The sequence below is a fragment of the Dendropsophus ebraccatus genome, chromosome 1 (genome assembly GCF_027789765.1).
Source record: "Dendropsophus ebraccatus isolate aDenEbr1 chromosome 1, aDenEbr1.pat, whole genome shotgun sequence".
Lineage (NCBI taxonomy): Eukaryota > Metazoa > Chordata > Amphibia > Anura > Hylidae > Dendropsophus > Dendropsophus ebraccatus.
The window spans coordinates 29,031,888-29,103,976 of NC_091454.1; the positions used below are offsets into that span (position 1 = coordinate 29,031,888).

Genomic DNA, 72,089 nt, shown 5'->3' on the forward strand with positions numbered 1-72,089 from the left:
CAGTATACTAAGACCAATAAAACACAGTACCGGATAACATGTAACAAATATTACCACCACATACTGACTAACACCACCACATACCGACTAACACCTCCACATACTGACTAATACCACCACATACTGACTAACACCACCGCTGCTACTGAATAAGATTCACTGTACACAGATCACTATCACCTCATACAGTCATATAGAGGTAGACGCAGCTACACACAGGTTGTATACACCATATAAATTAGAGTGCAGTCATATCAGGTGACCCACAGGGGACGTCCTCTCTGATCGGAGTTCTTCTCTTTTCATTTTCTTCTTCTCCATCTGCCCTGGGCTGTTATGAGAACTTCTCCGAGCCACGAATCCACAGAATCTTCCAGACAGACATATTAGGCTCCTCACACTGGCACCATCCTTATCTATTTACACACTGCACATCTGTATTGGCCCCTATACACCCTCATTTAGTGGGTAGCCCTGACACTATGTGACCCCCCTTATAGTATATATAGATGGCCCCCACTGCATGTTGCTCCCTCTTATAGATGGCCCCCTCTCTCCCCCACACCTTATAGATGGCCCCCTCTTCTCCCCCCTTATAGATGCCCCCCTCTCCCATCCCTTATATATGCCCCCCTCTTCTCCCCCCCTTATAGATGCCCCCCTCATTATAGATGGCCCCCTCCCCCCCCCTTATAGATGCCCCCTCTTCCCCAATTATAGATGCCCCCCCACCTTCCTCTATACTAAGCAGAATTTAAAAAAATAAAAACACACAAACTCACCTAACAACCCTCTCCCCCGGCGATCCTCTCCTTCTTCACGCTCGTCCGGGCCCCCGGCTGATGCACGGCTGCCGGGGTTTCCCGTCCTATCCCTGGATGCGTCGCGCATCAGTGAACTCCCTCTGCTCCGGGGCTGGGACTTCCTGCACAGGAAGCGTCTCTGACGTGCGCTTCCTGTGCTGGAAGTCAGTTCACTGATGCGCGGCCTTGCCGGGGATAGGACGGGACACCCCCGGCAGGGCCTGGACGAGCCTGCTCTTGTGACCGCAAGCAAAACAATGCTTGCAGTCACAAGAGTAATTTAAGGGGAGAGCAGTGCAGTGGCAAGGCCGGCCGCTTCGTGGCAGGCCGCTGCGACCCTGGTGGCTATGCCACTGTATTAAAGGTTACTCCAACATTGGGTAAAAAAAAATAAAGCTGCTGCAGAAGCATATAGCATTGCTTACCTGTCAATCTCAATTCTTAACCCACCAAAAAGCCATTTGTTTTGGGGAATCTTGGTTCTGAATTGTGTTGTACTTCCTGCTTAAGCAGTTGTTCAATACTACAAATTGCAGAAGGCAATGCTTTCTCTTGGTTCTTCATCAGTTCACCCACTGTGCTTGCTCCCTTCCCTCAGCACTCATGCTAGTTTCCTGTCATTCAATAGAGATGATCGAACAGCCCTGAAGTTCAGGTTCATATGAACCGGAACTTCGGCACAGTTCGATCATCTCTATCCTTCAACAGTTCACCCACCCTGCCTACTCCCTTCCCCCACCAATTCTGCCAGTTCCCTGTCCAAAATATTTAATATCACTGCACACCATTGCACATCTGTGAGGTTGCAGCACCTGCTCGTTATTAAGTATTAGTCTGTGTTCACACACACACACACACACACACACACACACACACACACACACCAATGATGCAGAACATAGCCTTAGCATGATGTAAATACTCCTCACTCTTCTTGTTCGCACGTGCCATTTTTGAAGCGTTTTTGAAGCTGTTCTGTTAGTTTGCCACAAATTGAGCAACTGTGGAAACATAACAACTAAGGATGGTCCGAACCTGCCGAGGTTCGGGTTCATATGAACCTGAATGCTCGGCATCAGATTCCCGCTGTCTGGCTGCTCCGTGCAGCGGGTGAATACAGCGGGAGGGCCGTCTGGAAAACTGGGATACAGCCTATGGTTATGGCTGTGTCCCAGTTTTCCAGGCGGTCCTCCCGCTGTATCCACCCTCTCCACGGAGGTGGAAGACAGCGGGAATCATTGCCGAGAGTTCGGGTTCGTACAAACCCGAACCTCGGCAGGTTCGGACCATCCCTAATAGCAACATTTTGATACAATTTTGACAGAATCACAGGAAATATGGAGCAGTCCATGGGAAGATAGTGGAACAAAGAAGGGGAAATGCAAAGAAAATGCCATAGGTTGTGTGAACACAGATACTGTATGTTCAGGTTTTTTATCGCAACTCATGAAAACAAAGGCAAGAATGATGGAATCTCAGTGTTTCCTTTGTGATCCGTTCTATATTTATAATCTGCTCATGGCCTTGGATTCACTATGTGAACAAACCCTTAACCCTTTAAGGACCGTGCTAACTTTCGTTTTTGCGTTTTCGTTTTTTCCTCCATGTGCTTAAAAGGCCATAGCACTTGCATTTTACACCTACAGACCCACATGAGCCCTTATTTTTTGCGTCACTAATTGTACTTCGCAATGACAGACTGAATTTCTCCATAAAATATGCTGCGAAACCAGAAAAAAATTATATGCGCAGTGAAATTGAAAAAAAAAGCCGATGACCCCGCCGTATCGCATCACCCCGCCGCTGCCGCCCGATGACCCAGCCGCCGCATCGCATCACCCCGCCGATAACCCCGCCGCATCGCATCATCCGCATTGCACCCGCCCGCCCGGGACTCCCACCAGCTGCCTCCGCTGTTCTTACGCCGCCGACAGGTGAGATACACAGCCCTCTCCCCCCCCAATACTAAAACTCCCACCATGTCCTGCTAACAGGCCATGATGGGAGTTGTACTTCTGCAGCCTGTGGCCATCTAGGTTGCAGAAGTACAACTCTCATCATGCCCCTGTTGGAAACACTTTTTTTTTACTCATCAGGAAATCCTGAAGGTTTTTCCTGATGATTTCCTTATGGTAAAAACGGATTACTGTCAGGAAATCCTGATACTTTCCTGATGACTTTTGAGGTCTCCTGATCAGGATTTCCTGACAGTAAAAACTAACACGGACGTGTGAATGGGGCCTTAGCCATTCACAGATGCAGACACTCTACACTCTCCGGCTCTCTATTCTCTTCTCTTCCTGGCACACAACCCTATATAGGATAGGGTTTTTTTCCTGTCTGGGGTTGTCGTTTAGTTCTACTTTAAGTGTATGGGAAACAGATCGAAAGCCTAGAGTCCCTGATCCTATTCACCAGCCCAGAGGTAAAAGTAATCAAATCAAGCACCAACTTGCAGTGAGTCCCCAAAAAACTACACCACTTTTTCATGAAAGCTGCAAGAATAAAAGTTTTAAGAAATCTCTAGATAGTAGTGCATCTATAAAAAAAATACTCAATGCAACCGGCAAATAACCACATTCACGATTAACATTTCCTGCCTATATCTTATTCTACATAAAGAAGAGGAACTTAACCTTCAAACAACATCCAGGAACATTTCTTTCTAAAATTACAGTGAACAAATCTTGTACAAGATGTTTCAGTCCTGAGATTACTTTTCTACGCAGGCAAATAATGCTTCTCGTCGGCTTACGCATAGTAAAGACATCAATGTTCCAGGCACAGCTGGTATTTATTGACAGTGTGTGTTTACTACAAGGTGCACCACATTATATGGCCATACAGATCTGTCTATTAAGTGCTTGGAAATGACTAGATGTGAATAAGAGAACAAAATAAAGAAGAAAAAACTAAGAAACCTGTGTGGTCTGGTGGCGTATAAGTAGCAGATGCTGTGCCAATACGTTGCGTGTTGTAATAAGTCATAGATGTTAACATGTGTGTTCTGTATATAGCAGTAGACATGTTATTTTCATTTTGACTATGGTTTGTGTATATGTTTTACATGCATGTTTATATTTTATAGCTTTGATTATATTTGGACAGCACGGTGGCTCAGTAGTTATCATTGCAGTCTTGCAGTGCTTAACTTAGACCGGGGAGTAGCCGGGAGAAATAGGAAGCACCCTTGCCAAAGCCAAGGATCCTAACTTAAGGACAGTCATCTCCTAGGAAAAAAAGGTAGAGGGACTGATCCACAGTAGAGCTCAGACTGCAAGTAGGCCGCTCTCTACTGACAATGCTACACTACATGGGAAAACTTTCACTACTAAGCTCATACCACCTCACAAGGTGGTCTCCGAGACCATGTAGGAAGAAAGCGGTCAAATAACAGGGGGGTGGGGGGCAGTGTAATTGGAGAATCAGAAATGAAATTGTTGAGCAATTGGGAGCCAGTGAAAGGATTGGCAGAGGGGAAAGGCAGAGTGAGGGGATCAATGTTTTAGTCGGGCAGCAGAGTTAAACATAGACTGGAGAAAGGGTGTTAGGCTCTGTTCACACAGAGCAAAACGGGCAGAATCCCGCCAGCCTCTATGTCATACTGGCAGTCATATTCCCTGTCATACTGGAGCACCTCCTCTCTCCACACGGACGAATGGACATGTCAATTCTACCGCGTGGAGAGAGGAGGCAGTACGACAGTAAGTATGACTGCCAGTATGACAGGGAGGCTGGTGGGAATTCCACCAGTTTTGCGCCGTGTAAATGGAGCCTTAGATAGAAGGCCAAGAGGAGGATGTTACAGTAGTCTTAGCGGGAGATAATGAGCACATTTACCAGCAGTTTTGTTGAGTCAAGGTTGAAAAAAGAGCAGATTTGGGAAATGTTTTGGAGGTTAAGGAGGCATGAGGTGGTCAAGGTCTGAATGTTTTGATTGAAAATGCACTGAAATGACAGATGAAGATGTGCGCTACTGTTCTTGTACATTCAGTTTGTGGCAGCTACATGCTGATATAATTTAGAAACAGGAACAGAGACTCTCCTGCACCTGTGCAGTGCATAGTGATAATGCATACACTGCAGAGATCACTGCTCAGTTTATATTTACAAGGCTAGGTTTGGGGAAACAGATTTTGCTCCTTTAAGAATTTTGTTCTTCAGGTTGGGTTCACACTACATATATTTCAGTCAGTATTGTGGTCCTCATATTGCAACCAAAACCAGGAGTGGATTGAAAACACAGAAAGGATCTGTTCACATAATGTTGACATTGAGTGGATGGCCGCCATTTAATGGCAAATATTTGCTGTTATTTTAAAACGGCTGTTATATTGAAATAATGGCCGTTATTTACTGTTATATGGCGGCCATCCACTCAATTTCAACATTTTGTGGACAGAGCCTTTCTGTGTTTTTAATCCACTCCTGGTTTTGGTTGCAATATGAGGACCCCAATACTGACTAAAATATACGTAGTGTGAACCCAGCCTCAGGCTATGTTCACACTGCGTATGAATGCGTCCATAGTGCGAACCGCGAATATACGCACGTAGTTTTGAGGTTGATGCGTTCGCTTGAAAGTATACGATATACGCCCGCACAGTGCACACTACGTATGAGCTTACGGCCGGATCGTATACGGCGCCATGAAAAATTAACAAGACCATTGTTTGAGGATGGAAATGTTGAAACTCACGGCCGTGGATTTCCATGCGGTCCCATACGAAGTACTTATTTCAGCCAAATTGAACTTGATTTTTCGATCCAAAAGGTTCTGTGTGGTTTACGGGGCTGGGCGAAGATTACCAAGTAAATGACCTGCCTCAGATTGCTTCGAAACAAGCTAGGGAAGCATAACTGTACTACGGGCATATGTTCGCGGTTTGTACGCATCCGGCCGCATGTCGATTTTTCGCACACCGATAGTTTCAGCCGCACATGTACGGCAGCGTAAGACCTGCGTACGGATTCGTACGCAGTGTGAACATAGCCTTAATCTGTTCTTTTTTAAAGCATTGTCTGCAAATACTCTTTTTTTTTATTTGATATGCAACAAAAAATAAAAAAATAAGCAAACAGCTATAAAAGTTTTCATACAACAATTATTGCATGATCATCTATTGATTGAACTGAGCAAAGAGTCTTTCGCTTTCCGCTGAAGAGGAACAATGAAACAGCAACTAGCTGTTTGATAGAGCAATAGGCAAACTAAATTTCAGGCACAGAGATAGGGAATATGATATCCTCGGCTTCCCTTGAAAGCTATTCACCGCAAGTGGCATGAAAATGGAGACGGCAATCATGATACTTCACAAAGCAACAAAAATATATTGATCCATTAAAATAATAACAAAAGAAAAAAAAACAACAACAACTCATAACCATAAAGAAAGGCCAAGATAACTGTGACCACAAAGCAGACCGGATTGATTGCGGTGTAGTGTGATGTCTCTTTCTGGAGAATACTTTACTTAATTTCATCCAGTTCACAAGTTCTACAAACAAGAGGCTTCGATACAAATATAGGGAAATAAAGTTGTTTTTAGATTCATTATTAATCATTTTTATAATTGCTCTAATACAAATCTTTGATTTTCTGATACAGAACTCCAAATCCTATATACAGTACAAATGAAAAAGATAAGAAGCTGCCTGTCCACATCCACCAATAGGGGGAGTGTAAGAGCTAACTGCATACTGCATACAATGAGCACAGTTGTAATTTCATGTTTACCCTGGGGACATATAGATCAAGGAATTAAAGCAAATGTGCCATCAGATACATCACTTTGGGTTTTCCACCTGAATGAACCAGTGCCGGTGCAGGGATAAAGGTGGCACAGTCCTTTTTTGAAACTGCCGCCCGGTTCCCGATTATGGTCTATTCCAGAGCCGACCCAGCATTAAGTCTTGCCGACGGGTCCGTCCCCGGGGATTCATGCAGGCCAGTGCTCAGGAATAGACTGGCACTGTGCACGGGAACGGGGCGGTGGTTTAAACAAAAGACCATGTCGCCGGCATAACCGCGCTGGCACTGATCCATTCAGGTAAAAAACCCAAAATGATGTACCTGATGGTACATTTGTTTTAACATGTCTGGTACTCATGTGGGAGATGAAAGAAGAGATTTAGGGCCAGATGGAAGTTGTACAACTCCAGGCAGGATTAATGATGACACAGTAGCTGGCTGGCAATAGATGGATCTAGTGCAGCTTTCTTGTAGCTTTAATAGTATTTTTCAGTGGGGGTCTGCACAGATAAGCATAGTCTCTGACCCCAGAGAATTTCTGTAATGGTGATGTCTGGTCAGAGATGTGTCTGTCTTTTTAGGTGCAACTTAAATAACCAAGGGTAACTGCCCTTATGTAGTTTTCTGTGTGCAAGGCATTACAGGCTAAAGCCTTCTGCTCCCTGGCTCTTCCCTCTGACTTTTCCATATCTCAGAAGTAAGCTATGATATGAGTGGTTTCATCCGCATGTGATCTCCAATAGCTGCTCGATGTTACATGGGCAAATATGTGCCCACATTCAAGGCTTTAACTAGCCTTAAAAAAGGCACAGGAGCTCCTTAACTGGCCTGAGCCTGACTGCTGACACTGAAAGATAGCTGTTAAGTCAAGGGGACACACTGTAACTAGAAAGGGGAATGAGGGGGCACCTTAGTCTTGAGCACTTCTGGAGCTTGAGAAAAGTGTGGCCAGCCCTGTGTGTGTGTGTGTGTGTGTGTGTGTGTGTGTGTGGCCAGTCCCCTGTTGATGCAGACTAGGGACGCAGACGGCGTCCCTAGCTACTGGCCAGTCCGGTTGCTATGGGTGCAGCAGCGTCATTGGACCTTTCCATGGTCAGGGCTTCACCACCCCCAACCGAGGGGCAGAGGTGTATAGTATTGTGTTTTATTGACTGGTGGATGGCACCGTTAGTCTTTTTATACTGTAAGGTCTGTAAGGTCCTAGCCTCCATAAATATACTCCCCTATGTGTCTTCTTTGCCTGCGATAGAGCCTCAGTTCCTCAGTGATTTCTTGACCTAGCATTTGTATATTGATTGCATTCCTGATTTTCTGATTTCTTTCTTTTGGACTATTCTCTGGACTGTGATTTTGTACTTCGCTGACCCTTTGTTGCTGACCTTGCTATTTTGAACACAAGTTTTTTGTTTGTCTGTCTTGTCCGCGTTTTGTGCCACACCTTTGCAGGCCAGGGACTGTTGACCAGTTATCCGTTGCCATTTAGGGCAGTTAAGGGAAATAGACAGGGACGGGGTGGCTGTCAGTGCTAGGACATCACCTGTCTTGTGTCCATTAGTCCCCAACTCCTGACTGAAAGCATGTTTTACTCTTTTACTTCTGTTTTACTAATGAAAGCACATTTTCAACTATGAAAGGCACCATGGCCCAGATTTATTAAAGGGTGTAAAATTTAGACTGGTGCAAACTGCTCACAGCAACAAATCACAGTTCCTCTTTCATTTTACCAGAGCTAAAAGCTGAGATGTGATTGATTGCTATGGGCAGTTTGCACCAGTCTAAATTTTACACCCTTTGATAAATTACCCCCGATTTGTCTACTTACCCTAACAGCTATCTACCAGTGTCAGCAGTTTGCTACCTGAATTGAAGTTGACGGCTTCCCTTTAAAGGACTGAACTGGATTAGAGAAACATGCCCCACCTGTCCGCAGGTTGTGTGTGGTATTAAAGCTCAATTTCATTCAATTTAATGGAGAAAACAGTAATGTTTTTCTAACCCCGTGCTACCTCTTTACTCCAAGACTTTAATTTGGTTCCTTATAAGACGAGCCTTGAGCAATCACTGCGATATCTTTAAACCTCAGCAAGCTTGTTCAGCAAAACTCCACAGAACTCCGACCTGCTAATGAAAAATGAACTAATCCTTTTAAGATGTTTATTTTTAATTTATACATTTGTTAATATTTAACTGTAGGAAGAAGCAGGCGCTGTGGATTCAAGTTAACGGAATGAATGATGGACTACATTTTGACCAAGATGAGATCTTTCGGTTTATGACATGACCTTAAATTCCCTTAGGTAGGAAACACTGCACTAAAGTTATTCATCATACATTAACCCTTTATCTACGTTTGACCCGTCTCCCTGGAACCTCTGGTTGACAAAGGGGTTAATCAGCTCCAGAGAGAAGATGTGTCCCCTTTAACACAAGATGAAAGGCCTGAAGGATGTAGGAATGGGTCGAGAATTAGTAGAGCAGAAAACTCCAAATGATGCAGAGATAATTCCTTAAGTGTGAGAATGTTACTCTCTCATCTGAGCTTCACAGGCCAGTGCTCTGCTTAAACTGACAGGATGGAATAATAAAATAATCATATATTTTTATTCAAAGCAAAGCATTAAAATGGCAGCAAAGCACACTCATAATTTGCTTCTCCGCTAAAGAAATGATTCTCCATCATTTTACATGAACGTTTAACAAAAGCATAATAACGCGCATGTATATTGTTAAAATAAGTAGATTATATATAATGATCGCTCGTTTCAAAAATACAGAACGCTAAAGTCCTGCATGAAATTCATTCACTTTTTTTTTTTTTTAAACCTGCAATACCATGCCAAGCCACATGGTTTCCTGGATTTAGAAAGCGCTTAAGTCAATTCTAGTACAATTCCAGTATTCTGGAACCAATGGACATTGGAGTTAAAATAAAAGAGAAGCTAAATCGACAGACATTCTTGACTACAGAAATACATATAAGAGTGGTAGATATAGAGAATATTAAGGAAGATCATCACCTACTATATATTTTTATGTAACAGGCAGCATGTGTGGACCTGCTATGCTACTCCACTGGTTTGCTTTGTGCCATACCAGGAAGCAGCATCTAAGTGTCCTCTGGGTCTTCACCCTTTATTCCACTCCAGGATGCGGAAGCAGGACTTCTGTGGCCAGAGGATACCAGGTCACTGCAAAAGTGTGGTCCTGATGTGAGCAGCAGCTGGTTCCCAAGAGTCAGGGCAAGGCAAGGGAGAGGCAGGTCAGACAATCTAAATTGGCAAAAGGAGAGGCATACAGTACAGACAGGGTGTCAGGCAAAAAGCATTATTTAGAGAACAGGTATGGATCAGGATAAACGAAGAATCATGAATCATAAGGATTACACCTTACATATGCACCTTTGCTTAGGATGCACAAAGTTAACAATGCTCAGGTAGAGTAGAAAAAAGAGGGGGGGGGGGCTAGTTTAAAAAAGAGCAGGTGGCTCTGGATTGGCAGAAAGCACCAGGAGGGGAAGAAAAGTTGCTAGTAGGAAGAGGTGTCATTGAAGCAGGGACCAGGAGAAGTAAGAACATGCCAGAATACACAAGAAAGATCAGGATCAACAGGATCAGTGGATAGTGGCAGGAGGGTACAGAAGAGATCGTTGCCAGGTGGCATTACATTTTAATTCTTTTTTTTTCCACATTTTGTCATTCTTAACTGGAGACAACATTACTTGAATTCCAAGAGGTGCTCATATAACAGAAAGTATGCCACCAGTTGGCAGCAGGTGGTCCTGCTTTCTCTCTCTCATAATGTGAACATCTTTAACCCAAGAACTAATAATATAATATTCTAAAAAACCAATATAGTAACCTAAGGGAACACAGAGGACCTATTGATTTCCATCTGAAGAGGTCATATCTAATCTATAATTCATAATGTGGATGTTGCTTGACCCATGCCCACCATATCGGAAACCAGAATTTGCTAGTACCCAGAGTATTGCTTCTTCCAGAGTACTAGGACGAGCCCAACCGCTCCTCCAGTGATCAGCTAAATTAGAGATTTTGCGCACCTATATTAGAGTAAAGTGTCTATGATCCATGACAATGAATATGGCTATCTAGAGAAGGTTGGTAAGAAGATTAAGGATTACACCAAAGCTCCTTATGTTTGTTAGAGACAAGAATTAATATCTCTCCGTCTTACTTTTTTAATATCTTTTTTATTGGTCTGTAAACTTTTCTTCAGAGCCCTCTAGCTGAAATCAATAACTTGTAACTTTCACCCACCCCCTGATTAACAGTTTCACCGCTTCTTTGATATATCAGGGACGGGTTTACAGTAATTAAACACTACAGCTTATGGGGTTGCATGTTGCCAGCGGCTATTATTATATTAGGTGTTTTTTTTTTTTTCACATTTTAGTTTTTGCAATTTTTTTTACAAATTAAAGTAGCTTCTTTATAGATAACACCAGGCATGAGAAACATCGGTGTTTCCTTCTGAATTTTAAGGATTATATTCTAGGTGTTTCCACTTAGTTTTTTTTAAATTCTGTTCTGCCTGAAAATGTTGTCACATTGAAAAGTCGTAAATGTCTCAGATGGAGGAACCCCCTTAAATTCAAACCATTGTCAAATATCATCTATCTCAGGGATAGGGATAGGAAACTCCAGCCCTCCAGTTGTTGCAAAACTACAATTCCCATCATTCCTGGAAAGCCAAAGCTTTAGGGCCCTATTACATAGAGCGATAATCGGTTGAATGAGGCTGATCGTTTCTTTAGGTTCAGACCCAGGGCCGGCGTCAGCACCAGGCATACTCGGGAAAGTGCCGGGGCCCACAGTGCCTCAAGGGGCCCCCCGGCACTTGCCCACGTTATTTCTTCCTTTCTCACTGCGCTCACACACTGACACACATCGCACTGTGTGCAGGTGGTGAGCGCACACATCATTACCTGGGGCTGTGGGGGGAGGGGGGATGAGCCGGGCGCAGGGAGGAGGGGGGCGCTGGTGAGCCACTTAAGTCATTTTGTGGCTCCTCCAGGCCTCAGTCTCTCAGCGGCGGGCCAGCGCAGAGGGGGGCAGGGCTCACTGCACGGCAGCCTGTAGAGGCCAAACAGCAGGTCAGGGCCCAGAAGCCTCACTACAGTGCTGCCTGTGCTGTGCTTCCCTGCCCCCTCCTGTATTCCTGGGTCTCCTGACCCCTCCACAGCGGCCCAGGCAGAGGGAGAAGATGTAACAGGACTGACAGATACAGAGGTGAGTGTATGTGTGACTGAGTATACATGCATATGTGTGCAAGTCTGTATGCAGGTGTTGTGTGTTTGTGTGTGTGTGTGTGTGTGTAAGTCTGTATGCTAGTGTTGTGTGTGTAAGTCTATGCAGGTGTTGTGTATGAGTATCTGTCTATGTGTGCTGGGAGTAGGAAGGTAGGGTCACCTGTGGCATATCTGCTGCAGTGGATTTATTGCAGATTTTCCCCTTTACTTTCCATGGGGGAGTCACAATAGGCAATAAATCCACTGTTGTATTGCTATTTTTTTCTGTTAGGGTACAAACACACACGGCATATACGCTGTGTATTTACTGCTGCGATACGCAGCAGTTACGCAGAAGATTAGATCTAAATAACTGAACACAGCATCAAATCTGCTGCGTATCTGCTGTGTGTGTTTGTACCCGTAAAATGTTTTCCAGGACTCCGTAGGGCAGCATCCAACTTCTTTACCCACATATCTATCTCTCCATTTAGTGTAGGTGATCAGCAGTGTATTATATAATATAATAGTATATAATACACTGCTGATCACCTACACAAAATGGAGATATATATACACACACACACACACACACTCATACAGGGGGGGGGGATAATAAGTATATAATACACTGCTGTATACCTACACAGAATGGAGAGACATATACTTATTATCCCCCTCCTGTATGAGTGTGTATATATCTCTCTATTCTGTGTAGGTATACAGCAGTGTATTATATATTTATTATCCCCCTGTATGAGTGTGTGTGTGTATATGTATATATATATATAATCTCCATTCTGTGTAGGTGATCAGCAGTGTATTATATACTTATTATCCTCCTGTATGAGTGTGTATATATCTCTCAATTCTGTGTAGGTATACAGCAGTGTATTATATACTTATTATCCTCCTGTATGTATGTGTGTGTGTGTATGTATCTCTCCATTCAGTGTAGGTATACAGCAGTGTATTATATACTTATTATCCTCCTCCTGTGTGAGTGTGTATATAATACACAGCTGTATACCTACACAGAATGGAGATATATATACACACACACACACACACACACACACACACACACGAGGATAATAAGTATATAATACACAGTTGTATACCTACACAGAATGCAGAGATAGAGACCCTCTAAAAGTGATGCCACATGATTTACTATACAAAGGGGCCCGCTGAGGCTCTGTCGCCCAAGGGCCCACCAAAACCTGGAGCCGGCCCTGTTCAGACCTAAAATCATTGGGCGCCGACCGCACATTGATACGTGTAACGATGTAGCGATGCATGACCGACTGCTGATGATAATAATTTAAAATAATAAATATTAACTCACCTTAACACATTCCTGGTTGTCCTCGGAGGCCTACCGTCAGTGGCGTCGCTAGGCTTAATCATTCGGGGCCCAAGCCCCGAATGATTTTAGCCTAGCCCCGAAAGTCTTTTTGATCCCGCCAGCGCCGAAATAACAGCAGCCGGGGTCTGTGATAGATCACTATCAGAGGCCCCAGGCTGCTGTTACTTCAGCGCTGGCGGGCCGCGGGAGCGGGATCGGCCGGCATCACTTCCGGACACCTCGTGACGTCACCCGGCTCTTCATTGGACGGAGGGCCGCAGTGGACGCTGCACGCTCTGGCCCGCCTGCACTCCAGGGACGTCACAGCCGGCTGTAGCGGGGCCAAGCTTCTCCCCCGCCGCGCTCCTTCACCTCAGGCTGCAGCTCGGGGTGAGTATTGTAACCCCAGGGGGGGTTACTGTGCGTGTTGGGAGGGGGGGCTGGCAGTGTAGTGTGTGTGTGTGTGTGTGTGTGTGATATCAGGTGGGGGAGTGTGTGGGGAATAGTATTGGAACCCGGGGGGGCGGGGGGCTGGCAGTGTGTGGGGATGGTGACCAGATAGTACTCTGTGTGTGTATGGGGGGATCAGATGGGGGTAGTAGTGTGTGTATGGGGGGGGGGTTAGATGGGGGTAGTAGTGTGTGTATGGGGGGCTCAGATAGGGGGTAGTAGTGTGTGTATGGGGGGGGTTAGATGGGGGTAGTAGTGTGTGTATGGGGAGGTCAGATGGGGGTAGTAGTGTGTGTATGGGGAGGTCAGATGGGGGTAGTAGTGTGTGTATGGGGGGCTCAGATAGGGGGTAGTAGTGTGTGTATGGGGGGGGTTAGATGGGGGTAGTAGTGTGTGTATGGGGGGCTCAGATAGGGGGTAGTAGTGTGTGTATGGGGGGGGTTAGATGGGGGTAGTAGTGTGTGTATGGGGGGGAGGTCAGATGGGGGTAGTAGTGTGTGTATGGGGAGGTCAGATGGGGGTAGTAGTGTGTGTATGGGGGGCTCAGATAGGGGGTAGTAGTGTGTGTATGGGGGGGTTAGATGGGGGTAGTAGTGTGTGTATGGGGAGGTCAGATAGGGGGTAGTAGTGTGTGTATGGGGAGGTCAGATGGGGGTAGTAGTGTGTGTATGGGGGGCTCAGATGGGGGTAGTAGTGTGTGTATGGGGAGGTCAGATGGGGGTAGTAGTGTGTGTATGGGGAGATCAGATGGGGGTAGTAGTGTGTGTATGGGGAGGTCAGATGGGGGTAGTAGTGTGTGTATGGGGGCTCAGATGGGGGTAGTAGTGTGTGTATGGGGGGCTCAGATGGGGGTAGTAGTGTGTGTGTATGGGGGGGTCAGATGGGGGTAGTAGTGTGTGTATGGGGGCTCAGATGGGGGTAGTAGTGTGTGTATGGGGGCTCAGATGGGGGTAGTAGTGTGTGTATGGGGGGCTCAGATGGGGGTAGTAGTGTGTGTATGGGGAGGTCAGATGGGGGTAGTAGTGTGTGTATGGGGGGCTCAGATGGGGGTAGTAGTGTGTGTATGGGGAGGTCAGATGGGGGTAGTAGTGTGTGTATGGGGTGGTCAGATGGGGGGAAGTAGTGTGTGTATGGGGAGGTCAAATGGGGATAGTAGTGTGTGTATGGGGGGCTCAGATGGGGGTAGTAGTGTGTGTATGGGGGGCTCAGATGGGGGTAGTATGTAGGGGGGGGGTCAGGTGGGGTGTGTGTAGGGGGCAGGTTTATTGTAGGCAGAGGGGGGAACTTTATTACTATGGTGGGTACAGTAGGTGCTATATTACTATATAGAGGACACAGCAGTGGGGGCATTTTTACTATGGGGGACACAGCAGGAGCCCTATTACTATATTTGGGTGCACAGCATGGACACTATTACTATATGGAGGCACAGTAGGTGGCATTACTACTATATTGGGGCACAGTAGGAAGCATTACTACTATATTAGGGCACAGTAGGAAGCATTACTACTATATTGGGGCACAGTAGGAAGCATTACTACTATATTGGGGCACAGCAGGAAGCATTATTACTATATTGAGGCACAGCAGGAAGCATTATTACTATATTAAGGCACAGCAGGAGGCATTATTACTATATGAGGTTACAGCAGGAGGCATTATTACTATATGGTGGGCAAAGCAGGAGACATTATTATTATATGGGAGCCCAGCAGGGGACTTTATTACTATATGAGATCATAGCAGGGGACATTATTACTATATGGAGGCACAGTAGGGGCATTTAACAATGTGGGATGGCACAGCAGGGAGCATTATTACTATATTTGGGTGCACAGCTGGGGTATTCTATACTGGAATAATGCACAGCAGGGGTATTCTATATGGGGATGCTGCACAGCAGGGGGGTTATTCTATATAGGGAGGATGCTGAGCAGGGGGGCTATACTATTTGGAGGCACAGTTGAGGCCTATAATTTATGCAGACACAGAGGGAAGGGGGAGCTACAACTATGTGGGGGTAGAGAAAAGGCCTATGTGAGCACAGATAGGGCATATAGGGCACAGAGGAGAACTAATTACTGTGTGTGCTGGAGCAAGGAGCCTAAAATGTTTTTCCTGGCAGATTCTAAAGAGAAGGGTTATGGCTCCGGCTGAATGGAAAAGAAAGAGAAAAGTGAGCGAATCTGATCAGAGAAGACGTCAACTGTGAGTCACAATTTCAATTCGATCATCTGTTTAAAAAAAAGTTACACACACACACACACACATATATATATATATACATATATATATATATATATATATATATATATATATAGCGTGTGTGTGTGTAACGTCACTGCAGAAATCAACTCGGGGGGCCCGTGCCCCGGATCTTTTAAGACCCTAGCAACGCCCCTGCCTACCGTGTTATGTGCAGCTCTGCCTCTTCTCTGGTCTTTGCCGTGTCTCAGACCCTGATTGGCTTAGGGGCTGCACACAATGCAGAAGGCCTCCGAAGACACCAGGGAATGTGGTAAGGTGAGTTAATATTTATTATTGTACGCTAAATGCAAGGGGTGCACGGACATCACTCATGCAGCCATGAACACTGACAGCACAAATATATGTATATCTGTGCTGTTAGTTTCCAGATGACACAGCAGTACATGCTTACCTAGTACGCTGCTGCTTTGATCCAGCATCCTGTTCTCCACCTTTCCCGACCAGCCTCTGTGTCTTCTGGCCATAACTCCGCCGGCAGTCAATTATTCTGGCGGAGGTGGCAGCCTGAAAATATAGCAGCTGGACAGGAGAGCCAGAGAACAGGATGCTGAAGCACAGCAGCAGTGCACTAAGTAAGTATGCACTGCTGTGTGATCTGGAAACTGACAGCATAGGTATAGGCATATTCGTTTTGTCATTTTGCCTTTGTCGTTATCGGCCCCACATGCCCTGTTTACACAGAGAGAGATGTGTGGCCATTAATGATACATTTTGATGCCTGCCTAAAAGACGTGATCAGTTGAAGATCGGGCATTTCCCCAATCCTCAGCTGATCACTGTCACTTGGTCACAGGAGCCTTTCTAACGCTCCTGGTTGATAATCGACCCCTTGTAAAAGGCCCTTATGTTTATTTGTATATCTCTTAAGTGTTTTTGACTCACGGCAATGCTTAACAGTAAATTACATTAATTGTGAAGTCTGATGTAGCAGTAAGTAAAGATCTCCCACTCTTAATGTAGATACGTGTAACTGAACCTGCCACCTGCTTCCAGGTCTCCCCAGTAGGTCTACCTAATAGCTTCTCAAGGCTGTTTAGAATTGACCTTTTTCAATTTGAAGGTTTTCCTGAAAGAATTCAATGTAACTCCACTCTATATACACATGTGCTAGATTTAATCCCAGTATCACACAATACTATGTAATATTGTCCTTCTTCTATTGCCTTGGAATTAGGAAAAGTACTTGCAAGTAACAATTAATTAAAGTCTGCTTCCTCTGGTTGACTCAATAATTACACTTTGTTTTGCATTGTTATAAATCAATTTTCCTCAAAGTTCTATGTAAACTGATCAATATCTTTATCCTCTAAAAACTAGTTTCAGTGAAGAAAAAATTGAAAAGTTTAACAAGTTTTTCTATATCTTTAAAGGGGTTATCCAGCGCTACAAAAACATGGCCACTTTTCCCCCTACTGTTGTCTCCAGTTCAGGTGCGGTTTGCAATTAAGCTCCATTTACTTCAATGGAACTGAGTTTCAAAACTCCACCCAAACTGGAGACAACAGTAGGGGGAAAGTGGCCATGTTTTTGTAGCGCTGGATAACCCCTTTAAAGGTGGTCTGTAGCCAGTGGTGTACATAAGAGATGGGGTTGAGGGACTGTTCTCGGTCATTTAAATTTCATAGTCCAATGGCTTAATATTGGGAACATTTTGAGTAGTGGGAGGGGCCAGCCTCTCTTGCACTAGAAGGAGGAAAATCACTTATTTGAGGCTAGCCTCCCTTGGCTGATCACTAGGCCAATTACACAGGGCAATAGTCAGCCTGTTTGGGCAATATTTGCTCATGTAATATAGCTCATAACTATTGGCTGGAAAATCATTTGGCCACTAGCAGCCTGCCTTGACTCAGCATACACATACTATTCTATTCTAAGTCCTATAACCAGCTTTTGTGTATGCACAGAGACAGGTGCTAGGTTGGTAGATTCCCATTTGTAATTCATAGAGAGAATATGAACATTTATACATTCCAAGAATGATATTTACTGCGTTATCATCCCAAGGCACGGCACAGTAGGGTGTTCTATTGAGTTTTAGCATCCCCACAGGAACTTTACATACTTCACAAGCAATTTGAAATGATTATACTTTAACTGAAGAAAGAAGTGACGGATCATTATAGTCCTGTGTAAAGAAGGACACATATGGAATTTAAATCCTCAAACATTCTTGCAAACAAGATGTTACATTGAATAGGACCACTAGATTCCTGTTCGGCGACTGTGTTTTCTATGGGCGTCCCTATTAGCTAATGCAGATGCCGTTTTTTTGTGTTTTTTTTTATAAAAGGAACTTTATTTATAGCTATGGGTCGGGATACATAGAAAGTTAGAACCATGGGTTTTGGCCCACGTTTGGCATCTTGAAGTGTTAGAAAGCTGAACCCATTCAAGTCAAAAGAATTATAATTTTCTGAGCTATATTAGTGAGACATATATCTAAGCAGAATGTATATGGAATTAATTGTACCCTGTATATGCTTACAGTAAAAAAAAAGAAAATTGTATACTTTTTTTTTGCACACACCAGACCATACAGAAAAAGGCTATGTTCACACATCGTACGACACCGGCCATTCTGTGACCCGACCGAGTCACGGAACGGCCAGTGTCAAATAAGATCTTCCCGGCCAATATTGCAGTACAGGCCGGATGATCTTTAGCGCTGCTGAGTTCTGATGTGGACGCATCAATGTGCGCCTTCTTTAGAACTCCGCACTCCACACAATGGGGCATGCGGCCGGAGCCGCACGCTCCATTGTGTGAACTGACAGGGTCTCTGCGGCCGCTATTCAATGAATTCAATGAGTTTTCTGCGGGGCCGCTAGAGATCCCGGCCAGAGTGTATGCAATGTGTATACGCTCCGGCCGGGATTCTATAGACGGCAACGTAAGATATATTTTCGTAATAAATCACGGGCGTTGTTGCAATCGGCAACAACGCCCTTACTTTTATGAAAATATACGTTGTGTGAACATAGCCAAATAATGCACAGGGAATGACAAGTTCGGCAAAGTGTAAGGCCAGGTTCACACTATGTATTGTTTGCAAGAATGGCCATTGTTTAATCATAGTGGCCAATCGCATTAACCCCTATGGAATCCTGGCCACAGTGTATAGACACTGTATACACTGCAGCCGGGATTCCACGTGGCTGCACAGAAAACTGATATGTCTATTTTGTGCGGCCGCTATTCAGTGAACAGCAGCCGCACAAAATAGACTCTGCACACAATGTAAAGTACGGCTCCCGGACATACTTTACATTGTGTGCTATACCTAATTGGAGTGTGGGCACACCCTTATGTGCCTGCATTCCATGTAAATTGAAGTTATGTTAACCCGGCTAATACTACAGTATCGGCCGGGATGAACATCTCAGACAGCGGCCATTCTGTGACACAGAACAGCCGCTTTTATGCTATGTGTGAATATGGCCTAAACGTTTAAAAATGTTCTGTAGTACATTGTTCGTATTGTCCATATTTGCAAGCTGTCCATGAAACTTTGAATGCCCCCTTAGCCATCTAAGTTTTATTGTATTCCTGCATATCTTTTATGTAATGTCAGGAATTATATTGTTTTGTTCATTAAAACACTGGCAGTTTTGTCCATGACTCTACAGTAAGCAACAGATAAGATAGATAAATAGGATACTAGTTAGGCAGAAACCACTGCTACCCTAAAATACAATTAATGATTTTATCATAAAAAATATCAGCCTGTTTGGGATTTGTATATAGTTACTGGGATCCAAATACAGTTGGAATACAGTACTGAGGTTTTATAATCCATATCATTGCTTGACCATCTCCTCATCATTATTGATCAAGTGTTTACAATAACTCAGATTGGTCAGCTGTAGCCTTTAAACATTACAAAGAAGTCAACAAAACCTGTAAAAATGTAATAAAAGCAGCAAAAATTCACAATGAAAGGCAGGTAGCTATAGATAGCAAAAGAAACCCCCAAAAATTCTTCAAATATATTAATGCAAAAAAAACAGAGGTCAGAGCATGTAGGACCCCTAAATAATGGCGACGGGGAATTAATAACTGGGGATCAGGAGAAAGCTGAGTTACTTAATGGCTTCTTCAGTTCTGTATATACAAAAGAAGAGGATGGAGCTGTTGTGGGTGGGGCCAGTACTGAGGTGGGTGGGGCCAGTGCTGCTAACACATGTAATGTACTGAACTGGTTTACTATAGATATGGTCCAAGATAAATTAAATAAACTCAACGTAACCAAAGCTCCAGGGCCTGATGGATTACACCCCAGAGTTCTTAGGGAACTCAGTTCTGTAATTTCTCTACCCTTGTATGAAATATTCAGTGATTCTTTGCTTACTGGTATTGTGCCGAGGGACTGGCATAAGGCAAATGTAGTGCCGATCTTCAAAAAGGGCTCTCAAACTACCCCAGGTAACTACAGACCTGTAAGCTTAACGTCCATTGTGGGGAAACTATTTGAGGGGCTTATAAGGGACTACATCCAGGAATATGTAGTGGCTAATAGTATTAAAAGTGATAACCAGCATGGTTTTACTAAGAACAGAAGCTGTCAAACCAACCTAATATGTTACTATGAAGAGGTAAGTAGAAGCCTGGATGGCGGCGCAGCTGTGGATATCGTGTACCTGGATTTTGCAAAAGCGTTTGACACAGTTCCTCATGGACGTCTGATGGATAAGTTAAAGTCTATTGGTTTGGAAAATTTAATGTGTAACTGGATTGAAAACTGGCTTAAAAATCGTACCCAGAGAGTGGTGGTCCCTGGTAATAAGTGGTTTACCCCAAGGGTCAGTACTGGGCCCTCTTCTGTTTAACTTGTTTATTAATGATATTGAGAATGGAATTAACAGCAATGCTTCTATCTTTGCAGATGACACCAAGCTTTGTAGTACAGTACAGTCTATGGAAGATGTGCAGATGTTACAGGATGACTTAGACACACTAAGTGTTTGGGCGTCCACTTGGCAAATGAGGTGCAATGTGGATAAATGTAAAGTTATGCACCTGGGTACTAATAACCCGCATGCATCATATGTCCTAGGGGGAGTTACTCTGGGAGAGTCGCGGATGGAGAGGGATCTGGGTGTACTTGTAGATATTAGACTACAGAACAGCACACAGTGTCAGTCAGCGGCTTCTAAGGCTAGCAGGATATTGTCATGCATTAAAACAGGTATGGACGAGGGGGGGCGGAGCCGGATGTCGACCTAGGAAGACGTGTTCTGTGGAGCTCCGGCGGGGACAGCTATATACCGGTGTACAGCCCACCTGTGAGCCGCCAGATTCGCTGCTATGGGGAAGAGAAGTACTCAGAAGACCCCCGGGAAGGCCCTGACCGGCGGGGGTCCCGTGGCGGGACCGCTGGATGCATACCTGGCGGGGGAGTCGACCGGGATCCCTGGCAAGATGGCGCCGGCGCCACACGCGCAGCAAGTGACCAGATCCCGCCTGCAACCTAGACCGGCAGGTGAGGAGACCCCCGACCGAGCAGCCTCTTTAATGGCAGATTCGCCGCACCGGCCTGCCCTGACGGCCACGGAGGACCGCGTGACCGGCCTGCGGGAAAAGATGGCGCCGAAGGTCCAGGTACATGTGGCGCCCAGCCCCCAGTCACAGCCGGAGGAGACGAGAGGGGAGGAGGCTGATCGGGAAGCCCCCCGGGGAGCGAGGGCGATGTCCCCCTTGAGTCAGACCACAATGGACAGTATGGGGTCCTCGGTGGGAAGCCCGACCTCACAGGCCGACCCGGACCACGTGACGGCGGCCATTACTGCCCTAGAAGATGAGGCCCCACTACAGTCGCCAGCCACTGCAATTGATGAGGCAGCATACTCTCCCCACCCCCTCTCCCCACTGCCCCCTAGGCCACCCAAGCAGAATAAACTGAGGGGGGTCTCTCTCTCCACCACCCCAATGAGCTTGGGACCGTCCCGATCTCCTGCAGGAGCAGGGCACCATGCACATGGTCTGACAGGATATGCTGTGGAGCGGCCCTCTGCCTGGACTACTCCACCATTTTCCTCCCCTGATATGGAGGATGCTGACAGGGCCCTCCCCCCTCTCTTGCGTGAGTACCTGATAAACATCCCCACTAAAGAGGACTTTAAAGCTCTCATACATGAAGTGACAGCAGCTTGTAAGGGGGAAATAGCGTCCTTGAGACTGGATATACAACATATAGGGCAACGAGTAGAAACCCTAGAAGAAGAACATGATTCCACTAGAGCATACATAGCAGACTTGCGGGGTATAGTTCAGGCGCAAAGTGAGGCCTTACATGACTGCCAGAAACATCTGGAAGATCTGGACAATAGGGGGCGCCGACACAATATTAGGATCAGAGGCCTCCCAGAACCGCCCCAGGGGGAAGATTTACAATCGACGCTCACTGTTTTGTTCAATCATATACTTGAGGCTCCCCCTGACCATGTAGTGAAAATGGATAGAGCTCACAGGGCTCTCAGGCCCCGAGAGGCCAATGCCCAACCGAGAGACATTATCTGCTGCGTAACTGACTATTTGCTTAAGGAAGACATAATGCGCGCAGCGAGGAATCAGAAAACCATTGACTTTGCAGGAGCCCAAGTCCAGCTCCTACCGGACCTCTCCTGGGTTACACTGCAGCGCCGCCGGTTGCTGCGCCCGCTCCTACGCACCTTACAGGAAGCTCGCATCCCCTACCGGTGGGGCTTCCCCTTCAGCCTGAACGTCCGCTATAACGGGGTGTCCGCCATACTCCGCACCGCAGCTGATCTGCCCCGATTTTGTGAGACACTTGAGATCCCGACTCCAGATCTCCCTAACTGGGAACTCCTGCCTGCCAGACCAGCCCCACCTCCGGTGTGGGAAAGAATGGGAGCCCGACGCAAGCGGAATACCCACCCATCCTCCCCACCAGGGAACAGACCCCCCCGGAGACACCCGAGACTGTGAACTGTGGTTGTGGCCACATTCTAACTAGACCTCCCCCACTACCTCTGATGTTGGGCCCCAGGTTCATTATTAGTTATTGCTTTTTTCCTCTGTTTAATGCACCGTACAGTATTGCTATGTTTACCTCTATGGAGTTGGCTGTCCCCCCCCGGCAGCTGGTTGATTTGCCTGTTTCCATCTAAACGCACTCCCTCGGAGGCGTCTGCTTTGATTCCCCCCTCTCTCCTGACAGGGAATTTGTTGCTCCCGTTGGCTCTCATTGTAGATCCTTGGAGTGAATAAATTCACACAAAAGTATAGATACACAATTTATTGGTGACCCCGTCAGGAACTGTCCTTCTTTAGTTGACAGTTGATTCCTATTTGGATTGTAGATAGTTCTCTGTTACTAACGGTTTGTTTTTTCTTTTTGTCTTCCCTGTCTTTGTCGGTCCTGTCTCCCCTCCCTCCCCCCCTTCCCCGAGGTGCTGTCTATCGTCTTGTTGGTGGACTTCCGTCTGGTGCTACCGCTCTCCGGTCCTGGATACGGGGTGCCCTGACCTCCTTCTAGATTTTCAGGTGACAATATTTTTCTTCCCCCCCGGCTGGCTACCATGGTGCGCCTAGTGACCTTTAATGTAAAGGGGTTAAACTCCAACGTCAAGAGACGTCTACTTCTCAGGGAGTTGAAATCCCTCAAGGCGGACATAGCCTTCATTCAAGAGACACACCATGATAGCTCATGCTCATTCAAATTTGCCCATTTCCAATACCCTACAGTTCACGTGGCCACCCTAGACAAAAAAAGAGCAGGGGTGGCCATTATGGTCTCTAAGTTCTGCCCTCTGACCGTCTCTCACATAGAATCAGACCCCTCTGGGAGATATGTGATCCTTACTGGTCTTCTGCGAGGTTCCCCAATACTCCTCTGTAACCTCTACTGCCCCAACACAGGCCAGATTCCTTTCCTAACGAAATTATTTGCCAAAATCTCTAAACTCCAGGCAGCTATGGTGTCCCCGATAGTATTTGTCGGGGGGGACTTTAACGTCCCCCTTTCCCCGGGGACTGACCGTGCTACTCTGCGGGCAGTCCCGGCCCCCCAATCTCTACTCCTGCAATCTCAAAAACTCCGGCAGCTGATCAGGCGATACGACTTTTTTGATCTCTGGAGGGTGCGGCACCCATCCGAGAGGCAGTACACTTTTTTCTCACACCCCCACGAGACGCATACGCGTATTGATTACCTTCTGGGAAACATCCTGGGCTTACGCCTCACATCTGAAGCAGATATCGGGGACATTACGTGGTCAGACCACTCACCCGTCACTATAGACCTCAACGATACCACCACTCCGCGTCGAGTGTGCCACTGGCGACTCAATGAGCTGCTGGTGAAAAACCCGGCCCAGAGGGATTCCCTTAAGGAATGCATTCGCGAATACTTCTCCATGAACGCTGGAAGTGTCTCTTCCCAGGTCACGTTGTGGGAGGCGCATAAAGCAGTTTTAAGGGGCCACTGTATCTCAATCTCTGCTAAAATGAAAAAGGACTCCCAGGCGCAGGCCTTGGATCTTGTGACCCGGCTACACTCTCTAGAAGACAAAATGGTTGCCGCCCCCTCCACTTCCATACTTAAACAACTGGTAGAAACCCGTACCCGCCTCAAAGACCTAGCGGTCCTAAAGGTAGAAAAACTGCTCACATACACGAAACACAAGTACTACGAGAAGGCGAATCGGGCCCACTCCCTCTTAGCCTCCCAGCTGCGAGACAGTACCGCGGCGTCGACCCCCTTCGCTGTTAAACGTAGAGGAGGTGACCTAACGTACGACCCTCCCCGGATAGCGGAGTCTTTCGCTGAATACTACTCTTCCCTTTACTCACTGCCTTCCCAATGCCCGGGCGACCCTGAAGCCAGGGAGCGTTGTTTGCGAGCCTACCTTTCAGCCTGCCAACTGCCCACTGTAGACGGCGAGAATTTGGCAGCCTTGAATTCACCCATCTCTATGGATGAACTAGCCGACACCATAAAAGAGCTGCCTAACGGCAAGTCCCCAGGTCCTGATGGCCTGCCGTACTCCTACTATAAAACGTTTCAAGAAATGTTGGCCCCTCACTTGTTGGAGCTATATAATTCTTTCCTACAAGGAACCCCCATACCGACTAGAATGCTTGACTCATATATAACAGTAGTCCCCAAACCCAATAAAGACCCGACTGACTGTAGTAGTTATAGACCGATCTCTTTACTGAACGCTGACTTAAAAATTTTTACTAAGCTGCTTGCGAACAGACTGGGGGCCCTCTTGCCGGGTCTCATCGACAAAGACCAAGTTGGCTTTGTCCTGAATCGCCAGGCTGGTGACAACACGAGACGCACAATAGATCTCATAGAGGTGCTGAACAAGACCAAGGCCTCTGGCCTTCTTCTCAGCTTAGATGCTGAGAAAGCCTTTGACAGGCTTAGCTGGCCCTTCTTGCACGCTGCCCTGGAAACCTTTGGTTTCTCTGGGCCCTTCATGACAGCTATTGCGTCTCTCTACTCTAGCCCCTCAGCGGAGGTACGGTTCCCACATGCCATGTCTCCCCGAATACGGATACACAACGGGACCCGGCAGGGCTGCCCCCTCTCCCCCTTATTGTTCGCTCTATGTATCGAACCCCTAGCAGCCCAAATCAGACTGAACCGAGACATCCAGGGGGTGCTTGTGAGAGATAAGGAATTCAAACTGTCTCTGTTCGCAGATGACATCCTACTGACATTACGTAATCCTCTCATGTCCCTTCCCAACCTACACCGAACCCTGGAGGAGTACGGCGGGCTATCGGGTTACAAAATAAACACCACTAAAACAGAGGCGCTCCCGATCAACCTCCCTCCCTCCCAGGTGGCGGCTTTGAAGGCGACTTTCCCATACCGGTGGTCTGTCTCAACTCTACGCTACCTGGGAATTAACCTAACGGCCAAGTATTCATCGCTATTTGCGGCGAATTTCCCCCCCCTGCTTAGAGAGGTTAACAGTCTATTCACAAGATGGACATCTCTTCCGCTCTCGCTTATGGGTAGGATAGCGTCCACCAAAATGTCAATTCTTCCTAAACTTATTTATCTCCTTGAAACCCTACCCATTCCTGTTTCCAAAGCTTTTCTTAAATCTTTCCAAATGGCCATGATGAAATTCATTTGGGGGGGGAAGCGCCACCGTATTCCTATCAAAGTCATGACGACCAAGCTATCTCGTGGAGGTCTGGGCGTCCCTGACTTGCAGAGGTATTACTTGGCGGTGCACTTATGTAGGATCCCATCCTGGACGTCCCTTTGGGCATTCTCCAAGTGGACGGCTATAGAAAAACTGTGGCTGGCGCCTCACCACCCAAGTATGCTCATCTGGCCGTCCCTCCACATTATCTCCGATAATGCCCTGTTAGGCCCCATGAGACACACGCGAGCAGTCTGGTTGGAGGCATCGCAATTAGCCCCCCTCCGCTCCACCCCCTCCCTCCTTGAGCCCTTTTTGTACAGCCCCCACATCCAGGGCAGTCTTGATACAGACACCATAGCACCCTGGCTAGCAGTGGGAATATTCCAATATGCGGACATAGTTGACCCACTTAAACGTACGATTCTCCCCTTCTCGAACCTCAGAGATAAGTTCTCCCTCCCTCTAGCGACCTACCCCTTCTATGAGACTCTGTGTGGGACGATCAGGGATCTGTGCGGGACTGCACCCTTCCCCAAACCCTCTGCCTTTGAATACCTCTGTAAAGTGACTCGGAGCACCCGTGGGCTCATATCAGTGATCTATGACTACCTGGCCCCCTCACCCGAAGCCCCGGAGGCAGTCCATGGATACATGACAAAATGGGAAACGTACTTGGGGAGACCGATCCCGTATAGCTTATGGCAGATAATATGGTCACAAGCAGCAAGGTCCTCAGCCTGTGTTAGCTTTAAGGAGAATCAGTTTAAGATACTTACACACTGGTACCACACACCTGACCTCCTGCACCGAATCTTCCCACAGACACTTCCTACGTGCTGGAGGTGTGGTCGGGATAGGGGGACGCTGTTACATATTTTCTGGGAGTGCCCGCTCCTGACTGCTTTCTGGAGGGAAGTCTCGGAGCTGATTAAGAAGGTGCTTCAGGTGGGAATCCCCTTGGACATTCTCAGTTACTTATTAAATGTTCCCCCTAAACACATGCCTAAGCGGAATGCGAGGTTGCTCCTCCATATACTCACTGCTGCCAAGTGCTCCATTTCGGCCAAGTGGAAACAATCCCACGTGCCTACACGAGCTCAGCTAATCCTGAAGGTGAATGAAATCAGGCGAATGGAGTACTTGACGGCACTGAATGCTAATACCATAGAGAAATTCTCTAAGATATGGGACCCCTGGGACGCCGAGTATGGATGAGCTGTTCACCCCTAGTGTTTTTTCCCCTTTCATGTATGTCTGTGTCTCTCTTATATGTTTCCCGGTTCTATGTGTGGTTTGCACTAACTGAGCTGGGCTGTTACGCTCACAGTTTTGCACAGGATACAGATTGGCGCATCCCACTTTTTTCAAGTTACAACCACTGGTCTTTCTCACACAAGCACCTCTAAGCGTTTAGAACTGATTAATTCTCTCCATAAGCCCTGATAGGCACCTTAGGGCAGATTGGAATAAACTTAGTAAAAGACTTTTAGACCTGATGATCTACACTGCCTAGTGGATTGCCACTATCTATGACCAGATCTTCCCTGTATCTTCTTGTATGAGACGCCTTGTAATTAAGCCGTGATTGTCCTCCTCTGTGATTTGTTGATTGTATGTTTGTTTTTTCTTTTTGAAAATTTTTTGAAAACTATATAAATAAACAGTTAAATAAAAAAAAAAAACAGGTATGGACTCACGGGACAGGGATATAATATTACCGCTTTATAAAGCTTTGGTGCAGCCTCATCTGGAGTATGCCGTCCAGTTTTGAAACCCGATTCATAGAAAGGACGTTCTAGAGCTGGAGAGGGTGCAAAGACGGGCAACTAAACTAATAAGGGGAATGGAGCATCTTAGTTATGAGGAGATATTAAAAGAATTACATTTGTTTAGTCTGGAGAAGAGACGTTTAAGGGGAGATATGATTAACTTATTTAAATATATAAATGGCCCCTACAAGAAATATGGGGAAAAGATGTTCCAGGTAAAACCCCCTCAAAGGACAAGGGGGCACTGCCTCCGCCTGGAGAAAACAAGGTTCAATCTCCGGAGGCGACAAGCCTTCTTTACCATCAGAACTGTGAATCTGTGGAACAGTCTACCCCAGGATCTGGTCACAGCAACAACAGTAGAGGGCTTCAAAATAGGGCTAGACAAGTCCTTAGAGCAAAATAATATAATTAGCTGTAAGGGGTGGCCAGCAAAGGGGGCCAAATCTTCATGATAAATGTGGAGTGGGTCTCCGGAATGTGTGGTAGACAGTGGCCCGTTGGCCCGGAGGGGATTCGTTTCTTAACAGGGGGCGATTTCCTTCGGGGCAGGGGGGAAAGGTGGATGAGTGGATGAATGATCTTGGGAGTGGGAACCAAAGATGATTTTGAAGTAATCTTTGGTGAGATGGTCACAAAGGTATGGAGGAGAGTGTTTGTGAGAAAAGGCGTGATTTGGCACTGATGCGGGGTGATCAACAAGGGGCTGGCGAGTATAGAATAGAAGAGGATGATTGAATTAGAGGGCGGAGGGGGGTGAACCCTAAGGGGATACAGCTGTATTCTAAACAAGTCCGGGCGTCCTAGGGGACATCTCTTGGCAGGACGTCAGACGAAATGAATGTCGAGCCTGTGATATTTTAGGAGGTCCTCAAGAAGCAAGTAAGATTCTACCAACCAAGGGAAATGGGTTAATATGATGTAAGTTATGGTATTTTGTATTAATAATTGTGGTATTATTTATAAGAAAATAAATAAAGAATAAAGTATAAAATAAATAAATAAATAAAATAATATAAATGCATATGTATAGAACCTATCACCCCTCCCCCTTCCCTGTATCCATCCCCTCCTTGGTTGAACTTGATGGACATGTGTCTTTTTTCAACCGTATTAACTATGTAACTATGAAACTTAGCATGTGTTATCAAATGCAGATCAACCAGTTTGACTCAAATAGGCTGTAAAATTCTTTAAGGTAGCAAATGAGTCAACAACAAAGTGCATAGTCACTCAATATTTTCCCATTGGTAACATAGCTAAATGAATCATTTTTAAATTAAGTGGGGACAAACAAAAAAGTTCTTGACAGTAAAGTTTGCCATGGATCCTTAGGATTCTATGAACACTTTAAAGGAGTTGAACAGCAATTTCTTACATTTACTCCTGTCATATTCTCATACTGTGCATCCGTATTTTGTAGCTCTCAGATATTGGGTTAATTCCAAAAAAAAACATACTTAGCAAAACAAAGTTAGAAACTTCAAAGGTTTAAAATCTGCAGTAAAAGAAGAAATCATCTTCATCTCTCTTCTTTGGAGCTGAACATCCCCCCATGAATAAGGTCCCGCTCCAAGTCACACGGCATGAAGTCATGAGTTGGCCCAATCCTATAACCATACTGCATCCAAGTCATACTGCATGAAGCGGTGAGTGTGCCCAATCCTGAATGTGAAAGCAATCGCTTACAATCTTCCACATGCTGTTTGATGGTGTGTTGTGCAGTGTCAGGAGGAAAATTTGATTGTAATAAAGTTTATTCCCTTCAAATTTGACAGATCCATATGCAACAACCAGCACAGTCTTCTCTTCTTGAGTGGCCAATTCTTGGTCTTGCTGCCAATTAAAAACTTGCTAGATGCTGACAGACAATAATTCAATTAGAACATTCTGTTCAAAAATTGGATTGCCGTTCTAAACCAAAGTTGTATTCTCTATATAGTTTTGTGAGTTGTCTTCTTCTCTTATCATTGGTTTTGACATACAGAGTTATGAACTCTTGTAGGCACTATATGCAAGGTCCAGATTTGTCCCGTTGGTTCTTCGTATTCTCCTTACAATGACCAGATCCAAGAACACTGGCTGATATACAATTGTTATGGAGCAGAAACTATGTGGCACTAGTACTCTCTTAATCACTAGTATAAAAGAAGCTCAGTGGTTAGCACTGTTGCCCTGCAGTGCTAGGGTCCTGGATTCCACTCTGAAATCCAACATCTAAATGGAGTTTTTTCCTGCTCCAATCTCTTGGTATCATATGCTATTTAAAGTGACAGTCTGGATCCACCCTATTGCCTGAGTCCTGAGTCTGGATCCACCTTATTGCCTGAGTCCTGAGTCCTGAAATTGAACATCTAAATGGAGTTTCTTCCTGCTCCAATCTCCCGACACCATATGCTATTTAAAGTGACAGTCCGGATCCACCTTACTGCCTGAATGACGGATATTCTTTGTGAAGTATTTTTTATCTTTTGGATTGTTTCCTAACAATTTGCTACCTGACTCAGACTGCCTGCCCAGACTGCCTTTACTACTACAGATGTAGCGGGTGCTAATATTACCAATTTACCAATTACCAATCAACCATATTACCAATGTGTTACTAAATTAAATGGCATCATAGACCATGGAAAGTACGCACAGGAGGACTTCTTTCAGTGGCCAGTCCTTTACAGACTGTGCATTACTGTACATCTGCTGGGCATGAAGGCACCTGTCTGAGAGAATATATACATCGCCACTTAGTGTGGAATGCACCTATGCCAAGAGGTACTATGATGTGTTGACCTTGTTCTAATGATGGTAGGCACTACACCTGTACATCTTGCATCAGCATTACCATGCCTAGTACTACCTCTCTTTGCTCTTTGAGATTTTGTAAATCTTTTCTTTCCAAAGTTCTTAATGGAACAGCAATGGTCTGATAGTCTCCATATGTCTTTATGACGAGCTCTTCTTAAGGAGAGTCACTAACCCTTTGACTTACACCGATAGACCACTCACTAGCCAGAAAATACTCTGCCCTGCACTGAAGAGGGGCAACAACCCCGAAACAGCTGTCTGCAGATGGGAACTCTTTCTTTTTGGAGAGATTGTTTGACTTGGCATAAAATCCCCAGTCAATGTTCTAAGAGTCCAAGATTGAGCGAGACTTAACTTCAAGGGACGTCTTTTTGCTCTAGAGGTGTGAGATCTATTTTGCATATCCTTTCTTCTCAGAATTCTCAATGGAGTAGCAATGGTCTGTAAGTCTCCAAATGTCTTTATGAAGAACTATACTTAATGAGAGTTAGTACCCCTTTGACCCACACCTAGCTATGTCTAACATTGCTTTCCAAGACTTTACAAGGTGGCCTGGATTCCTCGTAGGCAAGCTTACACCATTTGGCAGAGTTTAATGGTGAGGGTTCCCGTATAATCCCTTATAATCCATTTCCTAACGTAATTTCCTTACTATGACTGCCAGGTATGCCTTGTATGATGAGACAATGGGCAATGAGACCTATATTGGAATCTGCAGAACATTTTCTGCTTTAATTGGGAGATTTTTTAAATCAATATAGAGCTTGGGGCCAAGAATTTCCTGGCTACCTTTAAATACTTCAGAAAGATTAAAAATGAGCTGATGGAACGCAGTATAATGGAGCTCCCAATATTCTTCAGACAACTATCTCTCCTGATTGAGAAGAGGATAATAAAAGATAGAAGGGCCGTCTCCCTTACCCCCAGTGCTAATAAAGAAATAACAAGTTGTCCGCTCACAATCGCCCTTCCCCCTCCTAGCCTTTTTCCAGTAAAACTCTCATAATTAAGCAAAGAAGCTTTTAACCAAATTGTTTCAGCCTCAACAAGAAATTAGGCCAGACAGTGCTGATAATATGCAGTACAATGCGCTCTCCTTGGCCCAGACCCCTCCTTGTTACCATCCCTGGATCCCTTCAGTTCACTTTTCTTTGCCTGTAAGGAAGAGGGTTAAATACAGGTGATTTGAGCTGGAGTATGCATAAAATAATAAATGCCTGCAACATATTAAATGGAATTATATGGCTCTGTATGTATGTTAAAGCCTGGACATAGGTAGCCAATTAATAATCCCTATATGTAATGTGGTACAGCATGTCATTTAAAGGGGTAGTCACATCTGGACAAGTTATGCCCTATCCATGGTATCAGCAGGATAGGACATAACTAATAATTTCTGATTAAAGAGACTCCACAATTCTGTCTGAAAGGAGCTGCGGGCCACTCATTCTGTTGTAAAGCTCACAGCATACTGTGCCTCTAGCCTGCTCAGCCAATCACCAACTGAGATGGGACAGTGCCACGGCCAGTGATTGGCTGAGTGGACTCAAGACAAGAGTGACAGCCCACTTAGCCAATTACTGTCCTATTTCTGAGTGGGCCTTTTTCAGCTGCCGGCTACACTGGAAACTGGAGAAGGAGGAAACCAGGGGGAGCACGGACAGGTAGGTTTTGATGAGTGGACTTTGTGACCCGCACTAAAACAACTAATTGCCTGCAATCCTTAAGCTGTTTTAGTGCAGTTCCATTACGGTTCAGTTCAGATGAATCCAAACTTCCTTCCTGATGATGTCTTTCACAGATATTCTTTGGTGATACATGCATGAAGAATATGTTCACCACACAGAACTAATCATAATATATAGCCCAATATTTATAGGACTTACTCACCGAAACTGAACAGCAGACATCCTCCTGCTATTTTATATTCTTTAGTTTTTGTACTTTAGTCCTTTTTTCGTATTTTTTAGTCATTTTAGTTTTCTCCAGTTCAAACTTTATTTCTTTTTCTTTTCATAATCGGTCTGATTCAGTCCCTGATTTTCACCAGATGCTCCTAATCTGCTGATAGTTTGTTGTCGGGCAGCAGGTGCCAGGAGCAGGGGAGAAATTGAGCATGATTGAGTTCTTACCTCTCCCCATGCCCGCAATGAGATGCTTGACTGACCTTGGGACCCCCGGGGCGTCGATCGGGCGTGCGGGGGGCCGGGGTGGCGATCGGGCATGCGGGTGGTGCGGGTTTAAGGGGGCCGGGGATGTAAGCTGCGGCCGGCGGCAGAGCAGATGTTAAAGGGGCCGGGTCCCATGCAGGCAGCGAATCCGCTGCGTGTATGGGACCAATTGAGCTTAACAGTGCAGGATCCGCAGCTGATTTCGCTGCAAACTCGCAGCATGAAAATCCGCTGTGGATCTGGTAGGTGTGAAGGCACCCTCAAGATAGTTTTTAGGTAAATTTGAGCACAATATGGCAGTACCCTGCCCAGCATAAGGTTCTGTATGTACAGTACCTTTAGATGATGAGTAAAAACTTTTTGGTGGCTCATTGTAGCTAGTAGATTTTTGAGTATGATTCCCATACAATAGAGTATTGTAAATCAGGAAAATACTGGGTTAGTATCAATCCACTGCATTCATGTCCAGGACAGGATTAACTCTAGTCGACAGAGGCACCAGATGTTTTTCAATTGCTTAGATCTTTTAGTCAATTCCAATTTCCCTGTGCCCTGAGTGAGCACAGCAGCAGGTTTCCCAGCCCTTCTGGCCACCACAGAGGACTATAAACTCATTCTCCCTGCGGTCCAAAACCATCAGCAGACTGAGATACGTATTAACCCATTAATAGCAAGACTGATTTGCAACACGTTGGATTTTGTTTTATAGCAGGGAGCGACTCACAGCAATGAAATGCATCTCATTTACGCTTAATCCATTAGAAAACAGCTTTTAGAGTATTACATTTTTAAGTGAAATGAAAACATTTATAGTTAGAAAAATGGAAGTGCACGGCTAAGTGGAAAGCATTCTGGTGTTCCAAACCATTGTCAATATGCGCGGAAATCATTATTTAGCATTATAAGGGGACGTACCGCTGGCAACTGCTCCCATTAACATTCCCCCTAATTTACACATATTAAATGTGCATTGTGAACCACAGAATAAAAGGAATCTGAAGAAAAAGCTGAAATCAAAAACAGAACCTTAAATAAAAGGGAGGTTAATATACAATCAAGTGCACATTATAACCATTGGCTACGGATCAAAGTATTGTGACAGCGCCTCTTTTTAGTTATATAAAGTTCTTTTAGAAAGAAAGAAAAAACTTGCAACTTACGGGTAGTTATTACTTGACGGTGGTGCTATTGCATCGATGTCCACCCACTCGATTGCACCCATTATCTATGAACATGAAGGGAAAAACATGGTAACATGGTAAACTTCACTGATATGTTAGACACAATGCAAACAGAACATGGTCTTCATGAACACAGCACTGTTTATATACAGTATAGCACGTTATTGTGAAGATCTGAGCAGTTACATTTGAAGCAATATGAAAGAGGGCTGGGGTGGTCAGTGGCGGATTAAATATACTCTGAGCCCCGGGCTGTCGATCAGTGTGTGCATCAGTGTGGCCTTTCTATATAGTGCATTCTCTATAAAGTAGATGGTCCCCTGTGTAGTCCCCTTTAGTAGATGGTCCCCTGTGTTGTCCCCGTTTAGTCCATGGTCCCCTATTTATTTCCCCTAAAGTAGATAAATAGAAAAGAAAATAACAAAACTCAGGTCTACCGGCACTGCTCTCATCTGTTCTTTTTTCCAGTACAGGCAGCATGTGTTACAGACGCTTCCTGCATCGGAAGTCCCGTCAGCCTGTCACAATTCCCAACAGGTGGCCAGGATATCCAGCACAGGCAGCGTCTCTAACACATGCTGCCTGTGCCAGAAAAGAGAAGAGCAGTTCCGGGAGACCTGCAGCAATGGGGGAGTGTTGAGGAGGTGAGTTTTGTTTTCGGTGCACTCACCAGGGATGGCCCTGCAGCTGCACATCACTCTGGGGCCCTCTGGAGGATCGTCTGGTCGGCCTTAAAGTGAAGTGGAGCTGTAGTAGTAATCAGATGAGGGTGGTTCAGACAGTAATGTGCTCAGGCCCCAGGCAGTTGCCCAAAACACCCACATTATAATCCGTCACTGGGTATGGCTATGTTAACCCCTGTGGGATTTTTAAGATAAAGAAATGAGCTTGCAGTAATCGCCTGACCAGAGGACATGGCACAGAAAAGGATGCACATAGTGTCTGCAATGCTGAACTTACAGAAGCTTTCCTTCCTCTGAACTACATTATAACATTATTTCCTACTCCCCAATCCCCTTCCTCTTATTCCCCCTTCCCCTTGTTCCTCTACATGTCCCCAATGCATAGTATACTGCTGAAGACACAGTATAATTTATGCCTTATCCAATAAACCAGACATGCAGTAATATAGTAGGTGAGTCCATACATTAATTAGCTGGAAAGTTATCAAACTCACATGACATCTACTGCCTGTATCTATCTGCTTTTCAAAAGTTCAGTTCGGCAGGTTCACCAAATTTAAATGTAAAGTTCGGGTTCACGGCGAACTGAAGAAACTGCACTATAATGGCTACACGCTTGCAAGCATTTTACTGTGGTTTGTAAAGGCCATTCATCACACTTACCTTTCCTTGCTCCTCCCATGTCCGTCATCTCTGGTGACAGCTCACTCAGTCAATCACTGGCCATGGTGCTGTGCCATTCCGGTCAGCCTGTGATTGGCTGAACAGGCTGTCACTTTTGTTTCAGGAGTAACAGTCTACTCAGCAAATTACAGGCTGACTGGGATGGGACAGCACCTGTGGCCAGTGATTGGCTGAGCAGGCTGTCACTTTTGTCTCTAAAATGACAGTCCACTCAGCCAATCACTGGCTGTGAGTGCTATCCTGTCCCAGTCAGCGGAGGAGCACGGACAGGTAAGAATATCTTTTAGGCCCCATTCACATGTCCGTGTCAGTTTTTATTGGGGGATGTGCAGCGGCTGCTGAGTATCGGGGGTCGCTGTTGAGTTTCGGGGGGGGGGGGGAGTCATGGGTGCGGCTGCCGGGGGTTAGGTGGTGGGTTCCGGGGGGGGGGGATTGGGGGTGCAGCGTTCGCTGTGAACCTGGGGTGCCAGGGCAGTGCAACAGGAGGCCAAGGCAGCTCGATGACAGCGCCAGCAGAAAGCGGGGGTGCCAACTGGTGAGAGGGGTACTGGTGTTGTGGGGGTGCCCATGCAATCTGGAACTCCGGACGGATGTGCATCAGCAAAGCGTCCGCGGTTCCGACCCTCCCATGGACTTCTTGGGGGCGTCTGTGCCGAAATTCCGGACGAAAATAGGACCGATTCTAAAAAATCCGGTTCTATTTTCCGGAATAGACACCCTATCCGGAAAAATCCTGAAGGATGTCCATGCCTAATACAAGTCTACGTGTCCGGAAATCCTCATAGGAAATCCGGGTGGTTTTTCCGCACGTGTAAAGGGGACCTTATTTTTGTTCTTTAGATTTGCCTCCGCCATCTTCCCGAAACCGTTCGAACTTTGCAAAAAGTTTGGTTAGGTAACAAACCAAATTTTTTGCACAGTTCGGAACAAATCTGGGTTCGGGAGGCTCGGCTCGCTCTCTAACACTGATACTTAATAGAGTGACTTTGGGGCTAGAAGTTCTCTGTCACTGATCTATCACTTGTGGCACTTAGACATTATTTGGCCGCAAAATAACAGCCATCCAAACAGCCAAAAAAAGAAGTTGTATGGTCATGGTCTTACACTATTGTAAAAAAAAAAAATTACATTAATACATATAATAAATTTCTCCAAAAAAAAGGTGTAACACCAGTTATCTTTCTATATACAGTACTTTTTACTGAGAGACGTCTTCTACGATTTGTACACGGTAATGTAAAACGTATCATGCTGCAGTGAAACCCATTAAGTCACATGAATGCATATTTGATAACTCCCTCTTAACACCAGTTTCAGAGGGCAATTTAGATTAAACAGCTTATCGATGTAATAGTGTTTTGTGGGATGATTCAATAATCATTTGCTCATGTTTTGCTTATGAAAAATAAAAGCATTATTATTTTACCATCACGCTTGAAATAGACAAATAGTGTTGTTATCGCGGCTAATTATGACATCATAATTACCTTGGCAATGAATTGAAGTGAATCTCTTTTCCCTAGACAATGGTTCAATCCTTATTCTATCTTACTACAACTGAGTCGTTTTTTAGATGCCTGGAATAAAATCTTTAGCATTTGAAATGTAAATATTAAATCATGGGCTGCAGGAACGCAGTGGGTTGTTTTCTTTACGATGGAAATAAGAATCAGAAATCTAACCTCCTGCAACATGGACTCGCTTACACCACAAGCACTGCATGTTTCATTTCCGGCTATTCTGTACCCTATGTACAAGACTGCAGGCAGGTATACACTTCCCAGTAAGAAGGAATCACCCCTTGACCCAAAATAACAACCATAATTTTCTTTTGCTGGCCACAGCTATTTATTAATTTAATGAAACCCCAAAGAATTTTCTGATTGGTATGGCAACCGTGCCCCTTTGGCAACCTGTAATAAAGGGAAAAGATTTGTTCTTACTGATTAGATTCAGATACTGTTACAAGTTTTTTTATTGTATTTTTTTGTACAGTATTATGTTTTAGCTGTATTTAGTGAAATGCTTTACTGCAAGTATATACTTAAGGAATGTCTCCTTATCCTATTCTTTGTAAGGTACACATTTGTAAACATACTGTACAAAAACACAAAAAATGGCAAACATAATTCCAATACAAAAACAGAAAATCATCATCAAAATAATGAGATTCTTGGTATACCATGTGCAAATAGTGTGTACCATCCCACTGCGGTAAGGGGACCTCAAATACAGGATAGAACCTACATTAATTATGGCCTCTCCTGGGCTAGTAACCTCTTCACATTAGCAATCTGTATATATACGTTCCTGCTGCACATAGCCCGTGCAGTTGGAATGTATATATATATATATATATATGTTCCTGACTTTGAAGGGCTGTAGATGTGTGCGGGACCCCTGCAGTGAGAGTGTTGCACACATCAGTGTTTCCGGGGCCAAAAATAATGACAGGCAGCTGCAATCGCGCAGCTGCCTGTCATTAGCCTCTTTAACGCTGCGATCTATCGCAGCGTTTAAGGTAGTCAGTGACAGGACAAGCTCCTGTCATTGACTGATTGGGACCCTCGCGATTGTACTGACGGACGGGGGTAAGCCACTTACCTCCGTCCTATCGGATCAGCCATCTATGTATAGAGTCTGCTCTCGGGCAGGCTCTATGAATAGATCGCTGATAACATTGATCTATGCTATGCTATGGTATAGCATACATGAATATATGCAATCAATAGATTTAAAAAAGTGTAATAACCTTATAATGCCCCCAGTTAATGTTTAAAATACCTCCTTGCCCATTATAAAAATATAAAAAAATAAATAAATAAACATATTAGATATTATATCAACTGGCATTGTCCGATCTATTAAAATATAACATTATTGTTCCCACATGGTGAACGACATAAGCGGGGGCGAAAAAAACACCAGGATTGCTGATTTTTTAAAATTATATATCCGATTTTTAAAAAAATAAAAAGCAATATTTTTTTTCTTTTCTTTTACACCAATATGATATTAATAAAACTATAAGGGTGCGTTCACACCTACAGGATCTGCAGCTGATTTTCTGCAGCAGATTTCAGTTAAATAACTGAACACAGCATCAAGATGCTGTGTTCAGTTATTTAACTGAAATCTGCTGCAGAAAATCAGCTGCAGATCCTGTAGGTGTGAACGCACCATAAAACTATAAAAATCATGGCGCAAAAAAATAACACCCCATCCAGCCCTGTAGGTGGAAAAATAAAAGCGCTATGGCTATTAGAAGGCGGGAAGGAACATTTGACCTTGACATTCGTGCATTAATGGGCTCGGTCTTGAAGAGGTTAATAAGCCTATACTTTAGGCATGCAGGGTCCAACTAATGCTGGTCAAAATAACACTTTTGTAAGCATGCTCTGTGACTGCTGTGACCTGTGCAAAGATCATTTCACAGGGAGGGGAAGGCTGAGCTGTGATTGTCTTTAAAATCTACTGGTTTCCTCTTTCACTTTTAATGTGTACAGGTCACGTTACAGCAGCTCTCTACTAAATATGCTTTACCTATTAGAATGCACTTAGCGATCTCTTCTCATAGCTTGTTCTAGTGATTAATGGGGAAATAATTTGAGTTGTGTCTCTTCATGGGCCCCATTGCGGTAAAATGGAATGTATTTGGTAAATGGTACTTACATCTCATATGAATAAGATTTATTCTTTTATGAATAAAAACTCCATTTATTGCTTCCCTGTTACTTAGTACAATAAATCACCTCATTTTTACAGTACTTCCCCAGATGTTCCTGCTGTGAGATTATCCGATCCCATAGATTCTGCTGGAGCTGCTGCCAGTCATGGTGTCTATTTTCAAAAGCATGGTAGCTAAGATTACACAATGACATTGATTACTTCCTTCTGGAACAGCGCCACTCTTGTCCTCAGTTTGTGTTTGGTATTGCAGCTAAGGTTCATTGACCTTGTCATAATCTTACGGCATATCCTGACAATTTGCCATAATATGGGTATACGCCTTTAAAACAAACCGAACATTCTCCTGAAAAGTATGGTATTCCCATTGATCTCATTGTGTGTGGTAAAACAGAAAAGCCATAAATTTAATGCAAGCCCACAAAGCACGGCACGGGTACTCAACAGGGCCACCTCTCTCATTCCCTCGGAATATGGAGACGTGGGACCAGGATGCAGGGCGTAGATTAACCAATTTCCCGGGATCAGTGGGAAATGTAATTTCAGTTTTATTTTGTAAAGAAAGGTTAATGTAAGTAATAAGACATGATGGGCCATTTCATCAAGGCATTTAAACACTTCAGGCTCTGCGTTAAATGGTTAGAGGGCACAGTTACACTATTTATCAAGGAGACTCTATTAAAACCATGCAGTGTGTGTGATTTACTACAGCATACTTTTCTTTTCATTGGAACCATCATAAGAAATAAGATGATTTCTTGACATCCCTTAACACAGAGTGGATTGTCACCATGGTAACGTATCACTGTAGCACAAGCTGTTAACATTCCATTACATAAATCTAGGCTGGATTATTTGTGAACAAGGCCTTGAATACATGTTCTGCCATTCATTCACCACACAACAAAAGTCTTTCAGATTTCAGTATACAATGATAATCATGTATCGATTTAGCTTCTACGAATGATATTTAAGACTATGTGGCACAAGGGGAAAAATGTCCGGGGAAACACTTTTATATTGCATCCCCATGGCATAAAACAACACATAAGACATACTTACCCCCTCCCACCATGCAATCTTCTGGTCCCGACTATGTTGCAGTTGTACCAGCTTCCCTTGTTCCATTGACATCTATATCAGGATGTCTGAAGAAAACAACAGAGTGGGACCACAGCCAGTACCAGTTGAAAAACGATAGTCAAAAACGATAAAACCAAATGTTTCCTACTCATTTACCAGACCTGCAGTCCTGACAGCAGGTAGTGCCTACTGGGTTGCCTACAGCTGAATTATCAACCTAGGAACCTTTGTGCCTCTGTGGAGCTTTCTTCTACCATTCAGAATAATGCTCAATACAGCTGTAGTTCCACCTGCATCTAGGACAGAGGTCCTTGTGGTGGTTAGCTCTGTGGTATCCAGCCACCAGCAGGTTCCAGTAGTCCACAGGAGACTGCCTGCACATCCATCTCTGTGCAGGTGGTTCTAGCAATGTCCTAGATGCAAGGGCTAGCAGAAAAAACAAGGAAATAGTCATAATACCCCTGGGCAACTCTCCATACTGCCAGACAAGTCTTATCAAAGGTCACTCATCTCTGTCTGTCATCCCATGCGCACATTAATTGTTATGACCAAAGGGTGGCACCAAAGTCACAGGTATTCGGGCTGAGGGCCTCAATCTCTCTTTTCTTCAAGCCTACCTCGTGTCTGCCCCTGTAAAGATTTGTCTCTCTCTCTCTGGATGCTAACTTCTCTCCAAAGCTAACAACAGGGAGCTTTGCCACCTCCGTGAGTCATACACTACCTTGACCCTTGCGTGCTGGGATTTATTCGTCTTCTCTATACTATACACTATACCTACATAGGAGTAGGAGTGCCTCCTGTACCATTTCCCAAAATGACTGCAGACCCCAAAGTTAATTTAGACTCCAGACATATCCCAAAGAAAATAGAAGGCTAATCAGTGGTTAATAAGGGACAGGATGGATGACTGAAGCTCATGTGAGTTATTGAGCCATATGGGATAACCTTCAATCTGGTGCGTCAATGAGTGCATCAATGAGTCTTGGGCACCCAAGACCTTGCTGCTGGTGGACCAATTGGACCACATTGGAAGCCAAGGACTGACTGTTCACTTGCAGCCTCATAAAGTCCAACTAGAGATGAGTACAGCTCGAGCATGCTCAACTCTGATCGTTCGACATTTGAATACCAGTGGCTAAAGAAGTTGGATGCAACCCTATGGAATCTGGACCTATCTATGGCTGTATCCATGTTTTCCCAGACTCCCTAGGGCTGCATTAAACTTCTTTAGCCAAGGGTACTCAAATTTCGAACAATTGAGTTGTGCTCAAATGCCGAACGATGAGTTGTGCTCATCTCTAATGCCATCACAATGACACAGTTTTATTCACTCTAACATGTACCTAGTCAATGAATCTTGACTGGGTGGAGGAGAACATAGCGAGCTTGATTGGAGTTATTGTGTCCACTCCTCAATGCCTGCCCACTAGTTGATTGTATACAGCAGGGATGAGGGACCTAGGGCCCTCCAGCTGTTGCAATTATAATTCCCATCATGCCTGGACAGCCAAAGAGAAGCTTTAGCTGTCCAGGCATGATGGGAATTGTAGTTTTGCAACAGCTGGAGGGCTCAAGGTTCCTCCACCCCGATATATAGTATGAGAGCCACTCACAATTATACAACATTACATAGAGCATAGGAGAACAGCTTTAAAACGCATAAACATACATGCACTATAATGATACAAGATTGGTATGTGACAACACTATACTTTATACCTTTATATAGAGACCAAGGGGTCCCGTGAACTCTCCTCCAAATATATGTGCAAATGAATGCCTGTGTAACTCATGAATAGACTGTAATATCTCTGAGTGCTAGACAAATCTGCTTTATACTCTGTAAAGACATAAAATGGTATATTAATGTTGTTGGAAGTCTTTTCTATCTCGGAATAATGCCTCCATTCAATCATTTCATATGACATGCTAGAAGCCGGTGCTAAGTTGGTTAATTTTCTGAAGTCATTTTTTCCCACTCTGTACATCATAGAGATTCTGAACTGACCCATTTTGTTAAATTATAGATTGTACAATTTTTCCATAACTTTGCCTCTTTGGTGATATTATTTTTGTGATTCCCTCATCCTTTTTTTTGTCTGTCTGATTGCACGGGCCTTCAGCTGTGGGAGATGTCAGGACTCCTGTAAGCTGATTACTCGCCTTATCGGAGGTACTAGCTCTCTCACTGCTACTTTTGTGTAATGATTTTGAAAGATGCCTTTGATTAGGTGGAGAGGAGGAGGAGGAATGGAGACAGTGGTAGCACACTATATTAAAGGCACAGCGCTGTTTACAGGGAATAATATTCTTGAAGACAGAACCTGCAGTGCATTGACCAAATACTATGCCATGAGCTTATTGGTATGCAGTATGTATGGGAATTTACTGGGTTTTGTCTGAGTAGTCCTTTTGACCAACAGGATCATGGCACACAGCTACAGTATGTTACACACACACACACACACACACACACACACACACACACACACACATACACACGCACTTCCTCCCTTACGTCTCTAGCCAATGACAGCACAGCAAGTTGGAGAGAATAGGTTACTGATACACTAGCTTTGTAAGGTGCTGTGTTGGTAGAAAGAAAAGAAATGGGGATCCCAGCAAGCACCAGGCTGCAGTGTACTGGAAGATGATTTATACAGTACACTACTATAGACGACAAGTGGGGGAGAAGAGATGGATGTACTGACTTTAATAAATCCTGCTGCTTCTGAGAGTAAAGATGGAGACTCACAGCTTTCAGGCAGTGGTGTAGCTGTAGCAGCTGCAATGGTCTGCCAGCTAGGAGGGTCTGGCTGGGCCCCCCTTGCCACTTTACTGTGTTCCCTACTTTTTTAGTGCAGCTGTTTGCATTTATGGGTCACAAAGACCCATAGATGTAGTCTGCTGCTAAAGGGAAAGTGCCAGAGCCGAGCGCAGGCCTCACCTGCATCCCGCCCTCTCCCTGCTTGCATCCCACTTACTTGCATTACCCTGCCCCACCTGTGGCCCCCAGGCACCGCAGTAAGAGCAGCCGCGGTCTCCATCATCCTCTGTGGCCTGGCCAGAGGATAGGGCTTACATATGAGATTGCAGGAGGGTCTGCTCTCCCCCAACTCCCCCCCCCCCATATGGGATCTATTGGAGCAAGTCAGATTTTTACAACCCTATTACAGCTCTGTAGGCAATATGGCAAGGAACATGAGCAGTGGGTGAAACAAATTGGCTTCTAAAAGTGTTGTCTGCTTATAACAGCTTTATGATTAAATAGAATGACTCAAAATCACTATAATTTACCACTTAATTTATGATTAATAGCACCACAACTTACTACTTATTGATTGGAGTCCGTAAGCCACTCTTGGAGCCTAAAAGCATAAGCATGCTATTATGAATTGTGACTCTAACAAGTCATATAACCAAAGAAATGCTGTCAAAGTGAAAGACAAAAATTAACCCTATACAGGTGTACTGAGGCCAGATAAGTGATTACAGTGCAGTTACAACCAGCCACTCAATGTGACTTGTTTCCTCTTACGGAAGTTCTCCTCCAACTCACAACAATTTTTTTCCTCTGTGGATTTCTTTTTCTCCATGCACCCAAAAATACAGTGGCCAGATGTAACAGTGCTCCACAAACTAAATGTCAGACTGGGAACAGGAAAACAGGACAAGTGAAGCCCTAACACTGGCGTCGTCTCTCTGTGCCTTCCTTTTGGAGTGCTCGGCTCCTTAACAGGCCGGCCCCAACCAGAAGACTGATCTCAGGACTGAAATAAGTGGTACACAAAACAAAGACAGAACAAAACACAATATCTCAGGGTCAACAAGCCAGGTCAGGAACTATCAGTCAAAGGTCAAGCCAAAATCAGGAAAACCAGGGAATAACAATCAGGATACAACTGGCCCAGTCCCAGAAGTGATTGAGGCAGAGACTCCAGTCCCCAGCACACACTATGAAGCTGACCAGTGGTGCTAGCCGCCAGTCAGCAGGCCAATATACAAAATACGGGGGCAGTAAAGCCCCGGCGGCGACAACAACAGAAGGACACTTTGCTGAATGCGCCCGTTGAAACTGGCCGGTTGCCAAGTACACCGTTGGTGCTTGAAGGAGGCCAGACGCGCACTATGCCAGTGCAATATGATTACCCTCTGACAAAAAGACTGCCTAGACAGAAATAGTTCCCCCTTTTATGTCTGTACTCAGTAATACTACTCCCTGAACAGTTAATGTGCCCTACACACAAAGTATCCTCCAAGTGCCAACTCATTTCCTTCCATAGTGTTCAATATATAAGTTGTGCCATTTGGTAAGAGTACTTCCGTCTTTCCTTCTTTAATATGCTTCATCGGCCATAGGTTTTAAGGGATTGAGAACTGTGAGAGTGTTTGACAGGGCAGGCAGCCAGTGGCTTTGTGTTCTACCATACTATTTAACTGTACAATGGTACCTTGGTTCTCAAACTGCTTGGAACTCAAATTGCATTTTTAAGGAAAGTTTGCTTTGGTTCTCAAACACTTTTCGAGCACCCAGTATTGAAGTACTCGGTATCTGAATGTTTTTGCCAGCATGGATGATGGGTTGTACGTGGGGAGTTTAGCACTGGTGAGGCTTCACATACAGTACGGTACTGTATTAGACTTCTGGAGTGCATATACAGCACAGTAGAAGTATAGGCAGTGCACCACCATCTCCCATATATTACAGTGCTGGGGTGGGGGGACTCCATACAGTAAAGCATGAGTGAACTGCTGGTGACTACTGTACTATAATTGCTGGTTTTGTTGAATGTTTCTTGTATATAATGTCCTGTACAGTATAGTGCTGTTCTGTAATGTCCTGTACAGTATATAGTGCTGCTCTGTAATGTACTGTACAGTACTGTATACTGTATAGTGCTGTTTCGTAGTGTACTGTGGAGATTATACTGGGCACAAATCAATGTAATATATGGGTACTGTAGGTAATTATTGGTGGGTGCTGGATCCAATTAAACACAATAACATTATTTCCTATGGGAAGATACTGCTCGGTTCTCAGACTGCTCGGTTCTCAAACTCCCTTCCGAAATCAATTAAGTTCGAGAACCAAGGTGCCATTTTATAGGCATTCTGAAAGGGGCAAAAGGGGAGTGATTTAATCCCTAAAACTGCACCCCTGCGTGATCCTTAGTAAAATATCAATGATGAACAATGAGTAAATTTACAAATGATTGCTTTAGGCATTTTTTTTTTTTTTTTTTAAAGAAAAGTCCTTGAAGATGAGCTAATCAAAGGATATCCTGCTGAGATCCTTAGTGATCAGCTGTAATCTGTAGGAAACCAGCAGCAAGGGGTCACTTCTACTGTAGCACTACTGCAGAGAAAATTAATCATTATACTGTTCACATTTATATCAATGGGCTGTGTGTTTAATACTTTATATTTAATATGCAAACTACTAAACACACATCCTGTGGATAGGCAATGAGTTAACCAAAAACACTCCTTTAATCAAAATGATACAGTACATTGTAAACATTTTTGTGGCATACCTATTGGGGCTGTGGGCTTCCATTATAGTCTTTTCCAAAAGCAGATTTCACGTGGGGTTCAGTGCTTAAAGGGGTTATCCAGCGAAAATGTTTTTCTTTCTAATCAACTGGTGTCAGTGAGTTATATAGATTTTTAATTTACTTCTATTAAAGAGGAACTGTCACCCCCCATGCTGGGTCAGAGCCCGGCCGACCCCTTCCCCCGCTAGAGCCCCTTATACTCACTTTGTTCCCGAATTCCTGCTTCTTCAGCCGGTCCCGGGACGGATATATTACCGTGGGAAGCCCGGAGCGTGCGCTACTGAGGTGAGTCCGACACTGCTGAGATGAGTCCAATGCCCATAGAAAATGACGGCCCCATTTATTCTCTATGAGCATCGGACTTATCTCAGCCGCGCGCGCCAGACTTCCCACGGTGATATCTTCGTCCCCGGACCAGCTACTAACTGTCATGCAGGAAATGTTGCTTTATTTTCAGTCTGACACAGTGCTCTCTGATGACATATCTGGCCGAGACAGGAACTGCCCAGAGCAGGAGAGGTTTTCTATGGGGATTTATATAAAACTGAGACAGAGTTCCTGTCAGCAGAGAGCACTGTGTCAGACTGAAAATAAAACAACATTTCCTGTAGAACACCTAGTAGCTAAAAAGTATGGAAAGACTTGAGATTTTTTAATAGAAGTAAATTACAAATCTTTATAACTTTCTGATATCAGTTGATTTGAAACAAAAAGATTTTCGATGGACAACCCCTTTAAGTTGACTAGTGTACTTTGACTAGGAAGGAGCACATTTACAACACTAGTGAAGCAAAGCGCCTTGCTACGCTTGGTGGTCGGCTTGTCAGCCTGCTGCCTTTGAATTCCATGCTGCTTTGGGTGTCAGGAAAATCGGGATCCAGTCCTGGGAGACTTCTCAGTTTTTCAGGACTAGATCTTACTTTCAAGTCACTTGGAGAGTAGCGGCACTGGAGTTAAAGGCAACCAGCTGACAAGCCACCAGCCAAGCCGAGCACTTTGCTTCAGTAATACTGTAAGTCATCTTATCCCTCACTTTGACTTTGCTCTGCTGTCACCCTTGTAGCCCATTCCCGTCTTTGATCACGTAACAAATGTGGCTATCATTCCTTTTGATCACCATGTTTAAGTATTGGAATGGGATGATCAACAGTAATAAGCTGCATCCATAAATTTCATTACTGCACAAGGATTAAGTAGATCAGCCTCCACCTTGATGTTCAGATCGGCAACTGTATCCTACCTTTTTAAATCTTCCATTAATCCCTTTTGTATCATTACAAATAGGCAGCTATTTCCTGTTCTATCCCTGGGAGGACAGTTTTATAATCCTCATTTCTATATATCTCTAAATAAGCTAAGAGAGTAAAGGGGAGATTTATCAAACGGTGTAAAATTTAGACTGGTGCAAACTGCCCACAGCAACCAATCACAGTTCCACTTCATTTTACCAGAGCTGAAAGCTGAGCTGTAATTGGTTGCTTTGGGCAGTTTGCACCAGTCTAATTTTTACACCCTTTGATAAATGTGGTCCTAAGTGTACAATCAAGGAGGCTTAATCATCATTAAATCCATTATTAGGCTACGTTCACACAACATATTTTTAATGAAAAGAACGGACGTTCTTTTCAATTTACACAATAGGTGGTCTTTTCATAATGAAATGATTTGCATTGAAGTCAAGGCAAGCAATGGCCGTTGTTTCACAAAATGTATTTTGTGTTTGTTATGGCTGTTGAAATAATGGTGATGTTGTGGTGTCCCAGCAAAGGGTGCTGTCCCTAGGCACCTGATCAAATAACTCCCAAGTGGGAGATGGAATTCTGCTGTCTTTTCCCCACTAGGTGTCACTACTCTCTTTATTTATTCTGTACTATGCACAGCTGAAGAAGCAGAAGGGTTAACTGTTTTGTTTCTCGTGTTATATATTGACCAGTCACAGGTGTGGGTGCTTCTCTGTCCTATCCTGTCTTCTCTCTCTCACACACACACTCATCCCCATTACTCAAAGGAAGGTTAACAGAGCCCCTGTAGGAGGCGTTAGTCTTTGGTGGGAGGAAGTTAGCGAGTTAGTGGCTGGAGGTCCACGTGAGTGGAAGTGTGAAGATCAGCACAGCTACAAAGTTAACCTTGTGAACTCTACCACAGTTATGCAGTGTTAAGCGCTACAAAGGGGAGAGAAGCCAAACAGGGAACACCTTGCCCACACCAGCAACCTCTCTAAAATGTGCAGGGCAGTTACCTGAATCAATAGGATCTGACCCAAGTAGGACAAAGCTACAGTACGCCTATGTAACCTACTGCGCAGTGCAGGGCAACTGGGTAATCCTGGGAGTCTGCTACACCCAGATAACCGACGACTGGGGCTCATATTACTGGTAGCCCACCACTAGGGGGCATAAGATGGTTGAAGACTAGAACAGTTATCCATGAGTAAGAGTATTCTCTTTTGTCTCTTCTACTATTTCTCCTGTTCAGGCAGAGCACACTTACTGCATTGGGCAGGGCCCCTCTTGCAACTCCTCTCCTCTCTCTACTGCAACTAACCTACTTCTACAAGCACTGGTTCTACCTCAAACTGCCAGCACTTTAGGTCTCTGTAAAGATTTGTATTATTTCATAACGTGCTCTAAGTTACTCTTCAGAAAAGTATTTTATTTTTTACCAAAACGCACAGGACTCTGGTCTTCTGTTTAAGCACCTGCACAAACACAATGCTGTATACTTGGGTTACTCTCTCTTTCTGTGCTGTAGTAGTGCCAACAATCCGGGGTGAGTCTAACACCACTGCAGGCTACCATGACAAGTGCCCAAGTGACCCTAAACAACCCCTGCCTACCGGCACGTCGGCTACCACAATGTCAATATTGTTGATTTATAATGTAAACAAGTGCCAATCTGCTCATTTACTGAGCCTATTACACGTCTCGATGATTGTTTAGCAAGGGCTGCATGGACATTACATCTCCACGTTCCTGGTCTTCTCCTGTCCGCTGCTTGCTTCCTGGCGGCTGCAGTTTCAGAGTGGCCAGTGACTGACCGGCCTTTCTGCTCAGAGCTCAATTTGAAAACTGCAGCTGCTGGAAAGCGAGCAGAGGGCAGGAGAAGACCGGAAGCACAGAGAGGTAATGTATTATCAGCCACATCACTATTACATGTAGTGATGCACAGTCAGTAGCCAATGATTTTAGGTCCAGATCAGTCAATAATCGTTGTCGTCAGCTGATTGTTGTTTCTATTACACGGAGCAATAATCGGCCAAGTCGGCCTGATTTGATCGATTATCGCTCTGTGTAATATGGCCCTTACAGTTACAAAAGTAAATAACTGAGCAGCAAGGCATACCTTGTGCTTTGCCACTTAGTGAGTACAGTATGTGGTGAGGTACAGGTATAGGTGTTGTTGTGTCAGCTCAGCCAAATATGGTATTGTCATGACGCCAGTGCTTGTCCAGCACACAGGTGTGATGTTGGTACCTGCTTTGTTTATGTGGTTGTTTATGTGGTTTGTTTATGTTCCCCAATGGTCGGTAACCTGCCTGGTTGTAGTGGGTCCCTTGGGTTCTTGTCACAGTAGTCCTAAGTGGCGACTGACCCACCCAGACTATCGGTACTGCCACCCACAGTTCAGGGAAAAATAACCCAAGGTGTGCAGTTAGTGTGTATGGGTGCTGGTGCGTACAAAAGATGACAAAAGAGTACCAGAGTTATCAAAAATAGAACAACTTTACTGTAAAGTCTCTCAGTAGTACAATACACTTTGGTAAAATTGTTGACTTTTTACATAGACTACAGTGTTTGAACTTGTTTTGTGCTTGAGGAGGTGCTGGAGAAGTGAGTAGCAGAGAGGTAGTTATAGCAGTGCTTGGAGAGTTTAGAGTAGAGAAGAGTTTGTAGAGGGAGTCCCAACTCAATGTAGCAATGTACTCTGCCGGAACTTTTAGAGAATACTTTGCAAAGTAAATAATTTACTTGTACCCATGTATAGACTTTGTCTGATCACCTCCTGCCCTACAGTGTTGAGTGTCCTGTCCTAATAGGGTTTTACAAGCCCAGCCGTGGTTATCTGGGTGAAGCTAAGTCTTCGTGGGTGTCCCAACCACCTGCACTGTGAGATAGGATACGCAGACCTTCCTTAGTAGCTTTGTCCTATCCAGGCTAGTTCCTCTTGTTTTTCAGGATACTGCCCTCCTTTTTTAGACTTTTTCTCGGCGTGGGTTAGGATGTCCCTGGACTCTTTTCCCTTAAAGTGCTTAACACTGCATAGTAGATATAGTATAAGTAGTAAAATAACTGGTTGTCTCTAGTTGCATCTGAACACTAGACTGCACTGAGCTGAACTTTGGTCCCAGACAAGGGTCCTGGCACAAGCCAGGCTCTGGTTTGGCTACAGCAGGGACATTTGCTCTGTGTCTTTCTCCTATGAGAATCTGGATAAGACTGACTAAACTTCCTTTACCAAGTAACTAACTTTCTACAAGGGCTAAGTGTGGGGATAAGTGTGTGCATAAGAAAGAAGAAAAGAGATTGGTTAGAAGATTGGTTAGAGAGCACCTCCTATAGGTCAATAAAAGCACATGGTACACCGAAAACATTAGGCATATAAGAAATACTGAAATCTAGTGGTGAAACTGCAATGTACCCTTCATCACTACTTAACCTAAAGTGAGAAGCATTTTGAGGGGGGGCACAGGAGAGACATAAACACCTGTGGTGGGACACCACAAGCATACAGATGCCGGAACTCCTGCCTTTGACAGTGGTACTTTCAGTGTTCCCTATGCTATATTTGTAGGGTGCCATGCAGAGTACATAGAGTATAAGGGACTGTTGTCATAGCAGTGAGGAGCATACAGTTTATAGCTATTATATTCCCTGGGCTATGCACTCAGGCAATGAATTGTTAACCAAGTGGTAAGGCATATAGCGTATGCTTCAATGCCTAGTGTACAGGAAAAGGAGCTACTTCCTTTTTAACTATTCAAACGGATCATGATTTGGGAGATTTTCTCATCTCTAAAATTTTCCCTGACAACGTGCAAGTAAAATTTCCTTTTCCGAAAGCATTGGGGGTGTTTTATTTATTCACAAGCTTCGTTTTGTTGACATAATCTACATTTCCGCATATTGTTTTTTTCCTTTCATCATTATTAGACAGTTACAAGGATATGATTAGATAAATGTTTAATAGCATAACATGTTTTTACTCAATCTTTCCCATAGGATCCATATAACATGAATTAATTCATTAGGCTTTAAATGTCAGACAGCCACAGTGTATTTAGGAGGAAGCCTCAGAATCACAAAGGTAATTTTTTTTTTACATCAACGGGAAAAAACAACAGAGCAATGCAGTTTATGTGTTTTAAAAAAAAAGGTAGTGATGCATTATGGATTCAAAGCTGGAATTATAGGCCAGCTATTGATTTTGACATCTTTGTTCTTTACATTGAAAAAAAAACCTTCAGGGGTCTGAACTAGTACAAAGAGTAAAGCATGAGACAGAACAGGCACAGCTGCTTTAAGGTAATGATTATGCAGCACTGCAAAGGCTTGGGGAGCCTGAATGTACTGGCAGGCGTTTTATTAATATTAGTTGTCGGCTGTGATGGATAGTACTGTGCCACCCGCAAATAGTAAACTACATTGCTAGTGCTATCATATGCAATAAAAGAAGCGTTTCCTGCATTGTGCTGCCAATACTTTTCCAAGCATCATCCTTTTTAACTTGTCCCCTGCACGTTGTGCATTCATGTATTCAGCTCATAGGCGGAATGCTCAATAGACAGGGGAGTAGTGGTGAGGGCGGCTTTTTCCATCTTGTGTCTGGGTACGCCTTATCATATCCTGAAGCTGACTTGAAGTCATATTCCTATCCTGAGATAACCATGCTATCAGAAAGGCTGGTTTAGATTTGTTTTCTGCCAACTTTTGGCACCACTTTGTAGCGGTGGTTTTCCTTCACCAGAGTTAAAATTTAATATGATGTCTTATCCCTCTGCCGTGGACTGGGTTGCTAATTGGGCCTGCTGGTGGGTTTGTTATTTTGGAGGCTACGTGTCACGGTGGCCAGGAGTGGTAATACCCACCCCTGGAAACACTGCAACCGAACCTTGGTTAGGACAGGTGTGAGGTGCAAGGTGTTTGTGTAGGTGCAACGGTAGAGTCCCACTTTAAACAACTTGGAAACTTTATTCGAAAAAAGTAGCTTAGTGCAAACAGTTACACACAGTGCTCAAGTACTTATTGCAAAAATAATCAATAAGAATATTCCAACAGGTAGATAGATAAGTTGACGGAAGAAACTGTAACAGGTGATAGGCACTGGATGGGAGGGCCCCTGCCTAATGTACTAGGTGCTCTGCCAAGATGTGGTGAAGTGTTGAGAAGTGTTTGAAAAATCCTTGTACTCATGTATGGATGAGTCTAGTCATCTCATCCAACCGCTTTCTGCCCCACAATGTCGAGTGACCCGTCCTTTGGGATAGTACGAGTCCCAGGTCTAAGCTCTCAATGGAGCTGGCTTGTAGTATCCTTCCTACAAAACTGAGCGCTTGTCAGTGAAGAGTAGCTGAACTTGCTGTAGTATCGGTCTTCAGGTAGCCCATCCCTTTTGTAAGGTGGTCACTTACATCCCTTTTGTAAGGTGGTTCTCCTCTCTGTCTGGAACTAGAGTGAACATTTTAAGGAAGTGTAAACTACAGAGAGCCAGTGTATGTGTAGCTAGACCTAAGGGTTATCTGCAGCTGTGCTGTATGAGAGTGACATCTAGTGTTTGTAGTAAGGAACAGCGGCCGCCGACCTGTCCTATCCTGTGACACAAAAGAGAGGCAGTGTTACCAAGCTGTAAGAAAGAAAGAAAACACATAGTGGGACACCACAGTTCTACCAAAAAATTCTGGAAAAAGATCACCCCGGCAGATAACAGCTTTGTTAAAGGGGTTAGCCAGAGAGCAGACTAGTACTACCTCTTCTGCCTTCCAGCGCTCCACTTCCCACTTCCTCCCCTTGGCCATCACAGAAGATCCTGAGATAAGAGGGGGGTGGGTGCATGCTGTGGACGATAAATAATAGCTGCCTAATGTAATGGTGACATTGGGCAGCTATTGGACATTTCATTTGGACGTGGTTTCACTCACTCACAATGCACTTAACATGCACCTACCCTCCCCCTCCCCCACCTCTTTCAGAAGTACCTCGTAGATGTCCAGAGAAATTATTTGGTACTCCAGAGAGAACAGATTGTGCCACTACGGCACTTGCAACTGCGCCTGAGTGGTAGCTACAGTAAATTGTCTTAAAGTTCCAACACAGACACAACGTAAAATCTTCCTATTACACTTTTCTACCAGGTGTTGGTGCAAGACACAATCACAAAACGGTCAGGGATAACATAAGGATGGAAAATTTTCTTGTAAGGTGCAAATACAGGATTAGGCTGCATTAACACTACGTATATTTCAGTCAGTATATGTACATTTCAGTCAGTATATTTCAGTCAGTATTGCAACCAAAACCAGGAGTGGATTAAAAACACAGAAAGGATCTGTTCACACAATGTTGTAATTGAGTGGATGGCCGCCATTTAATGGCAAATATTTGCTGTTATTTTAGAACAACGGTTGTTATATTGAAATAATGGCAGTTATTTACCGTTATATGGCGGCCATCCACTCAATTTCAACATTGTGTGAACAGATCCTTTCTGTGTTTTTAATCCACTCCTGGTTTTGGTTGCAATATGAGGACCACAATACTGACTGAAATATACTGACTGAAATATTCGTAGTGTGAACCCAGCCTAATAGTAGTTACCCTTCAAGATAGTTTAGATTACTGATTTGTAGAGGTAAAATGAGAATTTTGAGCAACTTTAGACTTGTATAGAATAGTTGCTTACAGATAGAGGTAAGTGCAACTTGAGCTTGCTCTGGTCCGTCCGAACAAGAGGGTGCAGCATTTGATTAGTGAGGGCTAAAGGCTGTATCCGTGTTTTTCAGGCAGCCTGAAGGGGAGGATCGAACTTCTGTAGCTACCGCTAACCAAATGCTGCACGCTTGGGTTTAGACAGGCCTGAGCATACTTGAATTGTGCTCATCTCTACTTACAGACTTAAACAGTGGTGGCAGGGTGGGAACTGCCCTTGCAGTATTGTACTTTACTGGAGAGGTTTCTAACAACTTTGGTTAGGTTGCGGTTGCTAGAAACTAGTACTCACAGTAGAAATCCAACCTTGCTGAAATACAACACCAGACACATTAGACACATACAGGAGTACCTGGCACCAACATTGCTGCAGATATCGGTTCTGGGGCCATCCGCACTCTGCCAATATCAGTGTATCCACAACATCTGGTGACGTGTCGCTCCAACCGGAAATGGATGCTCAGCATAGACTTTATATTGGAGCTGTTGTGGGTGGGGCCAGTACTGAGGTGGGTGGGGCCAGTGCTGCTAACACATGTAATGTACTGAACTTGTACTGTACTGAATTTGAGGGGCTTATAAGGTACTACATCCAGGAATATGTAGTGGCTAATAGTATTATAGGTGATAACCAGCATGGTTTTACTAAGGACAGAAGCTGTCAACCCAACCTAATATGTTTCTATGAAGAGGTAAGTAGAAGCCTGGATGGCGGCGCGGCTGTGGATATCGTGTACCTGGATTTTGCAAAAGCGTTTGACACAGTTCCTCATGGACGTCTGATGGGTAAGTTAAAGTCTATCGATTTGGAAAATTTAATGTGTAACTGGATTGAAAACTGGCTTAATAATCGTACCCAGAGAGTGGTGGTCAATGATTCCTACTCCGAATGGTCCCCGGTAATAAGTGGTGTACCCCAAGGGTCAGTACTGGGCCCTCTTCTGTTTAACTTGTTTATTAATGATATTGAGAATGGAATTAGCAGCCATGTTTCTATCTTTGCAGATGCAAAAACTAGAAGGGGTATACATTTAAAAAATAACCTTTACTGATTTCTATTAAAACTTAATCCCCACATGACACAACACAAACAAATAATATACAAATGGTGGCCTAAATTCCACCCTAGCTGGTAACGTCACTGCAAATAGTCACAAAACAACAAACATCAGGGGTTCAATGAATAAATAGTAAATGGTATTGTCTCACCCATCTGATGTCTTAATCAAGCGTTGTTATTGTTGCGTAGCTTGCGGAGGTGGAGAGAGTCCAGCGTACAGGTGTTGGAGACCCACTCGCCCTACTATGCCCTGGATGAAATATAGGCCGTACTACCCCTGCTCGCACAGGGAATAGCGGGGCACTCGCCCTAAAAAGGGCGAGTGCCCCGCTATTCCCTGTGCGAGCAGGGGTAGTACGGCCTATATTTCATCCAGGGCATAGTAGGGCGAGTGGGTCTCCAACACCTGTACGCTGGACTCTCTCCACCTCCGCAAGCTACGCAACAATAACAACGCTTGATTAAGACATCAGATGGGTGAGACAATACCATTTACTATTTATTCATTGAACCCCTGATGTTTGTTGTTTTGTGACTATTTGCAGTGACGTTACCAGCTAGGGTGGAATTTAGGCCACCATTTGTATATTATTTGTTTGTGTTGTGTCATGTGGGGATTAAGTTTTAATAGAAATCAGTAAAGGTTATTTTTTTAAATGTATACCCCTTCTAGTTTTTGTGTTTGATCCGGGGAGATACAGCCCATTTATATTAGCGCCATCTGACTAATTTCTGATCGTTCTATCTTTGCAGATGACATCAAGCTTTGTAGTACAGTACAGTCTATGGAGGATGTGCAGATGTTACAGGATGACTTAGACACACTGAGTGTTTAGGCGTTTACTTGGCAAATGAGGTTCAATGTGGATAAATGTAAAGTTATGCACCTGGGTACTAATAACCCGCATGCATCATATGTCCTAGGGGGAGTTACTCTGGGAGAGTCGCGGATGGAGAGGGATCTGGGTGTACTTGTAGATAATAGACTACAGAACAGCACACAATGTCAGTCAGCGGCTTCTAAGGCCAGCAGGATATTGTCATGCATTAAAACAGGCCTGGACTCTCGGGACAGGGATATAATATTACCGCTTTATAAAGCTTTGGTGCGGCCTCATCTGGAGTATGCTGTCCAGTTTTGGAATCCGATTCATAAAAAGGATGTTCTAGAGCTGGAGAGGGTACAAAGACGGGCAACTAAACTAATAAGGGGAATGGAGCATCTTAGTTATGAGGAGAGATTAAAAGAATTTGTTTAGTCTGGAGAAGAGACGTTTAAGGGGAGATATGATTAACTTATTTAAATATATAAATGGCCCCTACAAGAAATATGGGGAAAAGATGTTCCAGGTAAAACCCCCTCAAAGGACAAGGGGGCACTGCCTCCGCCTGGAGAAAAAAGGTTCAATCTCCGGAGGCGACAAGCCTTCTTTACAATGAGATCTGTGAATCTGTGAAACAGTCTACCACAGGATCTGGTCACAGCAAAAACAGTAGAGGGCTTCAAAACCGGCCTAGACAAGTTCTTAGAGCAAAATAATATAAATGCATATGTATAGAACCTATCACCCCTCCCCCTTCCCTGTATCCATCCCCTCCTTGGTTGAACTTGATGGACATGTGTCTTTTTTCAACCGTATTAACTATGTAACTATGTAATTATATTGTCTATGCCATTTCCAGTGGGAGCAACACATCATTGGATATTTTGGGGAAGGATGACAGTGGTGGAGACAGGGTGGCCCGGGAATTGGCAGCTGCGGCAGAGCAGAACAGTTAAGTATACATCACTGTTATGTATCCCGCAGCCCCGGTAGCATAGTAATTTATGTGTTTCTCCGAACAACCTCTTTAAGTGTCCTTATATTCAACCTCACCAAGTGGTCTGACACATAGAGAAGTGGTATGGTACTTGAAATAGGAGTGGTCTGGCATGTAGAGAATGAGAAGTCTGTCACATTTAAGAAGGGTTGTTTTGGCAGAGGAGTAGTCTGGTACTTGGAAGAAGAGTTGTTTGGCACTTGGAGGAGCAGTGATCTGGCCAATGTGAGAGGAGTGGTTTGGTACTTGGAAAAGGAGATATGAAGGAAAAGTAGTTTGTTCCATAGAATAGGAATATTCTGACACAATGAAGAGCCAATGAGGCATCTAGTAAGCAGAATGGGTAATAAAGGGTCTGTGATTCTTATGTATTAGTAGATATTGTTAACAGGTTGATAGAATGTTGAAGCCGTTGATATAATGAAAGCATATTTTAATAAGCCAAAGTTTTAGCCCAAAATAGTTCAACTTGAACAAAGCTGATACAACTGGAAGGGAAAAATAAAAATAAAGCATTTGTAATGTAACCCCTAATACCCATCACCTTACACCTTATATCTTAATGTAATAAAAATTAAAAATCCAGTAGGCGACCACTTCGTATAATGTTGTATTTATTAGGAAGATTTTACTAATTACAGGAGGACACTGATCTCTCTGTGCAGAGCATGGACTCCTAATACTGACTATTCTGCTAGACTGTATAGTTTGTGTACATATTCTTTAGCTGATTTGTATTGTAATATGAATGAAAATCTGCAATTCCATTTTCATCTATTAAATTTACAGCTTCTTGCTACCGATGTGTCATATATTGCTGAAATCTCACAGCTCAGAGATTCAGGACCTGTTCACTGGTAGCCAGCGCCTCCATTATTTGTCCAGATATATACGCAGCTGGCCTGGTATATTTAAATGAAGATATTTGCGAGATTCACGAGACTGCAAATTTCCAGACAGCAGCACTTTTAGTTATACATTGCTTCTTGAGATATGTTAACAAGTTCAGTCACAAGTTGGGCATTCTGCAAGTGTTAAGACGATGAATACTAATCTAGAGTTTGAGTGAGTTAACCCCTCTCACACATCTCCAGGAATCCCACGTAGCAGTGATCTCCGAGGTTCACTTATAGTCATGTGGGGAAAAAAATAAAAAATAGACAATGAGGGATTTCATGTACTGTTTATACATTTTCTCGGGGAGGAAAGAGAAAGCTAACTAGATCATACTTTTCTCAATATTCAGAGGATAATACATTGCCCTTAAAGGATGGTGGCCAAGGGAAATCTCTCAGCTCTAGATCATACTCAGAGTTCGAGTGTCAAGGAGGCCTTGCTGAGCAGCAGCATGCATGCCTACCCACTCCACCACCCTTCCCTGCCTTGATTGGTTCATGTACATTGTTTGACTTTCAGCACTGAGCCCTGTACATCAATCAGTGACAACTAGTGATAAGCGAATATGTTCATAAATTTACGCTAATTGTTCGCTAATTGTTGGTGTTTGCCGATCACGAACCATTTGTTTGATGATCGGAATGGTTATAACGATCATATTCAAACATTTTCAAACTTGCGAATGTGCGCAACTGTGTAATTTACGCTTTGAGGCTATGTTCACATAACGTAAAACTAAGGCCGTAGTTCTCGCTGCAGAACTACGGCCGTAGTTTTGCAGTGTGTAACAAAGCCCTATGTGCAATGGGAGCCCAGCCGGAGCGAACACACATCGTATACGCTCCGGCCGGGATCCCAAACGGCGCCGTAAAAAACTGACAGGTCAGTTTTCTGCGGCCGGAATTCAGTGAATTACGGCCGCAGAAAGACCTGTCAGTTCACACAGTGAAGCAAGTGGCTCCGGCCACTTGCTTCACTGTGTGCTATGGTAAGCTCTGATGCGGGGGCGCGCGCTGATGCGCCCGCATCAGAGCTCCGCGGCCGGAAAGATCACCCGGAAAGATCACTTAAGTACGAGGTACCGGCCGGTGTCACAGAACAGCCGGTCTCATACGTAATGTGAACATAGCCTGAACCTAATAATCTGTGCGTATGTGCAAAACTCTAGACCAAAATGTACGCAATCTGTACGCAAATGCATACGCAAATGAGTACACAACTGCAGAATTTATGCTTTGCACATGATAATCTGTATGCATGTGCGTAGACCGAAATGTACGCTTCTACTGTACGCTTGTTTGTGAATGTTCGACGAACATAAACTGATCACGATCATTTTTTTTCTTATGTTTGTGTTCGGGATCTGAATCAAACATCGGGATGTTCACTCTGTTAGCCCTTTAACACACTATGAGCTACAGACACCACTGGTTAGCAGACAGGACAATCAAATCAATGCTATCTGTGCCCTCAGAGTTCAAGTGACAATGCTAAGCTGCTTATGTGCCGCATCATTGCACATCTCCTGGATCCCCCTCCCTGCCTTGCTTGGCCTACAGTGGTGAGCCCTGTCTCCAATTCTATGCCAAGCCCCTGAACACACACTGAAACCGGGAGGCCCTTGCCAACAGCTGGGGCTGTCTCTGCACATGCACCACAATAAGTATCATACATGTATTTTATTGCACTTATTTGCGATCTAACGATACCTGACAGGAAAATAAAAATGGCTTTCCTATTCTTTGCACAAGGCACAGTACTTGGTAGTTGCAGTTTCCATAAATGCCACGACCAGCTTCTCAGTTATAGCAAACTCTAGGTGACACTGAATGGCTGATGGATACTTCTGATGGTGCAAACCACCTAAACATTCCAGGACACAATTATAGCCAGCCTTCAAAGAAAAAAACAGAAAGTCAATGAAAGCTCCGCAGAGACCAAGTCAGTCCGTCTTTCATTAGCACAGACTTCCACAACTTGTCAAAGATAAGAAACAACTTGAAGTACAACTTCTTGGCATGAGCATTCCCTCCACTTAACAGAGAAATGGTCATTCTCTGAAGCCCCTCTGAAAACCAACTCTTCCTACATCATAGAAGTGGACCATCCAGGCCACTCTTCGGGTCCTGGGCAGCTAACTTCCGTACTTTATGCTGGATTTCAGTTTAGGAATACACTTACCCCTGTCTTGACTATAGTATATTTCTAGAAATGAGGCCTCCATAGTCCAGTTTTTTGTTTTGTTTTGTTTTTTTGGGCTCTTCTCTGGGCACTCACAGACTAGTTCAGTGACCACACAGCTGGCTGATTTGATTGAACACACAATGCATAGGCTTCTCTCTCAAGCCATTCATCCATCCTTCCATCCATCCATCATCTCTCTCGATGAACAAGCCTACTCCAACTTCCAACACACCAATGACCATCCCATATCTCAATATCCTGGCCTTGGTTTTTCCCTTGTCATTATACTGACATATAGGGCCACTTGATGTAGTTGTTTTGGTGGTTCCCTACAGGAGCCCCCCTTGGCTGAGCTCTTCCTGGACGAATATCTGGCTAGTCCTGTGTTTTGAGACTCTTAAATGAGGCTCCACTGGTTCTTTTTTGCATATTTGTATATCCTAGGAAGCAATGCACCTAGGATTTCACTGTATTAAGCGCTTTAGCCGACAGCTGACAGTGCTATCTGTGGCTGGTCTCCCTGAGATCAGTAGTCTGTTTCCTACATATATCAATTTCAACATGGAACATTACATCAATGTATAAAAGTATAGTCCAATAGGGATTTTTTTTTACATATTTAGAAGTGTACATTGAAGTGAGAGGATCCCATAGTGACAATCAATGTGGGTCCACACCTTCACCTTCATATCCTTACATCTAGATACAGTGCTTGTGTTATAATATATAATATATAATATATAATATAATGCAGTCATGCAGAAGTAAATTTTTGTTCTGTGTCCAGGTCTTGGTGGAACTGCATAGTGTATACCTGTGTAGGACTACTTATGCTGTGAGTGCTGGAACCAAATGAGGGAAAAACCCTGTAAAAGGTTCAGTGAGTTTAGAAGAATCATCCAGATAACCATGTGTTATATATCAGCTGGGTCTTATGAGTTTGAGGAGTGTTAGGTTCATACTGCCGGCCTCTTCTGTAATGATGATGATTGAGGGACGAGTGATATGATACAAGACAATAAAAGTGGCTTTAGTGTCAGCAATCTTCAGAATAACCATGAAAGGATACATTTAAGCTTCTGTCATTGCTACAGGACCTCTACATTTATTTCCAAAAGAGAGCACAATAAATGTTTTCATCGAGAAATCATGACATGAATGACGATGAGGAGCGTCCTACGAAAAATTCTGGATGATTTGGAGCAAACACAAATTTCAGACTGACCATTTTCAGATTTAGAGATGAGCAAACCTCAAGTACGTTCAGGTTTGTCTACACCGCAACTCTCTGCATTTGAATATCGGTGGCTGAAGAAATTAGATGTAGCCCTAGGTAGTCCTGGAAAACATGGATTCAGCCTTTGGGCTTCCCCATCCAAAGCCTCTGTAATACAGAGGATATGGGAATAAGCCCTTAGGGCTGCATCCAACTTCCTCAGCCACCATTAATGAAATGCTGAGAATTCAGGTTCAGACAAACCCGAACGTGCTTGGGATTTGCTCATCTCTAGTCAGATTATATGAAATACTTAATATCCTGTTTTACCACTGATGAGGATATTGGCTCTCCAGTATTTAGGAAACGCATCAAGTAAAGCTCTAAAAGCTCTAGGAGCCCTGATGATATTTTTTTTTTTTCCCAGAATTTACAATGGCCATATATCCCTAATAGTATTGTTGTCTACCAGTTGGTAGAGAGGCACCACCTGGAGCACCGGGGTCCCTAAAAGAGTACTTTTACTGCATCACCTGTGGACGCATAAAAAATATAAAATAAAATTGTGTTGAAGGGTTATTCCAATTTTAAAAATGTATTCCGTATTAACAAGACTTCTGAGACGCTACCAGTTCATGTCATCAGTGGAGGACCCAGGAGTCCCACCCACATTTAGGCCACGTTCACACTATGTATGACAGTGGCTGTTCTGTGACACTGCCGTGTCATATAACAGCCGCTGTCTGTGAAGTTCAACCCGGCTGGATGTACTTGAATTGGAATTGGGCACATTCGGGTGTGCCCACACTCTAATTAACCATAGGAAATAATGTAAAGTGCGGTCGGAGCCGCATTTTGCATTGTCTGCACAGTCAATTTTGTGCAGCCGATATTCAATGAATAGCCGCCGCACAAAATTCAGGTCAGTTTTTTGTGCGGCCGTATTGAATCCACAGTGTGTATACACTTCAGCCATGATTTCATAGAGTTCAATGCAATCAGCCGCTGTCATTAATTAACGGATGTTGTTGCAAACCTGCAATAACGGACGTTTTTAATGAAAACTTACATTGTGTGAACGGTGCCTTAGCCTGTTATCTTCTATCGTGGAGATAGAGGAGGTTATCCGGGATTTAAAAAAATATATATATATGGCTGCATTCCTCCAAAAACTGCACCACACCTGTCTGCTGTGTGCAGCATTATAACTTGGTCCCATTCACTTCAGACAAACTAAGGAGAAGAGGGGATTTACTATCTATGTTTTTCGCCATGTTTGTTAACTGTTGGCTGGCAGGAAGGATCTGCAACTCTTGATGATCTTACAGTGGACCCCTGAGACACGTGCAGTGACATAAGCGCATACTGGAGACAATAGACCATTTCCAAGTAGATATGACTTGCATCCTGCCAGATACAGGAATCTCCGATTCATTCTCACTGACCTCTTGCTGAAGAAGCTGTTTGCTTTAGACAATTGTACAGGGGAGCTTGTGTCACTTGACTCGAGAAACAATCAGACAATATGACCTCCAGATGGTAAATAGTTAAGATCCCATTACATACATCTAGAAAGGCTAAAGAGGTCAGTAGTCACCGTAAATACATAATGGAAGGTGTGGGAATATCTATCGTAATATTAATGAGAACAGTGGGAATTTAGCGTAAGACACACTTGTGCCCTAGATTCCTTCAAATATATTAAGCGATTATAATAGAGATGATATATTTGAAGGACCTTTTTTTTTTACTCTCATTGTACTAGCTGTATGAAGTAGAGTATTCCATCAACTTTTGGGGGCATTAATGATGCCTTTAAGTGGATGACCTAGTCCATTGACCTTATGTGTTTCCTCGGGGATATATTAACCTCTTAGGCACCATAACTTTTTTTATCTTTTTTTGTTTACATTGACATATGAGGGCTTGTTTTTTGCTGGACAAATTTAAATTTTTAATGGAACCATTTTGGGACTGTATACTGTAACTTGCTAACTTTTATTAACCAACTTAGCAAACAATGCAATTGTTTTCATTTTTCTTTGCATATTACACCCTTTCTCTTCAACATGCAGTAATATTTACGTTATTACGTTATTTATATTATCGTTAAATCGTTCGAATCTAAACGATAATCGTCCGGTTGAAATGCAGTTAACGATTAACGACCAAACGAGAAATTGTTGATGGCTTTATAAGACCTGGACCTATTTTTATCGTTGCTCGTTCGCAAAACGTTCGCAAACTGTTCGCATTGAATAAGACGTTGTTCGGTCGTTTGCAGTAGATACGAACGCAATAGCGTTCGCAGCCATCTGCAATGTATGATCACCTTAAGTGAAACCAAGGGCATAACAGGAACGTGGAGAATAGGAAAAGTCGTTTGGAGACTTAAGGGCCTTTCACAGAGCCGATTATTGGCAAGGAGTGTTGCTAGAAACGATAATCTGCCCATGTAATGGTGCATTTACACGGAACGATTATCGTTCAAATTTTCGCAATAACGATTGCATTTGAGCAGTAATCGGCTCGAGTAAATACAGCGAACGATCAAGCGTCGAGCAAGAAATCGTTCATTGAGCCGCCGCTGGAACCTAGGAGGTGAGTGGACGTCTTTTCTTTCAGACACCTCCTCCCCGGCCAGATCTAAAAATAGCTCCCACACTGGATAACCCCATTAAGCTGTTTATGCAGATGGAGAAAAGTCATCCAAACCTGACAGTTGTGAAGGGACTGCAATGTACAGTATATGAAGATATAGCAGGTCCTTAAAGGGGTTATCCAGTGCTACAAAAACATGGCCACTTTCTTTCAGAGACAACACAACTCTTGTATCCAGTTCAGATGCGGTTTGCAATTAAGCTCCATTCACTTCAATGCAACTGAGCAGCAAAACCCCGCCCAAGCTGGAGACAAGAGTGGGGCTGTCTCTCGAAGAAAGTGGCCATGTTTTTTTATGGCTGGGAAATCCCTTTAACATCCCAGATCCAGGAAGATAAGCCACTTCCAAAGGCATGTGCGTGTCTATAGGGAGGTTGGGTGAGCTTGTTTGGCTAACAGTTATCCTATGTGTATAGTTAGCTTTAGATGTACTATTATAATTTACATAAATAACCATAAACAGTATGGTGCACCATGAAAGAAAATGGTAAATTTAAGATGCTATAATGGCCATGTTTACTTTCTAAAGGCAAGCAAATGACTGTTGAAATGTGCGGCATCTGACAAGTAGTCCTGGATTAGAAGAATGCCTTTTAGCCACTCAGTTAATTAATAATCTGACCATGAGAGAGTAAATCAAACAACTCCTGCTTTTTGTTTCATACAATTATTGGATGTTTCCCAGGCATACAAGGATAGAGCTCATTACCGCTGCATTTTAATCCTTCTGTTTAACACTTTACTGCGCCTCGACGTTGAAAACGTTCTGAAGCTTCGGCTTTTCCCCATCTTTAAATGGAAAAAAAAAATATGTTTGGATTAATTAACGTAAAGTAATGTGCAGTCTTCTGTCACCGTTCTTTGTGTTCTAATCTGCTTTAGGAGCTAGACTCATGAAAGAGGGCTCGACTTAATTACTTTTAAAAACAAATCAGAGCCTTCCGCTGACATTAGTCTTATGTGCACGGTTACAGGCTAGCAGGACTTAGTTTGTCATCCATGTTGCTTGACTGGAGACTTCACTTTTGGAAAAGTTGTTAATTAGAATATTGAATAAACAAAAAGTTGATAATATATTACATCAGTGCGACTGGATTAATAACCTTTCAAAGTTGCCGGTTCCCAAAGGTTTTGGCTTTATTTGTGAACCACACGGCATGGAGGATCAATTACATTTTGTTTTAAAAACAAATCAACATAGAAAGGGTAGATCAAGTAACTGGTTGCAGTCCTTTCTTTAACTTTTATTTACAGTCCATTGAGAAGATGTCCGCGCAAAAACTTTTCAGGGCAACAAAAACAGCCCTTATTCATGGTTTAAAACAACCCCTATTAAATTACGTTTTTGACATTTTTGGGTCATGTTCATGTCCATAGCTGAGGCTGACCTTTAACATGTTGACAGGACACATGTCAAAGTCTGCTCAATAAATCCAGTTTAGCTGTTCTGGATGCACTTAAGCCCTGCTATTGTAATTAACAGCTAATGTAGACCCACTGTGTTACTTAACTGGTTTGGTGCCTTCTAGGTCTTCACTCCTTATGCAGCTCCATGATGTGGAAGCTGGACTTCTGCGGCTAGAGGACACCAGTTTGCTTCACAAGTGTGTGCAAAAGGACACTGATTGACCTCAAGGAGGTCAACCAAAACATCTCAGAGACACCATCACATGTCTCGACAGCAGTGTATTCTAGGACATTGCCCACTGGGAAACCAAATATGCAAAAAACACTGCAGAGACACTCTCTTGACGTCAGTGAGCTAGCCAGACCTTCCTCTGGGAAAGAACAACCAAGCCAAGGAATGTCTCCAGTCAAAGAAACCACCCAAGCCAGACAGCTGTTTCGGGGTATTTGCCCCTCATCAATGTGGAGTAGGATTCTGGCTCAAGGGAGAAATGCCTAGTAAGTATATGCAAAAGGACCTTGCTTGGGTGGTTTCCTTGACTAGAGACATTCCTTGGCTTAGTTGTTCCTTCCCAGAGGAAGGTCTGGCTAGCTCACTGACGTCGAGACACGTGATGGTGTCTCTGCAGTGTTTTTTGCATATTTGATTTCCTAGAATACACTGACGTCAAGACATGTGATGGTGTCTCTATGGTGTTTTGGTTGATCTCCCTGAGGTCAACCAGCGCCTTTTTACATGCACTTACTAGGCATTGCTCCCACTAGCCAGAATCCTACTCCACACTAATGACCGGCAAATACCCAGAAACAGCCTGTGGATGGATACCTTGCTTGGGTGGTTTCCTAGACTGGAGACATTCCTTGGCTTGGCTGCTCCTTCCTAGAGGAAGGTCTGTCTTTACAGATGATGTTGTCTCTACAGTGTTTTTTGCATGCTTCACAAGTGTGGTCCTGGCGTGAGCATTAACTGGTTCCCAAGAATCAGACAGAGTTGGTGAAAGGCACTGAGGAACAGGTGAAGTCTACATGGTAAGCAAAACAGGTCATCAGCATGATATTCAGTGCAGTACCAAGGATACGACGGGTATCATAGTCAGACAAGCAGCTTCAAAGGCAGGTCAGGCAACATGAGAGCCAGACAGAAAGCGTAATCTGAGTCAGGATATAGGGGAATTCAGCAGAATAGACAGACACTTTCATTTCTAGACTTCGGCTAGTTTTTGACTATTCTTTGATTTGTGATTTTGTCCTAACGTACCTTCCTGGTTTTGACTCGGCCTTATTGACCATTATTCTGTGTTTATTTGTCTGTCTCTTGTCTCCCAACCCCTGCACCCTAGTCAGTGTTTATCACAGTCGTTGTGGTTGTTGGCCCACAGTCTAGCGTGGGTGGGGCAATAGGCAGGGACAGAGGTTGGGGTAAGCTCAGGGCTCACGTTATTCTGTTGTCTGTTTATCCCAGCCGTGACACTGTCTTTGCTAAAACCACCATGTATTCATGGCCTATTTAAAAATTGGCATCGCAACTGTAAATATTTGCAGTCGTAACTGGGTCACTTTCCCTATATAAGAAAACAGAAGTGTTATAAGATGCTAGTAGTTCAACTAATCAACAACTATTCCCACATGAAAATGAATGTGAAGATAGGTGTTAAGCTGGTTGCATCCACAGTGAAATGCACCCTGACTGACGGGAAGTCATAAAGGCCAAGGGATAGGTGCAGAGAGAGGAGAGAGTGGGGAGATAGAGGTTAACTAGGTATTATTTGCAAGGAAGGAGGAGCTGGAGGCTTAACCCCTTAGTGATCGCTAATAAGGCTTTTTACGGCGGTCACTAAGGGTCCTTATTCTGATGCCATCAGCTTTTTACGGCGATGGCAGAGAATAAGGCTGCAGGGCCGGGACAGCCCCCACCCCATCCCCCCCAGCTACCGGAGGTAGCTGAGGGGTTGGGGCAGTGTGTGGGGTCCTTCCCCCCCCCCCCTTACCGATGATCACCGCTATTAACGTTATAGCGGCGGCCGTCGGTAAAGGAGATTACCGGTGCCACCACTGCTTTTCATCTCCCCCTGCCCCCTCCCCCACGGCGGGGGGAGATGAAATAAGATGACCCCTCAGACCCCAGATCAGCCCCCCTAGTAGGGAATCACTAACCCCCCTCCCCTGGCGGCCATCATTTCCAAGATGGCCGCCGCCATCCCTGTGAACAAACGATGTTTGTTCGCAGGAATGGAAAAGTTTAAATGAATGAAAGCCAGATGCTCTCCGCCACCGGAGGTAGCGGAGAGCATGGGGCAGTCATCGGGGACCCCCCTGTGGGGTCCTGGTACAAGCGATCAGCGGTATATACTATATACCGCTGATCGCTTATACAGTTTTTATCCCCTGTCACCATGAATGATTGGTGACAGGGGATAAAAAGTGATGTCCCCCCCACCCCCCAAGGCGCCCCCCACCCCCCCTGTCACCCCCCCTGTCACTCCCGTCCCCCAGTCACCACCCCCACCCCCCCTTCCCCATATACTCACCTGATCCTGGAGCTCCGTCCTCCTCGACGTCCTGGCTGGTTATGAAGTGCGCATGCGCTTCACAACCAGCCAACTCTAGAAAATTTAAAGTGACAGAGACCAATTTGGTCTCTGTCACTGAACTATGATTACTGAGAAAATACCACAGTAATCATAGTAATACAGTGAAAATGTATGTATAAAGTACAAAAAGTGGCAAACATACAAAATAATAAAACACACACTTTTTATTATAGTAATAATTGCAGTTTACTCCCAAATTACCCCTAACCCCCCCAGATTACCCGTAACCACTGCACGTTGCCCATAACCATCGCACGTTGCCCGTAACAACCGCACGTTGCCCGTAACCACTGCACGTTGCCTGTCACCACCGCACGTTGCCCTTAACCACCGCACGTTGCCCGTAATCACTGCACATTGCCCGTAACCACCCCAAATTGCCAGTGACCCCCTCCAGATTGCCCGTAACCACCCCAAATTACATTTACCAACCCCAGATTACCTATAAGCACCTCAGTTTAGCAGTAACAATCCCAGATTGTCTGTAACCCTTCCAGGTTGCACATAACCCCCCCAGGTTTCCCGTAATCACACCAGATTACATGTAACCCCCCAGATTGCACGTAACCACCGCACCTTGCCTCTGATCACGCCACGATGCCTCTGACCACCGCACATTGCCTCTGACCACTGCACGTTGCCTCTGACCACCGCACGTTGCCTCTGACCACCGCACGTTGCCTCTGACCACCGCACGTTGCCTCTGACCACCGCACGTTGCCTCTGACCACCGCACGTTGCCTCTGACCACGCCACGATGCCTCTGGCCACGCCACGGCGCCTCTGACCACCCCAAATTGCCAATGACCCCCTCCAGATTGCGGTGCCCATGCCAGATTACAGGTATCCACCCCAGATTGCCTATAAGAACTTCAGTTTATCCGTAACCACCCCACGTTGCCTGTATCCACCCCAGATTGTCTGTAAACACTGCAGGTTGCCCGTAACCACCCCACGTTGCCCGTAACCACCCCAGATTGTCTGTAAGCACAGCAGGTTGCCCGTAACCAGCCCACGTTGCCCGTAACCACCCCACGTTGCCTCTGACCACCTCACGTCGCCTCTGACCACGCCACGTTGCCTCTGACCACGCCACGTCGCCTCTGACCACGCCACGTCGCCTCTGACCACCGCAGGTTGCCTCTGACCACCGCAGGTTTCCTCCGACCACCGCAGGTTGCCTCTGACCACTGCATGTTGCCTCTGACCACCCCAAATTGCCAATGACCCCCTCCAGATTGCGGTAACCATGCCAGATTACAGGTACCCACCCGAGATTACCTATAAGCACTTCAGTTTATCCGTAACCACCCCACATTGCCCTAACCACCCCACGTTGCCCGTAACCACCCCAGATTGTCTGTAAGCACTGCAGGTTGCCCGTAACCACCTGTAACGCCTGGAGTAGTGGATCCACTGGACCGTCACCATCGATGGCACTAACCTCACCAGGGAGCGGAGTCTAAGGGGCCGCTGGTTTTCACCAGAGCCCGCCACAAGGCGGGATGGACTTGCTGCGGCAGGCGACCCCCAGGTCGCTACCCCTGGCTTGGTTGCTAGTGACGGCAGGCGAGGCGTGGCAGGAGCAGTAGGCAGGAGATGGTACTGGCAGAGGTCTGTAGGCGTGACCGCAGGTGACAGGCTGAACACAGGAACTTAAGTGTAACGGGGAAGCAGGAACCAGGAGCAAGGACTAGGGACCAGGTAGCGGACAAGAATCAGGAACAAGGACTTGGGACCAGGTAGCGGATAGGAAACAGGAACAACAGGGGGCTGGGCCAAACGCTATGGGAAGCATGTAGAGGCTCCAACCCAAGGGACAGGGCATGCTGGGATTTATAGGGAGTGATAGGCGCAATTAACCAATTAAGGGCGGACTGGCCCTTTAAATCTGAGACAGCCGGCGCACACGCGCCCTAGGAGGCGGGGACGCGCGCGCCGGCCGGCACAGACGGAGACAGGAGCGGAGGAGAGGTGAGGCGCCCCCAGGGGCCGAACTAGCAGCAGCGCCGGGTCCCTGCACAAGGACGCCGGCGGCTGCATGGGGCAGGAGGAGGTCGCGGCGGTGGCCCGAAACACGGGACACCGCCGCGGCCATGACACCACCCCAGGTTGCCGTAACCACAGCAGGTTCCCCGTGACCACCCCATGTTGTCCGTAACCACCCCAGATTACCTGTAACCACCTCAGGTTGCCCATAACCACCCCAGGTTGCCCGTAACCACCCCACATTACCTGTAATCTCATTTTTTTTTTATTTTATTTTAGTAACTGCGCTATTCTAATAACCATTACTAGCTGCGGTTTTGCTCCAGTAAATTGGCACTCCTTCCCTTCTGAGCCCTGCTGTGTGCCCATACAGTGGTTTATGCCCACATATGGGGTACCTTTTTACTCAGGAGAACCTGAGTTACAGATTTTGGGGTACTTTTTCTCTCCTGTTCCTCGTCAAATTGAGAAATTTCAAACTAAACCAACATATTATTGGAAAAATTCGAGTTTTTCATTTTTCTGGCCAATTTTGAATACTTTCCTCTAATACCTGTGGGGTAAAAATGGTCACCGCACCCCAAAATGAATTCTCTGAGGGGTGTACTTTCCAAAATGGAGTGACTTATTTGGAGATTTTACTCTGCTGGCACTACAGGGGCGCTGCAAATGGACCTGGCGCTCAGAAACTTCTTCAGCAAAATCTGCATTGAAAAAGCTAATTGGCGCCCCTTTCCTTCTGAGCCCTCCTGTGTGCCCATGCAGTGGTTTATGCCCACATATGAGGTATCGTTCTACTCAAGAGAACCTGTGTTACAAATTTTGGGGTACTTTTTTTCTCTTGTTCCTCGTGAAATTGAGAAATTTCAAACTAAACGAACATAATATTGGAAGAATTCGAGTTTTTCATTTTTACTGTCTTCTTTTGAATACTTTCCTGTAATACCTGTGGGGTCAAAATAGTCACCACACACCAAGCTGAATTCTTCGAGGGGTGCACTTTCCAAAATGGGGTGACTTATGGGTTTTTTTCTCTCTGCTGACACTACAGGGGCACTGCAAACACATCTGGCGCTCAGAAACTTCTTCAGCAAAATCTGCATTGGAAAAGCTAATTGGCGCTCCCTTCCTTCTGAGCCCTGCTGTGTGCCCATACAGTGGTTTACGCCCACATATGGGGTACCGTTGTACTCAAGGGAACCTGCGTTACAAATTTTGGGGTGCTTTTTCTCTCATTTTCCTTTTGAAAATGAGAAACTTTAATCTAAACGTATATATTATTGGAAAATTTTAAATTTTCTATTTTTTTTACTGCCTAATTGTGAATACTTTCCTCCAGCCCCTGTAGGGTTAAAATGCTCATTATACCCCTAGATTAATTCTTTAAGGTGTGTAGTTTCCAAAATGGGGTCACTTATGGGGTTTTTCAGGATACCAGACTTCTAAATCCATTTAAAAAAAGAACTGGTCCCTAAAAAAATCAGTTTTGGAAACTTTCACGAAAATGTGATAATTTGCTGATGAATTTCTAAGCCCCATAACACCATAAAAAAGTAAAATATGTTTACCAAATTATGCCAGAATAAAGAAGACATATTGGTAATGTGACTTAGTAACTAATTTATGTGCTACGACTTTCTTTTTTTAGAAGCAGAGAATTTCAAAGTTCATAAAATGCAAATTTTTTTAATTTTTCATGATATTTTGATGTTTTTCACAAAAAACACACAAAGTAGTGACCAAATTTTACCACTAACATAAAGTGCCATATGTGATGAAAAAACAATCTCAGAATCGCTAGCATACGTTAAAGCATCAAGCTATAAGAGCATAAAGTGAGACAGGTCAGATTTTGAAAAATTTGCCTGGTCATTAAGGCCCAAACTAGCTGCAGCATGAAGGGGTTAAAGAGGTTATCCAGCGCTACAAAAACATGTCCACTTTTCCCCCGCACTTGTCTTCAGATTAAGTGGGGTTTGAAACTCTGTTCCATTGAAGTGAATGGAGCCTAATTGCAAACCGCACCAGACCTGGAGACAAGAGTGGGGCAAAAGTGGCCATGTTTTTTAAGCACTGGATAACCCCTTTAAAGAAGAGGTTCGAAATATAGGGTTCCTATATACGTACAAGGTAATGGGGTTTGATGAATTATGCTGCCCTTACGTTGGTGATAACAGCTAAAGGGAAACGTGTGCTTTTTTAAAAAATCTGCACAGATATTTATGTGGAAAGTAATTTTATACTGTTTAAGGCTTTCTTTGTCTAGTTTCTTAATAAAAGTTAAGTAGTATGTAATGTCTTTTAGGCTATGTTCACACTGCGTATGAGTCCGGCTGCATTTCGTATGCCGCCGTAGATGTGCGGTGAAACTATGTGCGGTGAATCCGTACGCAGGTCTTACGCTGCCGTACATGTGCGGCTGAAACTATCGGTGTGCAAAAAATCGACATGTGGCCGGATGCGTACGCACCGCGAACATATGCCCGTAGTACAGTTATGCTTCCCTAGCATGTTTCGAAGCGATCTGAAACAGGTCACTTACTTGGAAATCTTCGCCCAGCCCAATAAAACTCACAGAACCTTTTGGATCAAAAAATCAAGTTCAATTTGGCTGAAATAAGTACTCCATATGGGACCGCATTGAAATCCACGGCCGTGAGTTGGAACATTTCCGTCCTCAAACAATGGTCTTGTTCATTTTTCACTGCACCGCATACGATCCGGCCG

The 72,089-nt window shown here is 44.5% G+C and overlaps 1 pseudogene; it reads right to left on the minus strand.

The window, feature by feature from the left end:
• Positions 1-29,400: 29,400 nt before the first annotated feature.
• Positions 29,401-32,712, minus strand: LOC138771029 (NTF2-related export protein 2 pseudogene; annotated as a pseudogene).
• Between the last annotated feature and the right edge of the window lie 39,377 nt (positions 32,713-72,089).